Source organism: Ostrinia furnacalis, unplaced genomic scaffold (genome assembly GCF_004193835.3).
Source record: "Ostrinia furnacalis isolate ACB-3 unplaced genomic scaffold, ASM419383v2 OfSCF7615, whole genome shotgun sequence".
Classification (NCBI taxonomy): domain Eukaryota; kingdom Metazoa; phylum Arthropoda; class Insecta; order Lepidoptera; family Crambidae; genus Ostrinia; species Ostrinia furnacalis.
Genome location: NW_021137854.1, coordinates 31,452 through 103,540, shown reverse-complemented (window position 1 = coordinate 103,540; position 72,089 = coordinate 31,452). Strand labels below are relative to the sequence as shown.

The window sequence follows — 72,089 nt, the reverse complement described above, 5'->3', positions numbered from 1 at the left end:
ATACTAACGACCGAAGATCAACCTACGCTTTTCTAAAAATATCTGTATAATGACGTTAAATATAAATGATTAATAAAAGGTCAATTTTTCTAAAGTTTCCCACAGTCAAAACATCATTCATTATACGGTTACTGCTTCAAAAACAAAAATATACAAGAGTTTCCTTCAAGGAGCCATCCGAAACTTCTTTTATCGATTCTCGGTAGCGGATGATACGCCCTCGCGTAGGTAGTAAGTAATGTGACAGTTGAAATGCCTAACCGTATCAATATCAGAAAGGAATACGACTCAGTGCTTCGGAGGGCTCATTCGATTGAGCCATGACACACGTGCCGGGTCAAAGCTCTGATAGCTGGTGTTTGCCCTCAATGATGACAGACACACCTTAAAAAAGCCTACAGACAGTTCTTTTGATCAAACGAGCATATGATCAGTTTATAAAGTCAATTGATACTTTGACGAACTTTTACGTTCATTCAATCAGTATGAGTATATTCGTGTAAAATTGCCCTGAAAAGGGGCAACATACAAACAAGGGATTCTCGACCGTGTGTCAAAGGTTTAAAACATCGATCACCTGTGATAAATTCTGAAATACCGATGTGTGGTCGCGGTGCGCGTTAAAAGATTAGCTGTGGCAGGCATTGTTAGCTCAAACAGATTCAGTGATTGCTATCACACATCGATTGTGTACTCGATCCACGGATGCCGCAGGCCCATCTGCGCCGAGTGACGGCCATCGTGCCGCCATGTAGCGTCATCGCGCACGATTTACACATACGATCGGCGTGACATAGCCAAAAGAGAAAGAACAGGGCTATTTGATCCTTTTTCTCTTGCTGAAGCAGAGCCTGCGAGACTACTTAATACAACGTTGTCTCAGTAATCTATCCATCATTCTCATAAACGAGATGCCACGACAGCGACGGATACACAAAAATAGCTAAATGGCGTGAGCAGTACCGCCGCGGGGACGGTTTTTACAAATAAATGCTGTACCATACAAGATGCTGCAGTTTTCAGCTTAATGAACCGTCATACAAATCACAAAAGATGTAATATTTATCTTAAATAACATGTTGTAATAATATCGACTGATTTATTTGGATTGTGGATTCAGTTTCTCACATTTGAAGCATCACTGTTTTGCCGTCACGTAGGGAATGTATAGAATTCGTTTTCAGTGCTCCGAATATAATACTATGCAAAGGCAAAATAGACGCGTGTTTCCCTTTGTGAGTTTGTAAGCTGTTGAACATGCGCAAAAGAATACTTTGTAGTCATTCATTACTTCGTGGTATGTAGCCAATTTGAAACATTATTAACCACTCAATATTTTCTGGCTATTTAGTCAAGGAAATACTGGATCTGACATCTGCGAGGTCGTCAGTTCCACCCTGAGGTTCCATCCTTCAGAGGTTGTAGACTAAAGATTAAAATTACGGTGAATAACTTAATGAGCTTAAAATAAACCTCTTCATTAGAATTGACAAGCTAGCTTTCATAACATTTCGTGAGTCTTATACTAAATGTCACATAATAAGTCTGAGTGAGTATGAAAGTCAATGAGAACTTTATGTAATAAATTACCCCCACTTGGTTGTTTTTAACCTTCATTTTCATCATTCCCATGTTATGTTATTCTCCGCTTTAGACAATTTATAGTCAAGATATAAAAGTTTATGATATAGTGTCAAAATAGTTCGCACGTTGGTCCAATAAACCCCAGCTCCATTGTATTATGAGGTGGCAGGAAAAGGCACTCCGACGCCAATAACAATCGAAAACCAATAAAAATATTGACAAACACGAAGTTGAAACGTTCACAGGAAAACGCCCGCGTTAAAACGAAGTTCAAGTTATCGATTTAACTGAAAATAGGTAGGTACTCATTTTATAAGTTGTTGCGAGCAATAGCAATGTTAAGGTTGGGATCATAAGTCTAAATTCATAACTTTACTTAACAAATATGTGTTACATTAAGTACTTAATCTTATTTTTAAGGACGCAAATTGTTTATTATTAAGGCTATCCCTCAAAATAATCCAAAAGTCATTCATTGATGATAAAAAAAACTAAGCGATTATAACAGCAAACTTAGTACAACAGCAAACGTAGTTGGAGTTTTTTTAACAGTAGAATGCCATAGAAATGATTTTAAAATAGCAATGAGCAACAAAGTCTTCCCTTTTGATGTTACCTCCATATACGCAAATTGCAGTAAGTGCTCACGTAGGTGCTGCGGGCTCGGCACAATGTATTCCTGTCATTAGAGGATGGCATGCAACTGTGATGTGGCATTTCAAGCATTCAGAATTATTATAACACAGAAGAACAAGAGACAAAGTGTGTGGAAAGCATTATGTACGACAAACAAGTTTCAAAGGAAAGTCAGACTGAAAACGAAAACCTATCAATGTTAAATCAGAAGGTACGTGCCAAAACATTCAACGTATCTTGCATGAAGAAATAAGTAGTCCAAATTCATAACTTTAAAAGAAAACTAAGTGTTTTGGCAAGCGGCACAACCGATAGCCAAGTTTGATAAAAACAAATATTTCACGATAACGAAAAGTGGGATCTGTCCAGAAGTTAAATCATCAAGGTGGGATATTTGCAATTCGCAGATTCTCTTGTTTCAACCGATTACGTACGTAAAATGTGGCTGCAAAATGTATTTCTATAGCGTCCAATGATTTTTATTGAATGAGTTTACTCTTCGTGGAGTTTAATCCCAATGGAGCAGATGTACCGTAATAAGATTACGACTTGCCTAGCAAACAGAGGGTAGGTAATAAAATACTTTAGAAGAAAACCAACAAATCCAGCAACCGCTACATCAATCAGCAAAGTTGCTGTTTGTTATTCTAAACAAAACAAAGTAACCAAAGTTAGCTTCAACGCCGTCCAAATTTTATTAAAACATCAACGTGTGTTTAGCGAGGGTTATTATTTATGCTCCTTATGCGACATTCGATGACGCTCTGTACAACACGTGGGGCTTAATACAAGAAAAAAGATACATGTACTTACCTTAAAATATTAAATACTTGCTTTATAAAGCTGTTTTTACAAAAAATAACTCGTAAAGTATTTCTAACAGGCAAGGACGACAATTTACTACGAAACTGTAGGCACTACTTAAGCTTTCGTCCTACTAATATTATAAATGCGAAAGTTTGGATGTCTGGATGTCAGGATGTCTGGATGTATTTTACATTTTCATGCAAAAACTACTGAACGGATTTTGATGAAACTTTACAGTATTATTGTTTATAACCCAGAATAACATATGGGCTATAATTTATAACGATCTGTGACAAACTAAATTTCACGCGGGTGAAGTCGCGGGAAAAAGCTAGTCTACACTAATATTATAAAGAGGAAAACTTTGTTTGTTTGTTTGGTTGTAATGAATAGGCTCAAAAACTACTGGACCGTTTCTAAAAATTCTTTCACCATTCGAAAGCTACATTATCCACGAGTAACATAGGCTAAATTTTATTTTGGAAAAAATAGGGTTCCTTAAAATATGTAGATAATGTAGTCCACGCGCGCGAAGCCGCGGGCGGAAAGCTAGTATTTTATAAAATTAATCGGCATGTTTAGATTTCCAAAACAAACTATCGCTGTTGGTTGGTTAGTTACTAAATCCTTTGTTACGAGCGTATTTTACGGGCTATGTTTTCATTGTTGCGATTCAATTTATTAAAAATCGGCTATCAACAGCAGCAAATTGTTTAAGTTGTGAAAATGGCCATTGACGTTTAGTTTATTTTATGAAGGTTTTAGAAACTCTGAAAAAATTAATTAATCTTTTTAAATTAAGTAAAGATTGTTAATCAAATACACAATCTTTGTATCTCAATTAAAACACAATACTTATTAACAGGACAAGTGACAATCAGTTAGATGTACGCTCACTAAAATGAAATCTTTGAAATGTCCAGAGTCCTTCTGAAATAAGTCGACATTATGATGCCAGAGCTTGGTAGTCTATTAGAACATGGGTACTTAATGAGTCAACTATATCTATTGTTTCTACTTGGATGAGACTCAAAACCTCCATTAAGTATATTATAATAAAGAAGAGTCATGTAAATGTACCGTATTTTCCATCGTTGTACACTTGTACGTTTGCATTAAAGAGTGTCTAATATAATAAACAAAGTAAGATACAAATTATGCAAATGAAAAATACCTAGAATTTCGAAATTGTTATTACATACTCTAAAGAAATGTTAAATCTAGAGTAGTTCTACATGAGAAATAAATAGATTCTGGGAAATATTTTTCATTTATTCTGCCACATAAGTATCTACTTAGTCTACGCGATAACGAATTCTCAAATACTTTTGTTTAAATATCCGAGACGGCGGTTTTTGCAGCAAAATAAGACTTAAATGACACGTGCATGATTCGCAAATTTGAAACATTAACCATTAAGTTGATAAAAAATGTTCTCGAAAAATGAAGGTTCGATTTTATGAAGCACAAATTCTGCAAAGTAATACTAATGACATACGAGAGACTAAGTTGTAAGCTGTTACTCAGCAAAATTTGATCCCTATAAGTGAGATTATTAAGATTTTTTTGCTAAAAAAGATCTAGGATCGGTCTCTTGGCTAGGAAATATTAGGTACTTATTAATTTAATGGTGCATTTTTAGCATTAAACCGTAATTGGCCGAGACTCTTAAAATATTCTTCTGTCTATACTTTAGGACCTAAAGTACAGACAGAAGAATATTTTTATTACCTAAAGTTTAGGTACTAGCTTTCACCATGAATGACAAAATAAGTAACCGGTAGGTACCTATATCTTTTCGGATAAGCAAGGCTAAAAGACGCAGGACCGGTCGTTGTAGAAATCCTTGGGGGAGACCTTTATCCAGCAGTGGACGTCATTTGGATGAACAGAATGAACGAACAAAGGCTAAAAGAATCTATCACCATCATGGTACCATTTTGAGATATGAAGAGACGACATTAACAGAAGGTTAAATTTCAGTCATGTCTCAAACTAATTCCAGCTACTTTCCAAGATGGCAACTATTTCTCCATTGTAGATACGTCTTTCACAGTACACTGACTAACTTGATAAATGAGTTACATTAAGAATTTAAAGTACTTTACGGCTATAATAAACAGTTCCCTCAAATGCTCGAACATTTATCATTCTTGTATGAAGTAATGATGAAGACTTTTACGAGCTCATTTCAGAGCTACAAAAGTAATATTTTTCTTAGGTACCTAATAAGTAAGTCAGCATATAAATAAGTTGCTTTGTTTTGTAAAGCTTGTTCGAATAATTGTCACAAAATTTATGTTTATACAGAGTTTTAATGCTGTATTCTATTTACACTTGCAACTTAATGACTATTCCACGTTAGACTCAATTTTGTTCTTGTACAAAATGTATTTTTAATAGTGTAAGTTAAACATGAACTGTTGGTACACCAACCTTTCCAAATAAATAAATAAATATAAAAACAACTCACGATAATATGTTCTTTCAACGTATCCAAAACGGGCAAGCAAAATACATATTTTTAAATAAATGCTAGTATAACAGGGCACACAACTGGTTCGCAAAAAATAATTACATCCGCACAATTCCCGCACGCCACCGACATAGTTTCGGCCGGCACTTTAGCACCGCAAAATACAACAAACTTGTTAAAAACCAGGGCACACGAAAACTGTTAATCGTAGAGCTAGTGTATGTTTTTATGTCATCGACGTGACACGTAATCTTTTTTGGGACACAAAAGGAGCAATTCGGTTGTTATTTAAAAGTTAAACATTATCAAATGATACAAACAAATATCATTAGAAATAAACTCCCCAATTACTTCAAGGGGAAAGCACTCCAAAAGCTGACTAAATCTGTTATCAAAGCGCCCTTTTTCCAGAAATAGAAATAGGTAGGTACTTGGTATGTTTTGAAACCGTCTTTGAATTTGCACAGATTATTTTAGATAATAAGATTAAACGCAAACGTAATTATTATGAGAATTTCATATTAATTAACGAACATTATCCGAGAAATGAGCTAATTAATACACAAAAACACTCCACGTTTAAATTGAATAAGTATTTTGTTTTCACGTAAAATAATAAGCAGATTGTAAATAATGTTACCAAGATTAATAAAGTGGTTTTTTGCTTCTTCTCAGTGAATGAAATACGTTACTACACAAAATATTTTATTTATTAATAAGACGCCTATATTTTGAAACAATGTTCAACTATGAATCCACACTGAAGAATAAGATTCAAATCTGTGATTGGTTCAAATATACAAATTAGACTAATTTCAGGCTCAAAAATATGCTTGAGTTTAAACCAAGTTTTGAGCTTTGTTCCCAATAGGTACGAGACGTCTAGTCTCTTAACTCTTTCTTTGCATATTAGTGTTTATCTCCAAAACTTTGTCTAACTTTTCAAGAATATGACATTAAAGTAATTAAGAAGTTACCAAAGCAATATCACTACAAAGGCATCAAATATTTTCAATTACGCGATAAATTCACTCTAACTCCTTTCAGCTCTTTGACTGTATGTTTACACATAAAACAACAAAGACAAACATTTCAGAAAGCATTAAAGTGTCAAATGCAGATCTGCCAGAGACTTCATCGATTTCAAAAACGTGAAAAAGAAATTACTGCAAAATAGATATACCCTTGCAAGGTTATTTATTGTTCGTAAAGGCGCGTTCTAATCGAAAACTCGCTGTTGTTTCAGAGTCGCGGGCCAAATAGTACTTATTTAGTTTATGTATGAGCCTTAATCACGATTCTCACGTAGTTCGCGTTGTGGTACCAATAGGGACATGCATTACAGCTTTGTTTGTTCTAACGCGACTGGGAATACCACGCGTACTAAAAAACCGGGACAGGTTTTGCTTTTAAATCTTTGGTCGATCGAAGTCCGTGCTGATTTACTGACCCGACAAAGGAAAGTTGGTAGAAAATGAAATTTTCACCTTACCGTACAAAATGTCCGTCTACAAGTAGACTTCCGGGCATCGCCGCTGAGCGCGATCGATACAACTACATATTATTGGCGCTCGAACTATCAAACTACGATGTTAAAAAAATCATTTCTTTTTGACACCTTGTACATAAATGATATCGATTTTGAAAGGTGCGACAGACGCACGCGGCTGAAATTGTAGCAGCGTCATACATTTCCATGCTACTGACATCCGACACTTCATCCTTATGTTATTCTGAATGAGAAAGATCCCTAATGAGTAGACAATCTAAATTGTGACGTTCCTTTCTTTCGACTTATTTTTTTTTTTGTTTAACGACTTTTGAAGTCTACCTTCATTTGGCTGGCCAGTCCACTTTCCAATTCTAAGCCCTGGCGACCCTAACCGCGACGCAACATCCACACGCGGTGAGCGGCGGCGGATCGTTTCGTTTAATTCTAACGTTCCGCGTGTAACCTAACGTACAAAGCCGTAACTAGACTGTCTCTGTTCTAGTTTTGGTTTAGTAACGCGTGCTTTGCAACTGGCACATTGTTTCATTACAAATGCATTATACGATATTATTGTTTGATATCGCACGTCGTGCCATCAAAAACACGTCTGCTGAACCTACGAGTAAACCGCAATTTTTTCAGCAATATTATTATGAATTTTGATTATTATCTGTCTTCAATAATTAGAACGTCTAGGATAGATAATACTGTCAAAATTATGATCAAAGAAATATTCTAATTTATTTCTGAAAACATCTAAATCTGTTGATGAGCACCTTCATGCTGTATAACGTAGAGCTGGCTAGCTGGAACCGCTATGATAGAACTGTCATTTATATTCAAATGTGATGTTGTCTTGAGTTGTGTAATGGCTGTGCCGAACTCTCTATTGTAAATATTCTACGTGTGCTTTGATACCAATATATTTATTATGTTACTACCAACCACTGTGTTTATTGCTCTGTAGCGGACTTAATATAATANAGCAACTCTAAATAAATTCTAAAATAATAATCCTTGCTTGCTTATGAACCAAATAGTATGAATTCATGGATAAAATAATTTTTTTTTCCGATGCGCAATCAAATTCACCCGTTGTGTCCTGAAGAAAAAATTTTTTTCACCTACTTTTTGCGAAAAAAGTACCATACAATGTTATATTTTTATAATCCTGATNGACAGACGGACAGACGGACAGACGGACAGACGGACATGACGAAACTATAAGGGTTCCGTTTTTGCCATTTTGGCTACGGAACCCTAAAAATACCGCTCAGTATAAAAAAGCATTTGCCAAATATTGAAAAAAATGCAAGACCTAACGTTGACACTCAATCAAATATTAGGTCGCTCAAATATTATGAAGCTTCTCATTTTGTATTTTAAGGAACTCAATTTTTTTTGTAAGTTGCTATTTTTTTTATTTTTCGTCACTCGCACTCAGTCGCTCACTTAGTAATTCTTTAGCCAACATTAATTATTTTTGACACTTACAACATAAATTTACAGTCACTCGTTTAAATACTACCCTTTATTTATTGATGTTCTGATCTCTACTTACCACGTATAATTTATTAGTTATTAAAATATTGTAAAAACATANTTATGGTATCATTGAGCTGGTCTGATGATAGAGTCATGAGGTGGCCAAAGGAACTCCTAAATAAAACGGCGGCATCGCATCGAATTTGGGTTCGTTGGATTTGTCTTTTCGAGCACTTTAGTCTCCATAGGTTCTCCACTGTCTTCTCCATAGGTTGTCTGGCAGAGATCGCTTCATAGCGATTAGACCGCCTCATTGTACCTTATGTGTTCCTTTTCTTTCTGTTTTTTATCTGGTGTGCAATAATCAGTATTTATTATTATTATTATTTTATGTGATATATTATATCACAGCATTAATGCTGGTAAAAGTTAGACCAGATACGGGCCAAGCCAAGTATCTGATCCATAGATTTATCAAATACTAGCTGACCCGGCGAACTTTGTTCCGCCTTAATGGCAATAAATAAGCAGACCTTTTTTTTATTTCGAACGGGATAAAAAGTATCCTTGTCCTTCTCCTGGCTCTAAACTAGAGATGCCACGAATATTCGGCTACTATTCGGTATTCGGCCTATTCGGCCACTTTGTTTGGTATTCGGTATTCGGCCGAATAGTACCTATTATTCGGCCGAATACCGAATACCAAATCATGGAAAAAAATGACACATCATAATAATCAAGATTTGTCCTTATTATCAAATTACAATACTTTAATAAGTANATTTCACGGTCTGTTGCCAGGTCATATTTTACCTACGAGAGGGGACAGCTGCCTCGACCACGTCATGATAAAACTAGACAGAACCTACAACACAGTCTTTGTCGCTGTCTTAAATACAACAGTGACNATGCCATAGTAAGTTTGGTTTATTACACTATTTTGTAATCAAAAAACAAAGTTTGGTCGATGGCCGCGCGAAAAAAAAAAGACGCCACCTTCCATACAAAATCTGGCATTGCCATTTGAGTGTAAATGAGAAGTACCCTTCTACGTTACCATTCGAGCAAGAAACAACAGTTTTCATCCCAGCCCAACGAGTGTCACTGTAACTACCTACAAAACAACGGCCCATCATGAACTGTCAGGCTTGTAATCAACATATCCAATACCAAAATGAACTTATTACATGTACAACCTGCAAGGAAAAATATCATTATGCATGCCTTAACATGACATCTGCATACTATTTGAATAATAAGTCAGAACTTCTCAAAAGCTGGCGCTGCCAGTCTTGTATAAACATCACCCGCCGAGTAAGAAATGACGATACACCCGTCAGGAGGCAGTTCCAACAACTCCAGCATGACCTAAATAGCACCACTATGTCAATCGATGATAATCCCAACGAAAGTATTACTCACAGTTCAGCAAGTGTATCAAACAACTATGCTCCACAAGATACCCAACCATCAAATATTTCTCTTGAAGACCTAAGTAAACTCCTAGATCAAAAATTCGAAAACAATAATAAATCCATGTTATTGGGATTAAAAAATACAATCCAGAGTGAAATAAATAAAGCCGTATCCAAGCTAAGACAAGAACTGACAAAAAATACAGATACTCTAAAAATAGAACAGGATAGCATTAAGTCAAATATACAGGAAGTAGAACAAAGAATACTGAAATTGGAATCCGAGAATGAAATGTTAAAAAATCAAATACAAGACTTTGAAAAAAATAATTATCTGGAAAAAATAACTTACCAGGACAAAACAATTGTTCTTTATGGCTTAAAGGAATACAACCGTGAAACTGAAAATGACCTACACGACCGGATTATTCATCTCTTTCGGGACATACTAAATGTTGATCTCCTAGGCTACGTAGAGGACCTGAAAAGAATAGGTAAAACCAACCCTCGATACCAGCGACCTATAGTTATTGAGCTCATTAGCAAAAAAATGACAAAGTATCTACTTCAGAATGCTAGACACTTCAGAAACACTGGATTAGCTATATCTGAATATCTAGACGAAAAGGCTCAAAAGTGTAGAAAAAAGCTACGAGATGGTCTAAAATCAGCTCGGCAAAGCGGACACCACGCAGTCATACGAAACAATACTTTAATTGTAAACGGGAAGGCAGTAGTACCAGAAGCCGTATCAAACATGAACGTTACTGCAAATAAATCCACGCAACGGTACTCTGAAAGCGCACTGGACGACACAAATACACTGAGAACACCACCTAACTTTCATAACTTTCGAAAACACTAGCAACACGTTTACAATACTTTTCCAGAATATGCAAAGTTTATCTAATAAGACCACTCTTTTGGAAACACTCATAGAAGAAAGTCCAAATAGATTTCAATCAATCTGCGTGTCCGAAACCTGGCTGTCTAAGGAAAAAAAGTTCAGCAAGTGTATCAAACAACTATGCTCCACAAGATACCCAACCATCAAATATTTCTCTTGAAGACCTAAGTAAACTCCTAGATCAAAAATTCGAAAACAATAATAAATCCATGTTATTGGGATTAAAAAATACAATCCAGAGTGAAATAAATAAAGCCGTATCCAAGCTAAGACAAGAACTGACAAAAAATACAGATACTCTAAAAATAGAACAGGATAGCATTAAGTCAAATATACAGGAAGTAGAACAAAGAATACTGAAATTGGAATCCGAGAATGAAATGTTAAAAAATCAAATACAAGACTTTGAAAAAAATAATTATCTGGAAAAAATAACTTACCAGGACAAAACAATTGTTCTTTATGGCTTAAAGGAATACAACCGTGAAACTGAAAATGACCTACACGACCGGATTATTCATCTCTTTCGGGACATACTAAATGTTGATCTCCTAGGCTACGTAGAGGACCTGAAAAGAATAGGTAAAACCAACCCTCGATACCAGCGACCTATAGTTATTGAGCTCATTAGCAAAAAAATGACAAAGTATCTACTTCAGAATGCTAGACACTTCAGAAACACTGGATTAGCTATATCTGAATATCTAGACGAAAAGGCTCAAAAGTGTAGAAAAAAGCTACGAGATGGTCTAAAATCAGCTCGGCAAAGCGGACACCACGCAGTCATACGAAACAATACTTTAATTGTAAACGGGAAGGCAGTAGTACCAGAAGCCGTATCAAACATGAACGTTACTGCAAATAAATCCACGCAACGGTACTCTGAAAGCGCACTGGACGACACAAATACACTGAGAACACCACCTAACTTTCATAACTTTCGAAAACACTAGCAACACGTTTACAATACTTTTCCAGAATATGCAAAGTTTATCTAATAAGACCACTCTTTTGGAAACACTCATAGAAGAAAGTCCAAATAGATTTCAATCAATCTGCGTGTCCGAAACCTGGCTGTCTAAGGAAAAAAATGATATATTGAACGTTAGTGGATATAACCTAGCCGCCTCATACTGCCGCGTCAACTACGAGGGCGGCGGCGTGTGCATCCTACTGCGCGACGACTTGGAATACACGGAGCGACGCGATATAATGGACATGTCAATTGAATACGTGATAGAAGTTTGTGCCGTAGAAATTATTAACTTGAATATAATATTATTAGTAGTCCTCTTCCCTCTCGGATGCCGACAGTGTCGGACGTGTTTGCACTGTCTCTGTGTCCCAAATTTTGGTACAAATATAAAATAAAATAGTAAGAAGTTCGGAGCGAAGTACTAGGATGTGATAACTGCAAAGCGGTGGAGTGCTGTGTGTGAGTAGGGTTGCCAACTATACTGTTCTGAACAGTATCATGATACTGTTTTTGACTAAATTATACTTTTTACTGTTGAACAAAAATAAAGTATACAAAATACTGTTTGCATTTAGTTAGAACGATATGCATTTTAAACAATAAATAAATTAAATACTGTTCATTTTTATATACTGTCCTGTTTTATATTCTTCATAGACCAGAATAATTATACTTTATTTCTAGTAGAAAAAGTTGGCAACCCTATGTGTGAGTGAGATCTCTGAAGTAAACGACGAAGACAGCTAGCTGCTCCTGCGCCGGGCCCGAAACAATTCGACTGCCTAAGCCCCGCCCACTAATCAATCATAGGCCGTGGCTAAAGGTCAGCCGCACCCACANTATTCAAATGTGATGTTGTCTTGAGTTGTGTAATGGCTGTGTCGAACTCTCTATTGTAAATATTCTACGTGTGCTTTGATACCAATATATTTATTATGTTACTACCAACCACTGTGTTTATTGCTCTGTAGCGGACTTAATATAATATCCCTAACAAAATCTTTCAGCGCTGTTTATTTTAGCTCTGAAATTCGTTTTGTTGCGAGTTAAGGCCATCAAACAGGTTCGGCTTAAGGAAATCACATTGACACAGACACCTCCGAAACGAAATATTCGTTTAGAGGGACTCTTTGTTTGTCCCCTGGCCAGTCCAATCCCCTTATTTTGTAAACTTTTTCTACAAATCTTCTCTTTGAAATGGCGAACGCGAAAAGTGCATTAGATGATTTCCATACCTACTGTCGTCGGTGGCAAAAAGAATTGTCGTGGCCAACCCAGGACTGGTTAAAATAATAATTTGAAAAGATTTTACGAAAAAACTATTTATTGTAAATCATTTAGGTCTAGCCGAAAATCATTTTTGAGGCCAGAATCCTTGACGTCCTTTTATATATTTTCATTTTGCCATGAGAGTAATGGAGGATTTCAATCAATTCTACCTCAGTCAACGATCGCTGCTTCGGTCCACTGACTAACGGAGCTTTCCACGCTAGATTTGCTATTGGCAGTCTTTTCGTAAAAGCTCTTTTACTCCACTGGGAATAGGTTCTATAATAGAATAATCATCAGCTCATTTTTCAAGATTAAGAATTTTACGTGTGCTATAAAAGAAATTCTAATCTCAATATTTTCAATTATTAAAGCTAAGTACTTCCAAATTATTCCTTTCAAGAAACTCACAAACCATTTATTCACTAAGTGGACGGAATGAGATGTTAAAATATTAATCAACATTTTACTTCGATTGCCAATGAATTTAAAGGGTATTTTAATTCGTTAACAGCAAAGACACTTAGCGAGTTTATAGCTCGTTAGGAGGGATGATGAATAATGAAAATTTAAAGGTTCTGTAATTACAGACGTACAATAGTATTCCGGGACGAAACGCCTCATTCCTGCGTTCGGCTGAATGGTGGTAGGCGGAAATGGTCACAGCATCCGGCCACAACAATCGGAGGCCGAATGCGCCCGTTGCGTACTTCACGCATAACACAGCCTTACAACAAACAACATAGAGCTCAAAATGGTACAACATCACGTAGCTTGTCAACTCAAAAAGCTACGCGATTTACCTTTGTGCCGATTCCGATATGAATTGGTTCGGAAAGGGAATCAAAGCAACGATACATTTTGATTGAAGTTGCTCCTGACAGTATTATTGTTGAATAATCAAGGTCAGGAAGACAGAAAAAAAATCATAAAACACAAAAATCATCATGCCAAAAAATAATGAAACCAAAAATGAAAGAATCGACTGAGAATATTACACAACAATTGAAATGGTGTGCTAGGGGTTAAAAATTAGTATGTACGGCGGCAAGTCATAGGCCTGTGTGTTATGTTTTCGAAAGCTGTTTTCACAATTCCGACTAGGTAGTTATCAAAATTTTAGCTTAGCTGAAATATTCATAGCTCGGCCATCATAAGTTTAGTTAGAAGTGGTGTAAGTTGAACGCTTAGGCAAAATACGTGTTTGTTTACGTGACCCACTTTGTAAACAACGGCGACAGGTATCCCCGAGCCAAGATATATGGTTCACGCTCCAATGTATTTTCCTATCGATATGTCATTTGATATTTTTGCAAAAAACACTTGTGATTTCATGAAAAGTGCGGCGAAATTAGGCAGCTGTGAAAAAAGTTTCTATCTTCCGATCAAAACATTTACATGTTGTAAACAGTTTTTACGACTCGTTTCTTAACCCTTAACTTGGTAAAGGTTAAATAGGTAGACCACACGTTAATTTTAAATTTATGCTTGGAAGATACGGTGGAAAACCAATGAAAATATTTTTCTCCAAATACTGGTTAAGGGTTAATAAGACTCTCTCTGCTATCGACATCACGTCCCGTCTTTCTTTGATGCTTCAATGGATTGGCATTTTCAGCGAGATATCAGAATACACAGGATCGATTCTACCATAAGATTCCCGGTAGGTAGCAGGTTGCACTTTATTCCTATAGTACATCTATCACCATAAATACAAGTACAAATACTCAATCCCTATAAATGTTAAGAGCATTACATTTTAAAATAAACCTGTTTCATTAACTTAAGTTTTCAATGTTATTCAGTTGATAATGAACTTCGAAAATACCCGAAAGCGAAAGAGCTTAACAAAATATCGGGACTCGGCAAATAACGGCCCAAGAACAGAAGCGAAACATTCGCAAAATTACCGTACAACAGAGCCATCTACCGACAACGTTGGCACTAGGGATGTTTAATATCAAACAATTCGAAAATCGCCCAAATGAACGAAAGGCGCGCGGCCACTGTGCCACTCCGTTTCGTGTAATGATTTAATCACCTCTTTGATAGAGAATATATTTCATGTACCTACCTGAATAAAATTTTGTTAATTTTGGTGTTTATTTAGTATATTTTTCAGTTTTCACAATCCAGAAAATCGATTCTTCGTTAAATAATGGTAACTTTGCATGTTACATACACTTTATCTAAGCTTTATTTATATTGAAATCGGTATCGGTATTACTTACTACAATAATCGGTATCAGTATCGTATCGGCAGAACGAATCGTTACATCCCTAGTTGGAACTTAACAATTTGTTCCATTAACTTAATCGGGAAATATATCGGGTATTTACTGCAAATTAACCGGCACAAAGGGATTTGCATCACAATAACCACTGGCAGTTCACTGATTGTTGCGTATAATTAACTGCACAAATTAATACGCTTGTTTTTGTCGAGTCGAGATCTCTAGGTGAATGGTGATGCGGAATGCGGGAACCAATGCGGGAATTTTGACTAACCAGATGTTTGAAACTTGAATGGAGTGTAGAAATAAAAATATATCTTGAAACTAATAGGAAAATTAAATGAAGAATTGGGGCGCGTATTTCTTTTGTTTAAACTAGCACTTACTTTCTGATCCAGGCTTAGATTAATAACGCTTTATTTACAAGTATCCATGAATCTGATTTCCTGATTTCCCCTGTGTCGCCCGCGCAGCTTGGCCCGCCCATCACGAGCGCGCAGTTCCCGTCGGCCCGCAAACGATTCATTTAGGCCTACTCGCAACATCGTATCATGTCTTTACAACGAACACCGCCTAAAAACATCCCGTCTGATTCGACTAGTAATCGCCAAACTCTGGAAGGTGATGAAATGGATCTCCAGCACTTGCCAGGAGTAAGTGGTCAACGTGACGACCAACTCACGCCGCCGAATTATGTTTCACTACGCAACAAAAGGCCCAGAGAGACGGAAACATCGCCATCGGAGTTCTCCCGTTTTAAAGAAGAAATGAGGGAGTTAATTACCACACTCATAGGAGCACAAAACAAGGATATTTCGAAAATAACGGATAGCTTAAAAGATATTAAGCAGACCAACTCTAACATCGAAACCTCTATGTCCTTACTGGCCTCTCAGAATGAAGAATTCCGCAAGAAAATCGAGACTTTGGAGCAGCAGACTAAAAAGGATAAGGAATATATTTGCTTATTAGAAAACAAAATAGAAGACCTCCAGAGATACACCCGTAAGTCAAGTATTGAACTAAAAAACGTACCGCGAAACCAAGGCGAAAGTCACAAGGAATTAATAAACATGGTTTCAAACCTGGCTAAGACTGTGAATGTGGACATAAATACAAGGGATATTAAAGACATCTTTAGACTAAAACCAAGGAATCAGTCAGAGAAAAATCCCCCTATTGTTGTGGAACTGTCATCTACATTAATAAAAACAGATTTACTCAAAAAAACCAAGGAATTCAACTACAAAAACAAGAATAAACTGCAGGCTAAACACCTGGGACTCACCAAAAATGAAGACTCACCGGTGTTTATATCAGAAGTATTAACAGCTAAGGGTGCCCGACTACACTTTTTGTCACGAGATCTGGTAAAATCTAATAAGTTTAAATACTGTTGGACATCATTAATTTGGTAAGATCTTCGTGAGAAAGGACGACAACTCCAAAATAATTCACATTCAAAATGAGGCCCAAATTCACGACCTACTTCAAGACCGCTAATTGTAACTTAAGTGAGCCATGGTTCCCTGTATAATTATTACCGACTACTACTACTAACTTCGCTAAAAACTTGTTATTATATTGTTTAATTGTCCTAAATGTGTATTCCTATTAAGTTAACTCAGCTACAAACTGACACAACTTATGTAACAATTCTCACTCTCACACGCACACCACCATATTATTATAATAACTTAAAATAACTACACTTATTTATACACACACACAAGTTCACCACATACACTACACAACCTCAACCATGTTCTTACCTTATCATAAAAAATACTTATACATAAAATACATTCTAATATGCCTACACTTCTTACTCACCTACCAACGTTTAAACCACTTATGTACACCTATGTGTATCATAAAACTTAACCTTATTAAAGCTAACACATATTTACTACGATTTAAAACTGTCTTATCAAATTGCTTAGAAAAGTTTATATTTACCTATAACATAAAACTGCTGTGCTTAAATGTAAAACGCTGGCCTGTAAAACATACAGATCGAAGCCTACAGGGCTTAACATCTTATGTACATGCTTACATTCTCTCATACAATAGTTACACTATACTAGCTAAGTCTTATACCTACAAAATCACGTACCTACATAGTTACCTCCTGTTAACCAATCAATATTATATTACTCAATGATGGATAGCCACAATGTTTTACAAGAATTAGACCAAATACAGGCTGCGAACTCAATCGAATGTAATATAGAATCCCTACCGAACTTTTATAACCACTCTAAAGATAACTTTTTGACGATTATTACCCAAAATCTAAGGAGCATTTACAAAAATTTTGATGACTTGCAAATAACATTATCACAACTGGCCTATGAAGTAGACATTTTGATTCTTACCGAATGTAGGCTGAACTTGATAAAACCTGTCCCATACCTACCGAACTATACTTCATTTCATACGACCAAATTGTTAAACCAGAATGATGGAGTTGTGGTATACATTAAAAATAGCCATCATGCAAAGATAACCGAACTTAACCTCTCCGATGCAACGGGCCTTGAAATGATTGTTTCCAACTATACACTGTTGGGTATTTACCGTTCCCCTTCGCATCTTCATGCGGAGAACTTCATTATCTCTCTTGACGCTCACCTGGATTGCTCTGTAAACCGTAAAAACATTGTGATCTTGGGCGACATAAATATTGATCTGATTCCTACACCGACTGAAAAGGCTCACGAACGTATTAATAGATTGAGTTACCTAAACACGCTTTCNCCCAATAAAAATCTTAGCCTTTAATTTTACTGTTTAGTACCTCAAAAATGAAAAATGAAAACCTCATTTTCGCCATTTTCTCTGCTACCCGGCCTTAACCGTGATAGTCGTATTAATTATGCACGGTTATTGACAAGGGATTATTTGTGTCCATTTTAAAGTGCACGCTGGCAATACAGCCAGTGATATTATGCAGTTTCAGCCAAATGCAATACAATACTTTCTGATTTGTATACCAAAGTGAAACGCTTGCGTGATTTTTTTTACTGACCGTCAAAAATATTACTACTAAATGTCAGTGCCGTAACTATGTATTGAAATTATATAACACCTATTACTTTTAGGGTTTAAGATAATAGGGGTAAACTTTATAAACAAAATAATTGTTAAATGTGTAACTATGCACAAAGTTGCATCTCTCCGCATTTTTTTATTTTCGTTAAATCCCGAAAAATATTTAGTATGTATTGGATAACCACGGAATCTATTAATTTTGTCTTGCTTACGAATTAGGCAAAAAAAGCCGTAGGCTTAAGCTAGAAATACATTATAATGTACTCTCTAATACCCACTAATTCTATATTTGCAGCGAAACAATCCTGCTCATTGATCACCGATCGATAATCTATTGTATCGATACGTTTCCCATCAAAACTGTCGGTTCGAATTAGCTTTCCATTAAGTTTCAATTGTACGGAATATGACCGGGTATTAATATGTCTGCGTTACAGCTCCTGAGCTTGTACTAGTCGAAACCAGATTAATCCGGTCTGCGGTGGCCTTAAGCGGATTTGTATGATCATGTTTGCCGTTTTGGCAAATTAGGCGAAATGTTACAAATGGGCAAATACCAACTAGCTTTTGCACCCAATTTGTCGCAAAAATCTTTTAATTTAAAGCATTGATGTTTTAATGTAATAAAAAAAATAAAGTTTCATCAAAATTCGTTCGGTAGTTCTTAATATCCATCCATTCTTATCAACTTGCACATTATTTTATTAATAAGACAATAAAATATTGAAGCCGTTTATAAAAATTGCTTGCACACAACAATGCAATTTTTTTGCTACAACTAACACTACGTACCTACCTTTAACTGTGTCACTATTGCTAATTTATTTTTAACCGACTTCAAAAAAGGAGGAGGTTATTAGGTACTGTTAAGATTAAAAGATCCTCATAGTTAAACATTGAATATTAACATTGAATAATTTCACGGTCTNTGGCCGAACTCATCCATATTTATTTTTTATCCACAACGAGGAAGCTCTTGGCCTGTATCTCACCTGATGGTAAGTGACGATCAGGTCGAAGGTGGAAGCGAGCTTCACCCGGAATCCTCAACCACGGAGGAACTGGCTATCTTACCTCTAACTGCCGGAACACAATAATGCTGTTAACATTGTTGTTATGGCAACAGACTTAGGTAAGCTGGTGGAAGCTAGCCAGGCGGACTTAGAATAAGCCCTACCACCAACCAAGCCGAACAGAAAAATCTGCCCCCATTGGGAATCGAACCGGGACCTCTGCGTCTGAAGCAGGTGGTCTTACCACTAGACCACAGAGGCGGTTAATGGAATATGTTTGGAAGTAAGTGATGAAAAAACTTTCTTAACAAGTAACATGCCATTTGTAGCTTACTTTAGCTCAACCCACTAGTTGCCTATAAGCTTATACTACAATACTTACCCCGCGTCGTTCTAAAACCTACGGTACCATACTAGGTGTCCTGAAGCCCCGCGGTATCAGTTTGCAGGATTAATTTGCCAGACCCCTCGAAGATTAAGCACAAAAACTTGGGGTTAAGTTACGGCGACGACGGGTTAAGTTGGTTATGCCACAGCCAAAATAGATCGGTCAGTTATTTGGAGAACTTTTTTGGGTGTTTTTGTATTGAGTTAATGTATAGATAGAATATTATTATACTTTATTGTACACCACACAAAACAGATAGAGGTACCTACATAAAAGAAATTAAAAAAATGTACCAAATTGAAACGGCACATGTAACCGCCTCTGTGGTCTAGTGGTAAGACCACCAGGAGGACCACCACTAGGCCTCAGACCTATAGGTCTCGTATTTGATCCAGTGTGATAAGATTTTTCTGTTAGCTTTGGTTGTTGGTAGAGCTTGTACTAAGTCCACCTGGCTAGCTACCACCATGTTAACAGCATTGTGTATTCCGGCAGTCGGAGGTACGATAGCCAGTTCCTCTGCGGTTGAAAATTCTGGGAGAAACTCGCTTCAACCTTCAGCATTTCCAATTCTATCGGGTGAGATGCAGGCCAATAGCTTCCTCGTAGTAGATATAAAAAACTATCAACATCTAGTGGTCAAACTGTTTTTGTCGCTCTACGGTCACGTAGAGAACTCGTTTTAAAGAAACTCGTTATTAAATGTTACGGCTTTCCAGCGGTTCTTTCAGCAATTTTTGAACGGTAAATTTTACATTTTATGTAAGTTTTTAAACTTAAAGTTTTATAATTTCCTTGTAAGTTTGATAACATGCTTAAAATGTAATAATGTTTTTTGAGGGATAAACGCTTTTGTAATGAGAGAAAGATTCTCGAGTTAGAGTTCCCGGGTTTGATTCTTTTGTGATTTCTTTTTTCTTCTTCTCATTCTTCCGTGCTTAGAATCTTCTTTCGATCCTATACTAATAGTACGAGAGGGGATCGTAAGAACCCCTGCGTCATTTTGTAAGATAAGCTCCATGGCACACGTTGAAAGTTGTGCTAAGCTTGGAAGAATTATTAACTATAACTATTAACTAGAACAGATTTTCATGCTACTTTCATCAACAGATAGAAAGATTCCTGAAAAAAGAACTTCATATACTTTCTGTGGCAGACCGATATTTAAGCGGACGAAGCCGCGAGCAAAAACTGGTTGTTTTGAATCATGATTATTTTAATAATCATCCTTCGAACAGAAAAAACAGTCACCAAAAGCTATTATTATAATAATATATATTATTTTTATAATATCTTTGGATAAAAAAATACCTTTGATCATTATGGGTGACTGTTCTTCCCATTTCGTTAATACTAAAAGAAGTACGTAAATAACACTCTAATATCAAAAATACGTATCCATCTTATTTATAAAGTTAATACAACCCCAGTTACATTACCAGCAATCCTTAAACCATTTATTTGCGATCCTTTTGAAGTCAGTAATATTGGCAATGAGGATCAGATCTGAAAACACTGAAAGTACCAATCGGGCGCCATTATAAGCAAATCTGAAAGGACAAATTTGAAATTTAAATGGCGGCTGTAATTCCTGGTACAGATTCGGATATGGCTTCGATCTATTTTGCATAAAATTTTGGTTCATAAGATCAAAGAGTTGTGGAATATTATCGTCTGGAGGCGACAGGGTCGTGTTACCCGTTTGCGTCCATGGGCTAGGTTTGGGTTAAAAAAAGTATTTCCAGGGGTTAGGCTTAGGTTAGAAGTACATGGTTAGAGAAAGTGTTCTGGTCGGTGCATCTACGGATTACTCTTTAATTATTATAACAACGGTAAATATTAATTAACAGACTAAGAAAACCGAATACCTTCTACGAGTGCCTGGATGTAAGTGGTGACACTCCTTATTATCAAATGGTTTAGTGCATAAACAACAAAAAACTCGTAAGTATAAAACAATAATTAATTATGAGAAGGCATATAAAAANTGATCATTGCATGGTTGCCGTAAACGTTGAGCAAGTGCATAAACAACAAAAAACTCGTAAGTATAAAACAATAATTAATTATGAGAAGGCATATAAAAACCTGTTGACTGCGGATGTTTCAATGCTCAACATTTATGGTAGCCCGGATTTATTTGCAGACGCGCTTATTGGTATAATCAGATCGGCCATATCAACAAACTCTAAAACTATACCTACACGAAATAAAACCAGGATCCTGAAACCATGGATTACACATGGGGCTATTCGGTGCATAAAACTAAGAAATAACATGCAGATGAAATTGAAAACAAATCCACACAATGACATATTAAAAATTACCTACAAACGTTTTCGGAATTACTGTAGCAACCTAATTAAAAAACTAAAAAGAGAATATAATAAAAACCAAATTAATATATCAATCAACCATCCTAAAAAACTATGGTCCACTATAAATAATATCACTCAATTTAAACCTCCTAAATCAACAAATATTGAATTACTAGATATAGCTGTATCACCTCAAGTTTCTATTGATAGTGTTAACTTTTTCTTTACCAACATTGGCCAAGAACTAGCGGAAACGATCCTTAAGCGCACTAATCTTATACATAATAATAGCTTCCCTAACTCACAATCCACAATTTCTCACTCCTTTGTACTGTTGGATACTGATATGCATGAAGTCGACCGTATCCTCATGAGCTTGGATCCGAATTCTGCACCTGGTTGGGACGGTATTTCTACGAAGTTCATGAAGCTCTCCAGAGGCTTCCTAGTCCCTCACATCACTACGTTGGCAAACCTTTGCTTCCATACAGGAATATTTCCTGTGGCACTAAAGAGATCTATTGTTACTCCTGTACACAAGGGTGGGGACAGGGCTGAAGTGAACAACTACAGGCCTATATCTGTTCTGACTGCTATGTCCAAAATCATAGAAAAATTGATGAACAACAGATTGGTATGCTATTTAAATAAATTCAAAATTTTATCTGATGCCCAATATGGCTTTAGAGGGGGTATGTCAACTCAAGACGCTGTACTGGACTTAACGTCTGTTATTACTAAGCAAGTAGACAGAGGATTCAAATGCCTAGCAGTGTTCTTGGACCTGAAGAAGGCCTTCGACACAGTGGCTGTGCCCACCCTTGTGAACAGATTAGAAAACATCGGCATTCGAAGTACAGCTCTATCCCTCTTTAGNGATATTGCGAGTAGTTGGATCTTTTGGAAATCTGTAAAATAGCGGGAACTTACTTAACACGTTTATTATGTAAGGGTAAATGTGATAAAATGAAAATTATTAATAATCGCCGGGTATTATGAATAATTACCGACAGTCGAGGTAAAAGTAATAAATGAATTTACATATATCAGTGATTATTAATAATGTATTAATACTAACAAATATCATAAAAGAGAACACCTATTGGCAGTATCAAATTGTTTGAAAGAAAGAAAAAATGTTTATTCAGTATCATCGACAATACACTTGCAATACTTAACATTAATATAATTAGCATATAATTTCGATTATATTGTTATAAGTACACTATCCTTAAAATATTACACAATTAGGAATTTTTGCTTTCCAGTCATTCCAGTGGCAACACTTCTAGAAATTTAGTTTTTTGCAAATTTAGTGTATTAATTAATGTGAAATAAATAAAATAATATTTACCGATGGAATGTAATGTTGTCCTTTTCAAGATTTGATGTTTCAGATCTCTTCTTACAATTAAAAACACTGCAATTCACCATTTTTATCGCAGCACGTTACTCTTCAATAGTGACATTTGGAATATGTCATTGTATGTTATTGGTGGCGCTGCAACTAGTTTTTATAAACTGAGTGAACCACTGGTCTACTTACATTGCTAGAGGGGATTGCCTGTCAGTTCCACTCCTGTTATTTCTGCTCTCTGTAACTGACGTTATTATGCAAAGTCATGGAGGGCCATTCATTAGCCCGATAATATCGCCGTCGTTATCTCAGAGGTACAGTCAGGTGGATGAATGAGTGGTCATTTTTATTTGGGACTTGATAAGAGAAGGTATGTAGAAATGTTTAATGTTGGATAATCCTAATTGGCCTACAAAATCTTTCTAAAAACATTGTTATACAAATTGATATTGTGCTGTGTACTATCCTTAAATAAATAAATAAACAACCAACGAAATAACATATATTATTATGTATTTAAAAATCCACCAACCGTATACCTAATTACAATAATTAAACGAATTTATAAGTTTGAGAATCACTTTCAATGATTTTAATTGTAACAGAATTTACTCGGATCGATCCAAATTCAGCTACATTAATGCTTAAAGGTATGGTATTTTTGTGTGTTGATACTCTTATGATTGTAATGCACAAAAGTTAGATTCGTATAAGATTTGAACTTTTATAAGAAGTTCCTTATAAGCAATTTTAGCAACAGACCAATATGCATAAAGTGTTGTAATAACATTTCACATTTTAAAATGTCCTGAACTTGATATTAATTGTATTTACATCCGGAAATAAAAGTTGAATTTTAGCTTAAATCTCAAACATAACGGTTAATGAATGTACATTTTTATGCGGCCGACTGTACGTATCTGCTTGAAAAATGCGCATCATTACAAACTCAGCAGGAAGATAGGTCCGTAATTTCAGGACGGTGTAGCATGATGGCTCCATCAAAATAACATAAGCCGGTACAGTCGAACCTGTATAATGTACTGTATGGGTTATACGCAGGGTTGTAGCAAAGATTACATTTAACTTTCTTATTTTTAATGGGAATGAACATGAAAAGTTTTGCTAAAAATAAATTTGATTATTTGATTTAAATTCTAAGTTATCCAAATTCATTTTTTTTATTATAATTCATTTAATAACAAAATTAACTATAACTCGGTGGATACTGACGTTTTTGTTTTAATAAACGATGTAAAATGTAAAAAAATATACATTTTCAGAACCTGCCTAATGTTTTTGCTGCACATTCTTGTAGAGTTTCAAGCAACAGTTTATTATTGTAAGTACCTAATTAATTTTCCACATGAAAGTCAAACACTTTGTTTCATTTACCAATTTCAATTTAAGTTTTTTTATTTTAGCATTATTTAAATTACTTTTCTCTTTCCCGTAACCGATCCTCAACGAACATACAATCCCTTTGCAAGTATCTTGAATACTTACTGTCAAAGCAGTTCGTATTCCCCGTAATGGCCCGACATAAGCCTGCCGTTGTCATTGCTTAATGGGATCTCGTAAAGGAGTATTATCGTTTCATTTTTTGCTTCCCCTCACATACAGCACACTTATGCTTTCTAAAACTCACGTACTCACTATTCTAGGCCGTTATTGCTTGAACGTGTCGGGTTTTTCGCATCCATCGTTTGAATTTGATGTCATTAAGGTTGAGTTTTGGAAAGGTTATCTTTTGAAAGAGAAATGGATCACTTTCAGACTTTTTTGGAAAAAATACTTGCCCTAAATAATAAAGTACTTTAATAAAGTTGAAAATTATTTAATATCAAATATAAAAGGATGAAATTCGCTTTTAATAACGCCACATTCCATCAAAGGTCTGAAACTGTACACGTAAAAGGAAAAAAACAGAACGCTGTGAAATTCCCAAGATATTTTAGGTGCCATCGTATCGCGAGGAAAATGTGTAAAAATAAAGGATAAATACCAATGTGATAACACGTACCGAGTTGCGGGCTTGTGTGAATTGCACACACGTTTATTGGAGACGACGTTACTTACATACGTGTCAAGAGAAAATATAGAAAAAAGAACGTTTGCCTTTAGGCAAAGATCAACTAACAAGATGTGATGAGTCGGCGTTATTTGCTTCATATTCTGCCTACGGCTAGACACCGCCAGAAGCAAGGCAATAACTTCTGAACGACAAGTTACAAGCCATAAAATAGGTAATAATTTTATGTATGCCCATTATATAAGCACTAATTATGTATAATTTATTTAAATGGAAACTTGATTGGTGCTAGCAATTTCATGAATGGTTATAGAACTTCCTATGAAGTAGTAAATAAATTGCACGTATGATCCTGAGTTAAAAGACTGGCCGACGGAAACGACTTTCTCTACTACGAGTACAATATTTAATCTTTTAAACCTTTGCATATTATTATTGTGTGACCGACTGAAAGACTACACACAACCTAACCCTACAGTCAGCGTCAAATAGTGATACCCAAAGTGGTCAAAAAGTTGATAACACAACCTTGTTCCAAATGTAACAAAGACGTGTTGCGAACTTATTGGTTACTTTGGATGTCACAAACTATTTGGCGCTGACTGTACGGGTAGATCTAGAAAGTCAGGCTAAATCGATAAACCTAAGTTTATCGCTTATTCTTTTGGATTATAGGTACCTAAGATTTAGTAAGTAAAAGGTACACTATGGCTGAATTGCACTATCTAAATTCAACGGTAACTATGACGATAACCGGTGCTTTTTGTGTGGAGTTTGACAGATTTTTGACGTTTGTCGAAGTTAAAGTAAGATGGTGCAACCCAGCCTAATACTTGAAAGAAACTGAAGCTATTCTTTGTACAAAAGAGTGTCGGGAAACTGACGAAAAGGGCACGCACGAGGCATCAAAGGCAACTCATATTAAATTATCAATTACCATACGGCCCCAGATAATGTTTGTTACACTAGACAAGACGGGAATATATTAAGCAATTACTAGGACATACACGCGATAACTTAGCGAGTTAATGGAAACAAGGGTAATAAACTTTCTGAGGCGGTGATAACTTTGCTGTTAAATCGCTATTTTATAGAGGATATCAAGGATTTTATATGCTCATATTTTCTTCCTTGAAATGACCGAAGAAATGAATGAGAAAACATTTATTTTGTTCAAATGACAAAAGTTCAAGTAACTATCATTAATATTAATTTAAAACAAAGCTTAGATATAGATAACCTTAATGAAATTATAAATAATTTCTAAGACATGAATTATTTATTCATGCAAAAACTTTACAGATGTGACATTATTTTATAGCAAATAAATGATGATTCTGATTCTGATTCTGATTCTGATTCTGAATATTATGAATTAAACATCAGTATTTTAATATATCTTTTCTACTATCTAAATCAGATATTAATAATTTTAAGAAACAGTAATGGTCATAGAGTTGAGTAAAACAAAATGACAGATAGAGCCTGCGGTGTTTCCCACGAGAAGTGAAAATAATAATAATTCAACTTATGGGAAAACGAATACGAGTGTAAGGGTAAGGTACCCATCTATTGGAACTTTAAGCATCACTATCCATTTAAATCGTGAAATCTGTCATAAGATGAAGTGTTAATAGAATAAATATTATATCATGATGACAGAATGACAGGTAAATCACGTGTTTATTACAATCAGCGTCAAAAAGTTTGTGACACCCAAAGTCCCAGAACACACGGTGAAACGCAATTGCAACGAAACTGCAACTTCTGCGACCAGTTTGAAACCGGTTTGAAACTCGTGCGTCGCGTCGCGTCATGTGAGGTCTCTCAACCGAATCTATGGCAGAAACTTAGATGCAACTCAAAAGTAACAAGAAGTTGCATTTTCGTTGCAATTGCGTTTCACTGTGTGTTCTGGGCCTAAGAGACCAAAAAGTTGATAGCACAATCTTATTATATTTGTAACAAAGACGTGTTGCGAACTTTTTGGCTACTCAGGGAGTCACGAACTATTAAAACGTCAAATAAGCGTTACTGTAAATGACTCCATGACACGTCTACTATTTCAGCATCATAATGTCTTTTAAAATGTCATTGCCCCGTCGTGGTCATAAAGAGGAAAAAAAAAATGTCATTGCAATAATCGAATACCATTAACAAATACTTCAATCTAGATCCAGCTCCAGTTGGCGGCGTCCATCGTTTATAATAATAAACGATTCGAGCAGACGGAATTTTCATCACCCCCCGGCTAGACGGCATGCCATTTAATTTAAAAGGTGTCATAGTGCCGACAGTTTTAAGTCTCATAACAAATAGATGGGATTAGGGCGATGACACACAATCTTTTGTGTGAATTGTACGTATCCGACAGTATACATAGTTAGGTCATAACATAAGTCAATGTCCAAAGTTGTAAATGAGAAATAAGCAAATCCTAAAGACCAAAAAAGTAAGTTGAAGGACACGGACCAAATTAATGTAATTAGCGACGAATTTGAATAAGTGATGTCGAATTGCATAACGATATGAATCTTTAATATCCCATTGAATAAAACGACGCGTCTTTTACCTCTACATCATTTGCGAATTCTGCCATAAATGCATGTGGAAATGCACTTCAGACAGTGAGCACTTAATCATAAATGAGAATTTTTATTACTGGTGTTTTAGAGATTGTAAGGAACACGACGATGGCGCATTCCGCTTTAAAACGACTTTTAGTATTTCGTGTTTATTTCTGGTTCGTCAGAGCAAAGGCTTGCAGATGAAAGAACTTTCGTCTCTGAAACGTGAATATTCACAACAGTAGCTATGATAGATGCCCGCGTTGTCTTTGTGTTCCTAGAATAGACGCCGTAGAATTCCGCAGAATCACTTTTTTGGCCAATTCCTTTGAAATTTCATATCCGTTTATTCAAGAAGGGGCGCGGAATTAAGCGCAAAAGGATCCTCGAGTCATTTTGTCCTGTGATCTATTTATTGCTCGATATTTCAATAAAATCTCCTTATAAATTTAGGTATCCCAAATTTCCCTTCGCCCATCTCTTTGATTGGCCATTGTTAGCGTTTGAATGGGAATGTCGATCACTTTCAAGTCGCCAACGGTCCAGAGAACTAAAATAGACAATCCTGAGTCCCAAATCAACCCGTCTGTAACTTAAGTAGAATTTCTGTTGGAACCATTCATCTTATTTGACTTACAGTTGACTTATTTATGTCTCCGATCTAAAATTACATTTTCTGTATTAAGATATTTATTCATAAAGGATTAAGACGATAAAAAGAAAACTTGATACAATTTCTGTCTATGTAAAGATAACATTTTACAGAAAGTAAATATCAAAAGAAAGTTTAAAAATAGGCTCGAATATTCGTAAAATATTTATTTTAGGAATATGATGTCAATGACAGAAGTATTGATGTGACTCACAGATGGCCATTCTATTATCGAAATATTATTATTTTTCGACAGACCATCTTTCTGTGTCACCCGTATCCCGTATTGTGTAACGAAGCTCAAAACACTTTCAATTCAAGCTAACATTCAATTCAAGCCTGTAATTGTTTGAAAAGGTATTCTTAGGAATCTTTCAAATAAAATGTTCTAAACCGGAGTTATTCGTCTGTTTGCACTTTTGCAGGATCGCACACTTATACCAACTGCTTTCTGCGTCAAATAGTTCAAGACACCCAAAGTGGCCAAAAAGTTGACAACACTACCTTATTCCAAGTAAGAAAGACGTGTCGCGAACCCTTTGACTATTTTGGGTGTTCGACTCAAAAGGTTTAATAGAAAAAGCCCTTAGATTCAATTTAAACTTATGATTGGTTACTGCTGGATACTCGCGACACCCCACTCGGGCGATGACGGAACGCCGCGGAGGTTTTAGTGGCTATACCCCGTCCTTTTCAGGGCGCCGGGTGTCCCACACAACACCCTATCCCCCGGCAGTGGTGACGGTGCGCAAAGCATTTCCTCCGCGACAAAAAAAAAAGTGACTGTGAGTTTCTTACCTTATACGCGTCGGGTATGTTGACGGGCTCGCCGCTCTCGGCGACGTAGCCGACGATGCCGCTGCCCCACGGGATCCGGATCTCCTCTAGGTGTTCCATCTGCTCCGGCGTCGACTTCGAGCACACGTCGAACAGCTTTGACACCAGGCATCTGGGGACAATGACAAGAAGCGTTTAAAATTTGGTTGTTAATGATATTTTTGTAATTGTCATAACATTATTATAGTCTGATGTGTTGTCGATTATACCTACATTGATAGAATTAGGACTATTCCCACCTGTCGTTCCCACCGCTGCAACTCCTGTGTAGCCAGGATCTACAGCTTGGCTGCCAGTAAAAACCCAACCAGTAAAGGTCAAGTTTGTCACGTGGGAAAAGTTAAACTTCCCTCCAGACTATCGATAATTCGGCAATAATAAACCTATCACGTCACGCTACTTTATGACGCACAATCGTCACGTTATTTATGACGCACAATCGTCACATTATCAAGCTAGCTGTGAGTCAAGATTTAGGCGCAAAATGTCAAAAGCGCAAAATATTGATTTGCACATGCATTGTGCTTGAAAAAATTACAATAATAAACACATGTAAACATTGCACAGAACCGCATGCTCGTTACGTGTCAATACCATACGTTCCACGTAACACGACCCCAATGAGATCGTGCCCATCTCAGGGAAAAGTAAATTACAATGGCTATCAGTAGCCGGCAAACAGGACAGGCGCGGAACAGGCATAATCGAATTCCGCTGGCCGGCCAGAGAATTTTCCAATCGGCAAGTAGGAAGAATTCGTTTAATAAAACCAGCCACTCGGCGCGTGCGGCCGGCGGGATACGTGACGTTAAGTATCAGGTTTGTAAAAAAAATACAGGTACGTTGTATGCAGATACATTGTGAATTAATTAGTTTAACGCGTTATTGAGGTGGTTATTAGGAGCCAGAGTTGTTTTTCTCTCTAATTTGCAATACCTTTGGACATTTTCGGTGCCATCTTGTTTCAAACTAAGCAAAGCCTGTACCTACTATGCTATGATCCAGCCAGAGCACGAAAATCCTTTTCTAGCCTTTTCAACCTAAACGTTACGTTTATGTTAGACAAAATGTCAAACTTTCAGCCACAGAGCTCATTTCAAGAGGATTTATCTTATATAAAAAACCACCATCCAGACTGTCATACAAACCTAACTCTCGTTCCGTCCAAAAATAGCAACAACGTAAACCTTATTTATTATGTTTCCCCTCAAAACGTCACGCTATTCTTCAAGCTTACGCGATATTATGATGCGGTCCGGCGAAATAGTAAAAACCGGCCAAGTACTAGTCGGACTGGCGCACGAAGGGTTCCTCACGACAATTTTGTTGTTGTATTATCAGCCTAGATATTTATTTTATTTTAAATATTTATTCTTAAAGCTAATATACAACTAAATATTCTGTTGTGTACTTCAAGCGTTTGCTTATTGTCGTTATTAATATCAAGCAAAAAAACGACTAAAAATCACGTCTATTGTGTGGGAGTGGAAGGCTCCCTTAAATATTTACATTATTCTATTTATAGTATTTGTATTTCTGTAGCGGCAACATAAATACATCATCTGTGAACATTTCAATTGTCTAGCTATCACGGTACATGAGATACAGCCTGGTGACAGCTGACAGCGAAGTCTTAGTAATAAGTTCCCGTTTTTACCCTTTGGTTACGGAACCCTAAAAAGGGTCCAGATCACGTTCGCTCCCGGATTTGCCCGCATTCAAATTTCAGGACGACCTGGCCCTTGTAAATAGAAGGACGTGTCACTCTTAGTGAGTTATTCAATGAGACCCTTATATTTGGAGTGAGAAAGGAACTACCTATTTTTAGGCTACAAGGTTGTAAGTGACATTTTGATCACGCTTTTTAAAAAAAATCGATAAATATAACAATTTTATCAAAAACTAGTCTGTCTTGGGAAGTTGGGATCGAATACTTTCTTTTCACATTAAAATTTGTATAAATTTTAAAGAATGCCTTTTAGTCCAATAATTATGAAACGCATGAAATCGTCTCAGATGCATGCATACATTTATCAAAAAGCACATACTACATAGCACACACAGTACACAGCTTTAAATGCACTGAGGATCAGAGTGAAAATAGATATCGCATAATGTATAACTTAGTCCTCGTAGAGATAGGGTTATCATCATAATCCAATAACCTAGATCAAATGCCTAACGTGGTATCCTACTTCGTAGGAAACTACTCAAATACACATCTAAACTAAGATATTATTCGCATCATTTCGGGCAAATCCATATGAGAATAATTAAGATATTTATAATAGGATCGGATATGGAACATACACAACAAACAAATATAACTGCTGTTTAACTTTTTATGCTTAAGTAAAGGGTGTATTATTTTATTGAAATACGATATAGAGTTAATAATCTCAAACAGCCTTCGTAATGATGCTGATCTGAACAATTGACAAGAATCACAAAACCATTTTAGCTCAAAATACCAAAAAGCTCAGTTAGGCATTGTGTGTGACATTCTTTCATCTGGCATGGCACCAAAATGTATTTTGCCTTGGTAACCCTACAAGAGTCTCTGCCTTTAAGAGCTCTCCGAAACTCAATAAAATCCCTCAGGCGAGAGGCTTAAGTGACGACTACACATGTTGTAACATCATTCCGGCGTTTACACGGATAAAAAATAACTGGATGACCTCAAAATCGAGTTACTTATCAGGAAATAGGCCAGGGAAATAAATTATTTACTTCTGGTAATATTTTAATCAAGTATCAAAATTAAGTGTTGTGATTCCTAAGCTCTTAATTTTGAACCTAAACTGTATTGAATTATGAGTAAAATATAAAAATACAGTCAACTATAACTCTTCAAGTAACAAAAAAACGAAACAATAGATTAATTTTATTGCAAACGCGGTCCCAGCGACAGCTTGGGCCGTCTATGAGTTAAATGTATCGCGAAATTCGTGAACGTAAAAAAGTGCTACGATGAATTGATATGGCCGAATGTAGAATGATATTAAATCCTAATATTATAAACGCGAAAGACCTGTTTTGCTGTCTTTTAACTTTGTCATGCTAAGACCTCTGAACTTAATTAGATGAAAATTGGTATATGTAGTACAATCCAGTGAAAAAAATAGGATAGGAAAAAGAGACACACGTGCACTTTCTTTTCTTTCTGTAAAAAAAATGTACGCGGGAAAAGACGCGAGCGCAAGCTAGTTCTGTCATACTTCGCTGTTCTTGCTAAATCATTGTTCGCTCATCTCAAAGAACGCTAATGATTGTCCGTGACGCGAACAGCCATTGTCAATGGGCACTCAAACTCAATCCAAACTTTCCCACCCCGCGGGATCCTTTCATTTTATTATGATTCGCCAGTTTTCCCCTACGGTTCCCCGCTGGCCGTGACCTTAACCGCTACGACTCGCCATAGCGCTACGAGTGCTACAGAGGGTGTGTGGAATTCGTAGCAGTTTGTGTTTTGCTTCATTTATCTCAAAATAACGACTCGCAAAATATTTCCGAGCAGTCAAAATGTTTTTATTTTAATTCCAAAGCGTGACGTCACGTTTCTAGACAATAGAAAAGCCTATTATTCTTAAAAAAATACCCTAAGATGCAATGACCAAAGAAACTGCAAAACAAGAACTTGTATTTTCTATTAAACCACGTGAATATACATGCTTAAAACTACATTTGTTATGACGTCGACTCGACTCGTGACTGTCAGTTATACTAGTGTAGTACTAGGATATATTTTGTGCTATTGTCGAAACAGTTTTTCTTCACGACCGTGACCTTCCCACTATCTTGTAGTATTCACTTTTTGACACTTATTCCGATGCTAATTTTTACACGTTTATAAGGTGTTAATAACAAATAGGTGAACAGATAATAATTGAAAGTAGTTATAAACTGCATGATACTTCCTTTCATTCTGACCTTATAGTACCCGCCAGCCGTGACCCCATCCTGCGTCATTTGCCACAGAGTATGACACTCATTCTAAACTAAAACATGTTCTTTATGTTCATATCCTTTCATTTTCAAAGTCTAAACTAAACATGTTTTAGCGGTAGTAATTCTTTTATTTCGCAAATATTTTCCGTCGGGTTTCCTTTTATCAAAAGATGACGAGTAAACAACATTTAAGACTCTTAAGAAAGACCTATGTTGTACTTGTCAGTGAATATTCACGAGAATCCTAAATCCTTATAAACATTAGTAAATCTTTAAACTGTAGTTTTTTTTTGTTTGTTTTATAAAATTAGCCATAATAGTAAAAAGAAAGTGCCAAAGTTAAGGAAATAGACAGAGGATACCAAAAAAGCCTTTATTAAACCAAAATTGACACTTTTGAACCCACCCAATTTGTGTTTTAACCCAAGTGGTGACTGTTATTATTGTGTTGCTGGCGTTAAAAACTAACATATTTTTTAACAAAATTGACACTTGCCGGTTGTTACTACTAACGCAAGGTTGTTATCCAAGATTATCATTTATTTCTAAGTCGTCACCAACTCAAAGGCTTCCGTGTGGCGTTGCATATTGCATTACCTTGACATTATGCAACATTTGCAACGCTCGCAACGTTGTTTATGTTTACACGTCGCCGAGTGCACGACAATTTCGGGACTTTACACGGATAATAAAGCGAGAACACCTGCGTTTTGCGTAATAAAATAATTGTATCATCATGTACACTTATTTCAAAAGTACCCTAATTCCCTAAGTCTACAATTTTACAAAAATTCCACGTCCGGTGTCTTATGTTTTAAATTAAAAGTATTTTATATTTATAGTACAGTTAGCGTCAAATAGTTCGTGACACTCAAAGTGGCCAAAAAATTGAGAACACAATCTTATTCCAAATAACCAAGACGTGTTGCGAACTTTTTGGCTACTTTGGGTGCCACATACTACACTCAACATCAAATAAACCGCACCTTCCGCGACGCGAACTTTAAAGAGTATCTTCTGACACAATCGTGGTACCCCAACAATATTGGTGTTATTTGATTAAATTTTATCTGATGCCCAATATGGTTTTAGAGGGGGTATGTCAACTCAAGACGCTGTACTGGACTTAACGTCTGTTATTACTAAGCAAGTAGACAGAGGATTCAAATGCCTAGCAGTGTTCTTGGACCTGAAGAAGGCCTTCGACACAGTGGCTGTGCCCACCCTTGTGAACAGATTAGAAAACATCGGCATTCGAAGTACAGCTCTATCCCTCTTTAGTAGCTACCTTCAGGATAGGACCCAACAGGTTAAAATTGATGATGTCAGGAGTAGGGAGGAAAAGGTCACCTTCGGTATACCACAGGGAAGTGTCCTAGGACCAACCCTCTTTCTAATCTTTATCAACGACCTTTGTAACCTCCAAAGTGTCGGTGGCAGTGTCTTCTGTTATGCGGATGACACCGCTATTGTTTTCGCCGGGAAAACTTGGAGTGACGTCCGGGTCTGTGCTGAGAGGGGTTTGGCAAGGGTATCCAGATGGCTAGATGATAACCTTCTAACCCTAAACGTACTAAAAACAAACTACGTGTGTTTCTCTCCATCTAATGTCTCCCAACCTGGTGCTGATTTTTGTATTAGGATCCACAGCTGTCCGAATGATCTGCCAACGTCTTGTAACTGCCCGATCTTGCAAAAGGTATCCAGAACCAAATATCTCGGCATAATTGTAGACCAAAATCTGAGCTGGCAGCCTCATGTAGAAGCCACAATGAACAGAGTCAGGAAGCTGATCTGGATCTTTAAAACTCTAAGACATGTAATGTCGACTAAAGTCATAAACAACATCTACCTTGCCCTGGCTCAATCAGTCATTACTTATTGCATCACGGTTTGGGGTGGCGCAAACAAAACCAACTTTTTGGAGATTGAACGAGCACAGCGGTCACTTATAAAGGTCATGTACTTTAAGCCATATCGATTCTCAACTTTTACTCTTTATAATATCAGCGGCCTCCTATCAGTGAGGAAACTTTATATCCTAAATCTAATCTTAAAACGACAAAAATTACTACCATACGACCACAAATCACAACAAAAGCGCAGAAATGACATTGTTGCCACCTCCACCCCTACACGCACTGCGTTTGCTAGAAGACAATTTGATAGTCAATCAACTTACGTTTACAATAATATTAATCGTATACTCAAAATCTACCCTATGCAACTATTTACATGTAAAAAAACGGTAACTGAGTGGTTAAAAACTTTATCATACGCAGAGACTGAAAGTTTACTAACTAGAATAACCTAACACACACACACACACACACACACACACACACACACACACGCACACTCATACACACACACTTGCATGCATTTACCTATCATAATTACAACACTCACTCTTTTGTACCTCTACAAATTGTATTTTGCATAAAGCTATGTCATTTTGTTTACCGTTTGGAAAGATGCGAGACATTCCCAACACAAGTATCTCCGATTACTTACTGGGAAGCCTCCGCTATTAATATTGTATAAAACTTTTTGTCAATAAAGAATTTTTAATTTTTTAATTTTAATTTTAATTTGAAAGCCCAATAAATATCCTTAAAGAAAAATACATTTCATTTCTAAATAAATGATTAACATATACCATAAATGTGACTTGAAAATAGACCTCACTTTGGGCTCACCTCTGGGATCAATTAGACCAATTTTTATGGTTATAAAACCAAATAAAGATCTCACGTGTCCTCTTTAACAGATGGATAGCGATTAATCCCAACTTAACAATTTTATAGTCATAAAAAATTGCTATAGCGTAACTACCTATTTTTTGAAGAAGTGACTCTGGATCCTTGTAAAGACACATTTTTAGGGTAAAAACCTTTCCTTTAATGAAATGAAGTTTAGAACTAGCCTTTCAAATGGTACCAATGTTGGTGGGAAGTGGGGATGCATACGTTTGATAAGTGCTTGTCGCGAGAGGTGCGATTTATTTGATGCCGAGTGTATATTTAACGCTGACTGTACCGAACCTATAAGTGCAATATTACCTACTATTTTATTTATCTTACTCCATATTGCTTAAACGAAAATCCAGAATTCGAAACTGACTCGTCTGTCTGTATTTATTCTATCTATCTATCTATCTATGTCAGCCTTTGGGTTCGCCTTCGAACATAGGCCTCCTCTTCAACCCTCCACCGTTTTCTGTCCCTGGCCACACGCATCCAGTTCACTCCAGCCTGCTGCCGGATATCATCTGTCCATCGTTTAGGCGGTCTTCCCCTGCCGCGGGTGTTGTTGCGGGGTCTCCACTCCAGGGTCTTTCTGGCCCAGCGATCCTGGTTCATCCGTGCAATGTGTCCTGCCCATCTCCATTTACGGCCCTCTATCTCTTCCACCACGTCGCTGATCCTCGTCTTTTCTCTGATCCACTCGTTCGTACTATATTTATTATCTACGTATATTTACAAGACCTTCTCCGTCAAATCCACAATTACTATAACTACATCGGGGTTGTTTTATTATACTCTGTGAACGCCGTCTCAAAAAAACACACTCTATTCCCATCATGTACATAACTGGCATTACATCTACTATATTGATCCCGAGCATCCTTGGCCTTGGCAGTACAGCTCAAGCTTGTATAGCTCATTGTGTAACATTTCGCAGATTGTATACATTTAACATAGTCAAAGTCAAAGTCAAAATTTCTTTATTTGTTTAGACTAATAAATAGTTCTTACAAATCGTCATTTTGCTCTTAAGGAGCCTCTACATGTCTCATAATCTTTTTACCCTACCAGCGCTTCGAGACCAACATTTGGCAAGTGCTGAGAAGAAGCGCCGCAACAAACTCAGTCACCACTGTCTGCCGGTTAATATAAATAAATAGAAATAGCAGGTACATTCGATTCAGGAGCAGTTCACTGAATTTACCATGCATTCTTGTATAGTGTATCTTATAAGAATGGGTATACAAAATTGCGTGGCATATTAAACAAGGTAGTGACGTGCTAATATCTAGACTTACAGATTACATACCCAAATACTAGTAGAAATGACTCGCATACATAAGTTGGAATAACTTGGATTGACCAGTCCCCGAAAGCAGCGCCTGTTCACAGACATGACGAGTGAACCAGCCATCGCTTCACTCGACCATATTAGAGGGAATGTAACGACCCGCCTCACTACGCCACCACCCCAGAGACATTTTAGTGAGAATGACAATTCCAAGTTATCTCTTTAAAAAAAAACTAATAATAAAGCTAAGTAACAGTCCAGATTGAGAAGCATGACACTATAACATTTGAGAAATTATTATTAGTTTATACATTACTTTTCATTTTAATTCTTTTTAGTGCGAGCATGAGAGGACCATAATCCTACTCCCAGGATGACTTATCATTAAGAAAATCTCGAGTTGTATAATAGGCTTTTTTAAGCATGTGATCTTTAACTATATCTTTAAATTTATTATACGGTAGCTCTTTATATTTATCAGGGACTTTGTTATAAAAATGGATACCTTGTCCCATAAAAGTGGCAAACACTTTATTAAGTCTAAAAGCGGGTATAGCCAATTTATTTTTATTTCTAGTGTTAATTTGGTGAATATCACTTTTCTTTTTGAATTCAGTAATATTTTTTTGAATAAATAGAATACAGTTTAAGATGTATTGTGAAGCGGCCGTGAGAATGCCAATTTCTTTAAACAATTCTCTAAGGGATGCTCTTGCTTTCATTTTATACAAGTATCTTATCGCACGTTTTTGCAAAATAAATATTGTTTCAAAATCTGCAGCTTTGCCCCATAGCATGATTCCATATGACATTAGGCTATGAAAGTAGCTAAAGTAGACTAAGCGAGCTGTTGAAACATCGGTTAATGACCGTATCCTTTTTATTGCAAAAGCCGCTGAGCTGAGCTTTCCCGCCAGAGTTTCTATATGGGGGCCCCACTGGAGTTTTGAATCCAGGGTAATTCCCAGAAATACAGTAGATTCTACCAGATCGATTGCATTATTATTAAGTTCTATTTGGGTACTAACTGTTTTTACGTTAGGCAAAGAGAATTTTATACATTTTGTTTTCTTTGCATTCAGTTGTAGATTATTTGTAGTGAACCAACTTAAAACTCTTGTTAGTGCATTATTTACATCGTCAAAGTTATTTTTACTTCTATCAATATTAAAAATCAAAGATGTGTCATCAGCAAATAACACGATTTCGCAAGAGTCTTTAACAAAATATGGTAGATCATTAATGTATATAAGAAACAAGATGACAACATGGCCCCAAAAGGTTGGAACACCCATAAATAATAGCGAGAATACAGCGAGAGTAAATACACAGCAAACTGCCGGACAAAAGCGTAGATGCAGAAAAGTTTCGTACTACTTTTAGCATGAATTGGTTTCGGAGCTTCGTCAAAATGTGAACAATTAAAGAAAGTAGATTATAATATTCAGACTCGAACGTTTTACTTTTTCATTAACTTTACACATTTGAAAATTAGAATGATGCGACTCTTAACGCTAAAAATTAAATAATTTTACACATCTTAGACACACCACAGACTAACTTATACTTTTTGACGGCCGATAGTTTGGTCGGGCTGTTAAACAGTACAAACATGTATGGAAGTATGCAAATTACACCGATTTGGTAGCGGCCGATTCCTCATAGAGATCAGAAGCCGATCAAACTAGCAGCCGACTAAAAGTAAAAAAACTAAAAGTACCGATTAAGTGTACTGTTCGGTAATAAATCAAATAACGGGTAGACTAGACTTCACACATTTAACTTTAAACGTGTCTTTTGCATTATTTGTCGCCAATAGTGCAGTATGATCAAGATGAACAGAAAGGATGCCCAAATTAGTACTGTACACTTCTACGACTGTTTCTTTCGCTGCAACTAGACCATATAAGAAATATCCGTATTCATGAGCCACTATTAGAAGAGATTTGGAATGCTAGAACGCAATACGAATTCAAATTATGTGGAGATGGTTATGTTAAAAGATCAATGTCAGACTAGTTTTCCATGGGCATACGAAATTAAATGGGAATATACTCGTATACAATAAATTGTTAAACCTTATGTTTACCAACAACACACACTTTTGTTACGTTTACGTCATGATGTGGACATGTATGGACTAAAGATCTGGTGAAGGTCGCGGGAGGTGCCTGGATGCGGGCGGCGCAGGACCGATCTTTGTGTGAAATCTTTGGGGGAGGCCTTTGTCCAGCAGTGGACGCCATTTGGCTGAAACGAATGTTGTTTTTTAATATTTCTTTATAGGTACCTACCCTAAGGTACTTTATGCAAAAAAAATCTGAAGTTGGTGCTTAAGCTTGTTTTTCTAAGATCATGAACAATGAGACAAGAACACAAAAATTTTACGGAAGCACTTAGCATAATACTTGCCAAGAGAAACAAAGGTCAAAGGTCATCCGAGTGGTATAATATTATGAGTAATTCAGAATTTGTAGTCAATGAAAACGCCAAACGACCCTGAAGCGGAGTCTGAGTGGCGAAATACCAGTTCCAATAACGGACTTCCCCGGCCCATTAACTTTTTGTTCCCAGCTGGAGTCCAAAGTAGCATTACGGAAAAGATTTCCAACATTAATAAATTTAATATTTGGTCCAAACGCAGACATTGTGCTTCTCAATTTTATTACTATCGAGAAAGTTCAACGTCTAAAGGTTATGACGCAGTATGGGTGAAGACAGCGTCATTTCAACGATGAAGTACAATTATACCGCTTATCTAATGATGATGACGTTTGGCAAACTTGAAGGTTTGAGGTATTTGGACTAATTTCGTTGCATACAATTTATATGTTTGTGTATTCGCATCAAGAGAAATCGAATCTACAGTTGAAAACATGAGATTCAGACTATACGTAAAATATGTATTTTAGGTGATTTCGCGTCATTTGCGTCATCAAAAATATTGCAACTACCTAAATTGTTTAACAAAAAGAGATATCCGTGATATCATAAATCATAAATTAAAGAGCGCCATCTAACAATCGTAAACATACACGTGCGAGGACCCTATCCGTATCTGCGGTTGGCTTGAACACGCGCCATTTTTCGTCACAGAATCTCCCATCTGATTCGTTCAATCCAGAATGGAATTCCGATGTCGTTTCTCTGAATAATAGCAAACAATAGGATACAGAAATCGGTCGATTTCAAAGGATACGATATAAGAACTTTTATCTTTTGCCTTTGAAAATTTTGCGTCGGTCTCAGCGGTATTCGGCAAAGCACATCTTTTGGAATGCCGTTATTTTTTATGGAAATTTGTTTTCAAGAATGAATCGAAATCATTTCTAGCAGTAGGTAATCATTTGGTTTTGTATAAAAATGAAGATACTTAATAATTTTTTGTTTTCGGAAGTCACTGTGTCTATTAGTAACACCCTACGCCGCAGATTAATTGTTCATAGAGAATAATACGTATGAGGAACAGGAACACATCATTTATCAAGGAATATGCACAATGCACATTTTACACATTAATGCTTTCATTTAAGAAACTGTGTTTTAACCATTGCTGAACCCGTAATAAGATATTTTTGGAACTGGTCGGATTCTACGCGAACGAAGTCACGAATTGAAGTTAGTGAATAAATACTTTGTGTTAAAATGGCAGATCTTATAACTGTTCAAAAAACCGAATCGCTTGCCGAGAAAATGCTCCCCATTTCGCGAGAATGTAAAGCGTACCTAATAATCAGTACACCGAAAAGCGCTTAGCAAAAAGTCAAGCGCTTTTCGCGATAACGTTACAAATAATTTTGTGGCATTTATCGAGTGTAGCCTCGAGACAAATTGAAGAAAGGCATCGTCCGCTAAAAGACGTACGAGTATGTATCGCATTCAGAATATTTTATTGGCTTTGGATTATGGCCAAACTAATAAAATTAAGCCGAATTAGTTGGTATTCGGGAAATCATATAGAACATGTCTCGTGACATTGGTTGGTATTGATACATATTGTACTGAAAATGTAGACACAATAATCAAAGATTGTATGGACTTCTTTAGATAAAATTCTGCAGAAACTCTTCAACTAGCAGTTAACGGTGAGAATGAGATTAAAAATAAGTTTTAGAGAGCTATATTAAAAGTGTTAAACTACTCTCGCAAACACGTCACTTATTTTCCGTACTATAACCTCTACTAATAAGAATCGCAAAATTAAAGGGTAAATTTTATAAATCATAATGCAGTAAAAAATATACAAATATACAGCCATTATATGATTCACCCTTTGCAATATACCCCTGTGTCCTCGGCTTTAGAATATACAGGGTGGAAACGATAAGTGATCTCACTCGATTATTTCTAAACTATACAAGATATCAATAAACTAGTTATTGATCCTGAAAGTGCTTCATGAGCTCTATCAAACGGTATTAATAATAGGTTACAGAATAAACTGGATCTATCCGAAACTTCAATGTTTCCAGCTTCCATACATTTGGTAAAGTCACATTATTTTAAAAACTACATATGATATCGTAAAACTGATTACTGATTCTAAAAGTGCTTCACAAGCTCTATCCAATGGTATCAATAATAGGTTACAGAATAAACTGGATCTAACCAAAAATTCAATGTTTCCTTCTTCCATACATTTAGTACTACCACAGTCATGACACTCATCTCTTGACAATATTATAGCAAGTAAAGCCTAAAACCAATGTTTTTCATTAATAATTTAAAATAAGAATACAATTTACGAGTTTATTTTAAGTATTTATTATTAAATTAAAAAAATTACACTTCTAATATTGTGTGTCTGGCATACATTTAGTATGGAAGCTGGAAACATTGAATTTTCAGATAGATCCAGTTTATTCTGTAACTTATTATTGGTACCGTTTGAAAGAGCTCATTAAGCACTTTCAGGATAAGTAATCAGTTTTTTAATATCTTGTATAGTTAAGAAATAATCGAGTGAGATCACTTAACGTTTCCACCCTGTATACAAAAAGCCATTGAAAATGACCAACCTATGTCATCTTAACAGATCATACAAAGAGTGTTTTTATGATAAAGCACCCGAATTCATAAATTCTGAACGCGCACAATCAGGTTACCAGTTTATTGATATTATAAGTTCTGTAAACGAAAAAATGCGGCCATGGCCAATTTGATTGATGTTGAAGCTTTTAAGACGCACAAATTAGGTCAGAGAAATGTAGAGTATAAGGGTTGACGTCCATTAGACTTGTTTTACACCTATACAACTAATAGTTAAATTCACGCGTACCATAGGTTTTTTGGGGGAGGCCTTTGTCCAGTAGTGGACGTTGTTTGGCTGAAACGAAGGAACATTTTGCCGTCATTATCTTAAGTGACTTATTACATTAAGTGGTTTTAAACACATTTTTATGATTTTCGAGTAATTTTCACTAATCATAAGGCTTTGATTGAATTTTGACTGATCGTTAAAATTTTAAATCAGGCGAAATCGCTTTTAAGTGATTTTGATTGACGCCCTTGGTCAGAACCACTTTTGACTGGGAAAATCAGTCATAAGTGATATTGACAAAGGGCATCAAAAGTGATACTAAGTATTGGGTTTTGACCGATTAAGAGTTTAGAACTTTTGACTGTAACATTTATATTTCGATTGTTTTTCAGTAATGAAAGAGGCAAGACGTTAGTGTATTGATGCAGAGGCGTTAAATAATTCCGTTCCTAGTAGTTCCGAATAAAAAGATGTTATCTCAAGCGTTAAATCAAAGCGATACAAATTGTCTAGTAGGTACATGAAATTATGTATTGTAATATCCATTAATTACACGAAATATTAAATTAAGTAAATATATCTTTCCAAAGGACGCGAAGAAATTTATAGAACGAAAGATTTGTGTATTTAATTAGCAAATATTAAGGCACGTGTCTAATTTTAGGTAATAAAACGACAATAGAAGTGTTTTATGAAGGCACAGAATATGTACCTACTGTCAGTCGGTAACTACTGTAAAAATGTACAAGTTCACTTTTATCACAATGAAAAATAGCTTTTGTAAATTTTTGACACAGCCAAAGTCATCGAGCAATCTCGCTCCATCATACTCTTTGCTTTTTTTAATTGTGGGGATCTTGGACGCAAGCCGGGAATCCCCGGATTTCCTATCGGCCCCATATACCGTGCCTACTTCTCACACCTCCACTGTAATGAAACCTTCCTTCCAGTTTCCTTTGATAATAATTGTGCTCTAAAAATAACATTCCTTAGCTGCGAGCAAAATCCGAGATAATTGAAAATAACACGGGAAAGGTACGTAATTGCTGTGGTTTTTTCATCGGGAGTAAAGCTCGATTCACACATATCAGTGAAGCCACAGTTCCGTCACAGTGCACTGATGCGTCAGTGAAATATTTTGAATATTTTAAAATGTCAGAGAGCTGATTCTATATTCTTGTTCAGAAACTAGGGAGTAAGTTATTTTGTTTTTGATGCCGCGGCGGCGTCCGTGATCCGAAACAAAATATCGTCTTCAACGAATACGTCCGTGATTGCCGGTGTCGACACTGACACTGACAAGTGGGGATGCGTTCAAACTGTATGAAAGAATATTTCGCACTGTGCCGGTACTGAGCCTGAACTGTGACTTCACTGATATGTGTGAGTCGGCCTTTAAGGATGGGTTTACACTGAAACAGAGCGGAGCGGACGGAACGGAGATGAGCTGTGGAGATAAACAATGCGTTTGCATTGACATTGCTAATTTATTGACCGAGGACTATTTTCAACGAAGCAGTACCCGAGATTGATCTGCTCTTAATTCTGGGTATTTTGATTTTCTTCTTTTTTTCGCTATCATTGTTTTTTGGTTTGCCTTTTTTTCCCACTGAAGCGAACCGGGACAGATAATTAGAAAGAAAGAAAGAAAGAAAGTAAGAAAGAAAGAGAAAAGAAAATTATGCAAAAAATAACCAATCACTGCATAAAATACGTCTCGTTTTCGTTTCACTTTAGTGTAAACGCAGCCTTATGTTACACTACTATGTATGCGTGGCAGACTATTCGGTTTTAGTGTTATTATTTCCTTACATATCGGTGGCCTCTCTCTCTAATCCAGAAGCACACAAAGGACTATGAAATGAGTTTATAGTGGTCCCAGTTTGATGCAGTATTTAAGATTCATAACTTCGGTACATATTTGGTAATGACCGCTGTAAATATGAGATTCATGCCCGTTTTCACCATCCATCCCTAATTTTTTAGTGACCCCTATGGTAACACATAACAGGAATTTTGTTTTCAAAGGGGTCGCTTAAAAATTAGGGGTTGATGGTGAAAACGGGCATCAAAGCGGCTTATGAAACCGCACTAAAATAATTTATCACCTATTTCGTATGTCGTTGTGACAAAAGTCACTACTTAGTTAATTTTTTAAATTGTTTTAGTTCAGAAAATAATCAACTCTTCCTGATTACTTTTATTGCCTTCAATATTAGATTAATCTCAACATAATAATGTTGATATTGTAGTAAAACGTTAATGTATATTAGATTCTTTGTCTCAAACCGCTGAGGCAAAAAAATTATGAAAATCAGCTAATTAATTTATCCATAGCTAATAACAAAGGTTCAATTTGCTAAGATTTTAATCCTTCACAAGCAAATACTTTCAAAATTACAAACACGTAGTATTTTAATTAGAAATACCCGGGTCATGTACTTTAATTAAGAATTCTACCAGTAATAAGTTGCTACTAGCCTGACAAAGGAAAGTGAAACAAAGTAAAAATAGGAACAGAAGTTTACAAAAGGTATTTTAGATAGAGTTATGTGTGGTTTAGATGGTCATATTAAAAGTTTTTACTCGTATCCCCAGTTTACGTAGTAGAAAACTATCTAACCCTGTTTTTCAACACTTTTAGGTCAGAGTTTTTAATCTTCAGTCTTTTAACTGAAGAATAAATTTGTCATTTGACATTAATTCCCATACTGAAACTGTCAATGTGTCAACTTATTATTCAGTCAAGTTTCTGACGATTCAAAAATCAGCTCATAAGATATGGTCGGTACTATATTCATATCCTACTAATATCCTACTTCCTACTAATAATATAAATGCGAAAGTTTGGATGTCTGGTTGTCTGGATGTTTGTTACTCTTTCACGCAAAAACTACTGAACGGATTTTGTTGAAACTTTACAGTATTATTGTTTGTAACCCAGATTAACATATAGGCTTTAATTTATGCCGATCTGTGACACTAAATTTTACGCGGGTGAAGCCGCGGGCAAAAGCTAGTAGGTTAATAAAGATTAAGCCACATAATAGGTACGGAGTCAGAAGGTCTGCTTGATTAAAAAGTCTGCAGTTCCAGGGGTATGTTCTGCTGCGTTTACACTGCGCGTTTGACTTGACTCGGCTAATTTCCGCATAGTGTATATCCGCCATTATACCAGTGTCAAATAGATCGTGGCGCCCAAAGGAGCTAAAAGTTGACAACACAACCTTATTCAAATCGTAACAAAGACGCGTTGCGAACTTTTTGTACTGTTACTACTGTACTGTACCACATGATTAATGATAGATCGCCCGGAGTCCTGCCAGCAGGACTTAAGTACTTCCGGTAGGACGCAAAATTAAAAGATCACAGTTTCGTAAGTATACATTGTACAAATTTCAAATTTACACGAAAAAATAGAGTGTTTCTCTCTCTTTCACCCAATAGTGCCCAAGATCGAAAAACGCGACTAACCGTTAGTCGGAGCCCGATGGCGCACGAGTATACACGGGGGCAGCGCGTTCGCGCTCGCGCGACACATTTTGACGCGCCGGGCGTGGAGTCGGCAACATTTTGGCGATAATATTATAATGAATGTGAAGTATTCCAGCCTAATCAAACATTTATAATTTATTTCTTGTTTTTGTTTTTAATTTGTAGTGTATTTGTAAGTGATAGGTGTAATTTCTAATACAAAGTGACGTACCAAAGTAATTAATTTAAAGTTCCTTATTATAGTTCCTATTAGTTAAGTTGAAAGAAGATAAACAAGTTTATAATATATTAAGAAAAGTAAAATACTGGTTAAACAAAATGATTCTACGACATGACTTTTTATTTAATAAACACTTACCAAGTGTTTACTACTTCTGGTGAGGATGAGTTCAAATTTGAAGGTCACCGTACTGCTGGAAGGACCAGCAAGCAAACACGTACAAATTGCGTACTGCGGGCAGGACTTGCGATAATCTTCTGGCAGGACGTTTAGAACAAAAGACCAGTCCTTCCAGAAGAGCTTCCAGCAGGACAAAGCACCGGGCGATCTATCATTAAGGAACTATACAAGGTAAAAGTCGTGGACTTTCTGTGCTTTCTTATTCTATGGTAAAAGTCATCGTGTAGCGAGTGGTTGAGTAATATTCCTTTATACCGAAGCACGAACGTTGTAAAACTAATGAAAACCGCATTGTTTAATTATAACTTGTGTAAAACTTCGCATTGTAAAGTAAGTTTAAAGACAGGCCACTTAAGAGCAAAGCCCATAAAATCAAAATGCTAAATAAGGAGGCTGAGTTATGGAAGAAGTAAACAAGTATTGTAAGTGTAGTCCAGGGAATAAAGTTTCATAAAAATAAAAACTGAATGGATAATCGTAAACTTAGAGCAAAGGAAAATGTAAAATGAAAAAAATGCAACAAGTTAACTAGGTACGGGATAAATATTATCATATTGATATTTAATTATAAAGTATTGTTTAATATTAAACAAAAGGAAATAAATATGAAACTTCATAACATTCATGTCTACAACATATTTTTTTTAATCCCAAGAATACTGAAACTTCAGGGTAATAAACTCGCACTATGAGAAATAGCGAAGGAAGAAATATAAATATTAAATGGCGAGCACTTCTATCGCACTCCACTAAATCCTGTATCGAGAACGCATTAACGTCCAGCGACGGCGATATTTCATACGGCACTGTGCCTTGGGAAAAATGTGTTAAACCACTGCTCTAGTAGATAAGTAGGTATTACTGAAATATTATTCAGTTTATTTTTGCATAGAATACTGCTTACACTGGACCGAAAAGAATAATCTTCGGCCTGATCATCACTTACCATCAGGTGAGATACAGGCCAAGAGCTTCCTCATTGTGGATAAAAAAAATTATACCTGACCTAGCTTTATGAAATTAAGACTAAACTAAATAAAAATGCGTGGTATGTTTTCTTTCATAAGGCTAGATACTTTTGAAGATATGGAAGATATTCTAACCGACCCTTTTTCTTTGCGAACTTATGTATTTGTGGATAACTCCCATAATTTTGGTATTATTAATGTAAAATATCCAACAGAGCAAAACGTTAAAGTATACCTACGAGAACCCACTACTTACTAGACATGTTGTTCGGACTGAAAATTGTTTCATCATGTAAACAAAATGCGCACGTAAATAACGTTTGATCGGTTACTTTACTTCTACGGAAAAAACATTAAGATTATTACAGCTAATGGATTTGATATTTGAAACTTTCGTAATAGCTCTGAAAAAACCGAAACTTTTAAACTCATTTCAAAGAGAAAGTTTGGTATCTAATTGAATTGTGTTGCCAATATCTGTGTAAATTTTCAGCAATTTATCCTACAAAAGCTCGGCAAAAATGTTTCTGAAACTTGAGATAAAAGAGCTATAACAGACCCAAGTAAAAAGGTTGTATCAAAAAATATACTTATAAATGTTCGCCCATTTATTTGGGCAAATCTGTTTATCTGGCTATGTAGGAAACTGGACTTCCGAATGCCGGTTTTCTATGTCACGGTCTAGTAAGACCTTTCGTCTGGCTTTGGTTCTCAATATATGAAGAATCGTTGGGGTCTAATGTAATGACAAATATCTAACTTTTATTTCAAAATAACTTTCAAAAATTCCTAAACTAAAAAAGTGCGGACCTAGTCTGCAGATTGTAGTTCTTAAAAAATAAAAATAAAATGTAATGACAAAAATCCACAAAACATCAACAATGGACAATGGGAAATCGTCCAGCATAATTCATCATTTATGCTCCTTTCCACTGCTGAACTTAAGTAGTTCTTAAAAAATAAAAATAAAATTTAATGACAAAATTCCACAAAACATCAACAATGGACAATGGGAAATCGTCCAGCATAATTCATCATTTATGCTCCTGTCCACTGCTGAAACTTAAGACCTGAAACACTGAACTTTTGTCGAGCCATACGAGCTGTCTATTTTTCCTAGCTTTTGTTGTTAGCCAGTTTTAAAGAACAAGCAATCTTTTTCTCATTCTGTAATAAATAGTAGTTAGCCTCAGAACTCCTACGCGTATAATACAACCGATCTGTCACATTAAATGTCACCACTCTGCACAAAGTTTCTTTAGATATTAGCACCTTCACAGACCATTCTCGATTCGCTCATTTGTTATGCGGGTTCCAAACTTATTTGGGGGTCTAATCGAATTGAACAAGTGGGTTGTTGCCCAAAAGTTTGAGATCCTATAAATAGCGTTCCGCACTCGAGTGCCGAAAGAGGAATTTGTTTTTTCCTTACGGACAGACGGTTCCGTGACGTGCCTCCGTTTCCTGGCACTATTTATTTCCCAATAACCTTGTTATAGTGCGTCGACGTCTGTTCTGAACGTAGGTATCTCTTAAATTGCCATACCTATAAAACTTGTAGTGGATATTTTCAGACATGCGCATAAAATATTTTATATTATCTACATGCCGAATTTACCAAATATGCGTGTTATAGTACATAAAAATAGCTAACCTGGTAAGAGTCCTGTCTGGATCGACTATTCGTTCGTTTTAAATCAGGCACAAAACTCAGTATCTTTCCCGAGAATTTCAACTTTTCTTATATTTAGCATCTCTAAAAATATTAATGTACTACCTACCCCGTAAAGCACTTAGACGCTGCATTATCATACAAAAACAATTAAATAGAGTCTAAAATTAAGACGTTGCGAACACAGCGCAAAAGTTTCTTAAAGTTTTTATGCTACAAAACTGCAGTAACAACATTTTTATGGACACATTCAGATACTGAAAATTATGCTATTCACTCTTAAACGGAGTTACCGTTTGTTACTTTTATTATATGCTTTAATTTTTGAATAAAAAAATAGTGAGAACATCGGTGACCCAAAAAAGAAAAGGTTAAAAAAATAAACACGAACTTCGATATTTTACTTTTATTGTGTGCTTTAATTTTTGAATAAAAAATAACGAGAGCTACGGCCATCAAAAAAATTAAAATTCTTTTTATACCTCAAAGGGTTGTTGCGACGCTTCGGATTTTTTGGAAAGTTTCTACGACGAAATATTCCAACTATTTTCACTGTACGTTTCGCTTTACTGGACCGTTAAGGTTCCGTTTTAATATATTAATGCGTTTCACGTTTAATATATGAGTTCATAGTGACAAATGCGGGTGTAAAGTGGCTTTATAGGATTTGCATGACGGGATTATTAATGATCCTATGATCTCATACAACACCTGCATTGGACAAATTTTAATTCTACACACATGTTTACGTATAATTACAATCAACACGATAGTATTATCGAAAGGAAATATTTTTAAAATGTCCAAAATGGTTTACTTATTTCTTAAAAATGGATTTTAAAAGGTCAGTTGTAATTAAAAATGTGATTTGATTATTGGGAAAACATTGTTTGGACATTGCGCTGGTTGCAGGGCGCTACCAATCGGGCAAGTTATTAGGGGAGGCCTATGTTCAGCAGTGGACGTCCTGTGGCTGAAATGATGATGATGATTGTTTAGAAAGATCATAAAAAGTACCTATGTCTTATTCTACAGTGAGGTCAACATGCCTATTAAAATAGTATTGGTTTAATAACATCATGATGTTATTATTTATATTTGCACCTGTTGACATGTTTTTTGTACTATTTATTTTAAATTATTACTGTAGCGATTCATAAAATCTGTTGGATGTCAACATAAAATGTGCGAAATGAAAACGTTGCGGCTACGATAAGCGGAGGCCATGACTGTAAATATTATAAAAAGGGTGGGAAATACATATTATAATCTGAATAAAGCGATGAAATATGTGCAATATCACGGTAATACTATCATACAGTATTGTAACTTCATATAAACGGACGAAACGCGAGCTTTCCTTCGAAATTCAAATCTCGGTATGCGCTCGACATGCAAAAGCCGGGGGTGTCGCGAATGTGCCACAGTAATAAACGGACGATGTGTTACTTTTTAAACAGTAAGTGTTTTCTTATAAAAAATAATTACAAGTACCTATCTATACAGGGTGTTAGGTAAATGGGTTTATAAGCCGACACTAGCCCATGTTAACATTTATGCATGTAAATGGTATGGTGAAGTCAGTGATATAATATTTTTTTTAATTTTCATACAAAATAAAATTTTTAAAATCAGATTTGTATGAAAATTAAAATTATTAAAATGATGATATCAATTTTCTAACACTCTGTATAATAAACAAGCATTTTTTACGCGTCACTCGAGGCGCATACATTTTACAGTCGCAAATTTATAAGATTTGTTACTAAATCTTAACAAAACAAACTTTTTTAATTAAATCAATTAATAACAAGGCAACATGCATTTTTATCCTATTGCATTCACAAATTGTTTTGTTTGTCAAAATAAAATAAAAAAATTACAATCACAAAATACATTAACAAAACTAGATAGAAATTCTAAGTAGGCAGATGTAATGAAAACAGGGTCTGCAGGTGGGCAGCCCTATCGCATGTTGTCATACGGTGACGTACCGCGCGGCTGTTGACATTTATTTCAAAAATATGGCCGAGTTGGAATACTGTATAGATAGTATTACCGTGGCAATATGTTTTTCTTCTTCCTGATTGCACAAAACGATATTCAGAGTTTTAAATTCTATGTGTGCTAAATACTATTATGTTTTCTAGACAAAATGGCATTCGACAAAGATTTCGATTCGAAAAAGGTAAAGACATAAAGATGCCATCACGAACATGATACAAAAATAATGGAGCATTATGTATAAACGAAGATTCTACAGACTTTTAAAAATATCTAAACTGAAAAAAGAAACATTTCAAAATCAAAAATCTAAATCAAAAAATATTTATTCAGTTTAGACCACAAGTGGCACTTACTTGCTTCTATCTATTATACTTCAAATATACCTAAAGTATAAACACAATAACACATCGTAGTGCAATGTTATCTATCTTATCAGCAAGATAACAGCGAAATCACGCAACATGAGAGTAGGAAAGGGCGTGGTCTTATATTGTTTAATTAAAACCAATGTTAAACACAGAGCTCGTGACCGATTCATTATCTCCACCGTTATCTAGCCAACACGAATGTAGTTTATATTTTGACACATACATTAATTTCTTTGTTTTTGTTTATTACAAATGAAGCAAATAGACAAAAACAAACAAAGTCGGAAACACGAAGATACTCTAGTGCTTGCCTATTTTTGGGGACAATAGTCCAGTCCAACGATGTCGCATCGGACTGCCGATTCGCCTAACACCTAAGGGGCTAAGGGCCCTCGCCCACACGGTGACTTTTTGTAAAGATTTAGTCGCGCTGCTGTAATGCGTTAGTAGCGCGTTGGCATCACTTCTGTAGTGCGTTACAAATGCGACTAACGCGCGTTAGTAGCTACTATGCGCGCCTTTGTGACAAAAAGTCGATGTGGGCGAGGGCCCTAACACAAGCACAAGTATTTTCAGATTTCTAACGCTGGGTTGCACCATCTTACTTTACTTACAAATGTCAAAAATCTGTCTAACTCCATACAAAAAACACCGGTTATCGTTATAGTTACGGTCAAAGTTTGGTGGTGCAACTCAGCCTCACATTTTAAAATGTCTAAGATGAATAAAACACGCACATGATGCTGCAAAGTATAAGTTCTGATCAATCTACATGCTGATTGAGTGACAAAAACAGACCTGTAAACTCCTAGAGTACTTTTACGTTTTGTGAACTAATTCTGCAAATAAAAAGGTATTGTGCCAACTACAATTAACGTTGTGTTAACCGAACTGTAAAAGAAATTAAAACAAACACGCGATCCAAATGATTTATCATGTCAGTTGTCATTATGTAAAACGCGGTTTAACATGTCACGATTGAGCACAAAATATAAATCAAGTTTTTGCGTTTAAATCCCCTTTGACATGCGAAAATTTTAACGAATAATAATTTATATTGAAACACCATACAATATTCATGCGATTTCGAGAGTTTGAGAATACTGTGGTATATCGAGAAGATTTACATTTTGATATTTGCATATAAATGCTCATTTTCTTATGGCTCGTATTCGTAATTACGAATACGAGCCATACCTAATTAGGTAGACGTCTGGTACTAGGGTATTAAACATTACATTAGTGGTAGATCCCACTCGGTGAATTGGAAGGTTAACTTATGTATGCCAAACAAACCATAATGCAAAAACGTTTGTGGAAGCTTTGGTTGTGATAATGACGTCATATCTGGTGTCAAACTTAACTAGCCGCCATGGATAGAACATTAGAATAACAGCATTGTTACGGAGAAATCTACATTTATTTAATGCAGTCAAATAATATTTGGTTACGTTATAAATAATTAATTTCCATCCATCCATCAATAAGAGGAACCGAAGTAATTTAATACGAATTTAATTAACCATTGTTTTGTTTTCCAGCAAATTCATTAATTGTGCTTACTGTTCTGGTTGTTTTCATTACAGGCTTTACGGCGAAATAAGTGTTAATAAATCGAACAATAGTAAAATTAATTTTTAATTAAATGTTCCCAGAATTATTACGTCTATGCGCTAATGGTCAAGAAGGGGCGCATTATTCCTAAGCACTCAAACCAGTGCAGTTGTGTTTTATGGGGGCTTTGATTTACTGAGATTAATGGGAAATGAAGCTGGCACCCGCCATAGCCCGAAGTTGTCAGACAAACAAGTTTACATTTTTATTTTTTATTAATTGAGATTTCAACTGTTCCTTCCTAGTCTTCTAAGACAGAAGACGTCTACTTTTTGAAAATGTCCTTCACTAGGAATTTCCACAGTGACCAGTCCTGCGTTACCCGCATCGGGTCTAAATTCTATACGTAGGTACGAGTAACTTAATCATCCATCATTATCATCATCACCTTCTCAAACTAGTATTGTAGTTCTATGTGCAATCACAGGACATCATTTCAGCCACAGGACTCCATCAGACTCCACTGTGGAATTTTTCAAATCCCCGGTTGGTAGCGGCTTGCGTCCAGTGCCTTTCTGAAACCCTTCCGTGCAATCTTTTTGAATTAAATGTTTGTAATCTACGTAGGAGTAGTGTTTTACTCGAATTGATTGATGTGGCTTTACTGTTTTAACTTCACTAAGTAATGGCTTCATTCCAAGATCTGCAGTCGCAGTTTTATCCGTTTACAGCTGAGCGATTGTTCCTATTGTAAAGTTAAGCAATTAAAAACATGTGTTCGGAATTCTTAGTGAACTCGAGAAACACAAAGATAAAAATTAAATAAGTTCATTGACTTCTGCTATTGAGAGGTCGCGATCTGAACTTCAAACTTTTTTATTACCTAAATGGGCTCGTTTTAGCATCCTAGAATAAAATTGTGAGTGCCAATTTAGGCATAATGTCACTGCCGATCAACTGACGCGCTTTTTATGGCCTGTCAAAACGATTTTCTCCATGGCATAAGTATAGCGGTCATACAACGATTTGACGTCATTCTTTGAAGTCAATTCAAAATCAATAAATGATATCTTAGCCATATTTTTTTTAAAGAAATTTACAAATCTTATTAATATTATTCTGCGGAAGAAGACTTAAGGTCAGGTAGGTTATAACTAAACTCAACATCAAATAAACCGCACCTTCCGCGACACGAACTTTAAAGCTTTTTTTCTGACACAATCATGGTACCCCAACAATATTGGTGTTATTTGAAAGCCCAATAAATATCCTTGAAGAAAAATACATTTCATTTCTAAATAAATGATTAAGGGAGAGTCCGCTAATTTGGACCAGTTTTATTCAATCCCATTGTACACATAGTTTTCTTTTGTTTTTGCTAATGTCCATGGTATATAATAAAAGATACATTATTCAACTTACTATTTCATAAGTATTAATTAACATGATTGTTGTATATTTAGCACAAATCAACAAAGTACGAGTTCAGAGCTTCGGTCCAATTTAGCCAACCGGTTGGATAATTTGTACCACAGGGTTACTAAATTGAATTTCAATAAATTTCAAGCCTATAAAAAAACTATGGCAAAATATTATACGATACATTCTTAACAAATTAGGAAACGAAAAGGAACAGTAGTTAATAACATAGACAATCGATATTGTTTTACACGTCATCACGATTTTGAGTACAAGTTTTGTAATTCCAATTATCGTAACGCACACTTGTACCTAATCTACTTTGCCAGTCTTTTGCTTTCATTTATTGTTAGTCAAACATAACTACGCTATTATAACTTCAAAATATGATTTATTAAAAAAAAATTCAAAATCCTTTGGTAAAGATCCATACAACTTGGTGTGGTACAATTTAGCCGACTAGGTGATAGTGCTTTTAAAAAATCGGTAAAAAATATAGCTTATAAATACCGAAAAATGTTTCAAATAATTGTAATCCACACTAATTTACGCTTCTAAATAATATATTAGAAACACCTTGTGATTAAATTTAACAAAATTACAAACTAAACATGTATTGTCAAAAGTTACTTGAAAACAATGAAAAAATACTTTTCAAAATAAAACACACGTGTTTGTTGTCACGGCAAAAACCACATGGCCGATATTAATTTATTTTAGTTGTGTATCGCTGAGTGTTGCAATTACAGACATTCAATAAATACTTTACGAAATATGAGGGTGGTACAATTTACCCGGCGGTACAATATACCGAACTCTCCCCTAATATTTACCATAAATGTGACTTGAAAATAGACCTCACTTTGGGCTCACCTCTGGGATCAATTAGACCAATTTTTATGGTTATAAAACCAAATAAAGATCTCACGTGTCCTCTTTAACAGATGGATAGCGATTAATCCCAACTTAACAGTTTTATAGTCATAAAAAATGGCTATAGCGTAACTATTTTTTGAAGAAGTGACTCTGGATCCTTGTAAAGACACATTTTTGGGGTAAAAACCTTTCCTTTAATGAAATGAAGTTTAGAACTAGGCTTTCAAATGGTACCAATGTTGGTGGGAAGTGGGGATGCATACGTTTGATAAGTGCTTTTCGCGGGAGGTGCGATTTATTTGATGCCGAGTGTATGTCAATAAAGGAAGTTCCTTCCGCGTTAAGTCCGGTCCAGTGACCGAGACAAGGCACCTAAACTTAATATCACAATGTTTATAATTACATATATTATTAAAGTTGAATTCAGAAGATCAGACGGCATGTCTTTTTTCCCGGAAAATTAACACGACAAAACGAGCTTTTTTTTTCATTTAATTACTTATCTCAATGCTGTGACAGTGTTGGGAAGATTATTAAAAAATGTGGGGGAAAAAATCCACATTCTATCAACCGAACTCAATGTCAAAAACTGTCTCTTACGCGCTGTTCTTCTTTTATGGTAGCAGACTTTATAAGGGAAAATAACACTAATATAAAATAGGTTTAAGTACCTATATCGAGACCTAGATCACGTATGGCACCACACTTAAAACTTTATTGCCCATCAACTACTGACAATTGACCCCATCAAATCCTGCGTATAAAATCGCATTATTCTAGACATGCGTTTCATTTAATCACACCAATCATGAATACCCATGATCGTAATCATCAATGCGTTCGCTGACATCATCCAGATGAAAACACGTGCCGATCCGAGTCGAGATGACCGTAAAAACGAACCAGATCTAGCCGCAATAGATCCTGATTATAGCTAGAGCTGCAATTACGTAGTGATGTGCCACGATGTATCGTTTTCCAGAGACACGTAGGTATATTTTTGTCTTAGACGCTTACTTGATTATTAGGCCTAGAATGCGCGCCGCGATAAGGTTATCGCGCCATTTTTTCGATTGCCGTCTAAAATCATCGATAAAATTTTATTATGGTGCGCATCTTAGCCCGTCTGGATAAGAAAGGTAGAGTACCTACCACTGAGAAATAGATCCAATAGTGTGCCGATTACCTTGAAAATTTACATCATGATAACCAGCACCAGGTAAAAAAAAGTCTATTGCCAGATTTGCCTCAAAACGAAATAAACAAAAAAAAGTAACTCACAAAAATGACACAATTATTGAAATAGGTATACACATCTGATAAACGGAACAGCATTAGCTCATAAAAGTAGATTTGACTAATACCGTGAACTAGTTAAGTATAGATAGTAAATAAACTCACTTTTGAGTCCCACTTTACAATAGTAAATACAAACTTGTAACTCGAGTAAGTACGATGTTACACATCACTACGCCAGACTCTCATTTCAGCGCCTGATCGGTAGGTTTCTCATTTAAATCAGTAAGACAGTGCCCGGGGTCCTTATAAACCTGTTACGTACAAACATTTGTTTCTTTCATCAAGAACAAATTGAAATGTTGATTGAATTAAAAGCATAAAAAAAACTAAACAGACTCAGAAAAAAAACTTCCCTAAAAGTCTTCCTTGTCTAAAGCCAAAGTAGGCACAAATTGACGGAATCCACGATTAAAATTCTGTAACCTTTTTGAATTTGTTTGTATAGCAATTAACGATAGGCTAACTAATTTATGCACGATCATAAAACACGTATTACTTCAGCAGTCCATAATTATGACGAAAATTGAGTAACACAATTTTCGAGAAGTTTCTAACATCGTCAAGTAAACATCATTAAGTGTGTTTGTAATTACTTCGACGTGATCAAGTCGTAAAAGAATCTCGCAAGGCCAATGATACTGTTATATTGAAAAATAATGTAATTATAACGGAAACGATTCCTAGTAGTTTTCTGAACTGAAGTTGAAAAATAAGATGAGACTATGAAGCCTCATTTGTCTAAGAATATAGAACATAGAGCGAAATAAATAGCAAAAAATAATCCACATATTTCATTATATCATAGAGTTTGTATAGTAAATATTTTAATATTTTTTGGCTGAGTGACAATATTGACTGTCTCTTATAATACTTCTAGTCATCATCATTATGTCTAAAAGCTGCTGTAGAAATGGCTGTCAAAAGTAACGGATTTCGGGACAAACAGTCCCGAAAAGGACCTATATGCTAATCGTTAGTTTCAACCAAATGCCACTATTATACAAAGTGCCTTCCTCAAGGATTTGTACAGTGACCGACCCTGCGCTGCCCGCATATGCCTCAAAGGTGCTTCCCGCGACCTTCACCATATCCAAGATTATAAACTTTCGCGTTCCAATTCATTATGCTGAACCACGGTTGCAGCATCATAGCCAAAACGTCAAGCTGTGAGGAGTTCACAAAGCGTAGGCGCACATCAGGCGACAGACGCGGCGACTAGACGCGACAACAGGCTTCTGCTGACAATTTCATATATTTTGTTCAAAGCTTCCCACACTTGGCGTCAGAGTCGCGTAGTCGCGACGACAAGTTAATATATGAAATTGACAAGAATAGGCGTCAAGTCGCCGAGGTGTCGCTGTCGCGTGTCGCCTAGTGTGCGCCTACACTTATGTAACTCTTATAAAAATGTCGCGTTAAGACCAGTGTGTCTTTACTTCACCAGAATACACAGATGCAGTATATGCTAATAATGCTAAAACAGTATTCATATTAAAATTTGTATTCGAACTGACCTGTTTTGTGGTTGCGGAGACGCCGCCCGTTCTCCCTGCACTAGGAATAAGGACCCCCGGTCCGCATCCAGAAGGATTGACACGTTCTGGAGGATCTTGTGGCACAGGACCCTCACTTCCAGCTCGTTGCAAATGTCTTTCACCTACAACAATGAAAAGGGATCTTTAAAACCATGATACAGATATAGAGCAGAATAGTGCAGTCGGATAGTCGATAAGTTTATCGATTTTTGATCAATAATTCAAATAGGATAAAAGCAACTCATAATCAATGTTACTAATCTCTGCAATATAATCGATGTTATAGTATTGATTCAGGTATTGATTGAATCGATTGGATATCTAGATAATTATAATCTATCTATTGCTATAAAACTAATATCGATATTATCCGTAGTCTTATCTAAAATCGATCAATTTAGGGGCAGTAACAACCATCGATTTGCAAGTTTCACCGACACTTAGCAATTACTTAGGCTCTAGGCGTTACCTACATTGACGCCCATATTCACAAACGGTACTTGCTTATGTGAAGCAGCAAATCGAACGCACAGCGTTGAATAGAGCTCTATATTGGTTCGTATATCACCCTGTGCGTTCACGTGCACTGTAAGTAATGTTTGTGAATACGGGCGTTATTGTAAAAAAGATACATAAAAAGTACGCAACGAAATAAGGTGACACACTAACTGTATGATGAGTAATATTCGAAAGTACTCACAAATGTACCAGTTTACATTTACACACATCCGCACTGATAGAGCCCGTATGAAAGTTGTAATTTTGATACAGTTGTGCTTTACAAACGGGGACTCTTTATTGATACACTGTGTACTTACTATCTATAGGATTACAGGAAATTTCTACATGAAATGGTCCTCAAACGCACACGTTTGAGGACCGTCCTTTTACACATAAAAGGACTTATGCCCGTTTTCACCATCAATCCCTATTTTTAAGTGACCCCTATATGGTAACACATAACAAGAATTTTGTTTTCATATGTGTCACTCAGACATGGTTTCAACATACAGACATGGTACTTATTATGTTAGGGTCCTGAAATAAACCTAGTCTTACACTAAGTGACTGGCACTTTCTCGGTAATCTTGCTTCAATAAGTATTAGGTTAGCATTATTTTTGCCCCATTTCAGACACAAAGAGAACAGATGATATTTACAAAGGGACAGCAGAAGCCCTTATAGCTCATCTAATAGATTATTGTAATAATAGGCAGTGCATCACGCTTTCACCAACTAATGAGACCAATTAACTAGATTATACTTATTTCTTACACACGCAAATGGATTATCGTGATTCCCAATTAATCAAATCAAAGCCTTTTAGTCTCGATATAAAGTTTAAAGTCTTATAAAAACTTTTGAATATTCATTCACTCAAAGTTCGATTCATTCTGCATTAGGACCTTACCCACTTCTTACTCATCTAAATGGTTTAAAATTTCTTGACATGACCTGACATGAAATAATAATTACTTAAAATTATTTCGTGTTATTTTTACACGATACTTCCCCTGAAAACTTGTAGCCTGTTTAACAGTAAAATCGTCCTTTGATCTGTTAAGAAATCTAACTTTAATCATGAACGGTGAGATATGTACGAATCCAAGAAGTTTACCTTGACTAGTGACAGTTCTGTCTCTGTTCCTCTCTACATCAATACATATGACCTATCTATACTTGTGTTCGTCTCATGATTCTGTCTAATCAACTATTGTGCCAAACTAGCTGACATACTGAAGGCGTGACTCACTCGGCGCTAGACCGACGTAGGCGCAAGTTCATAACGCGGCCACTCGGTCACGGCACACATGTCACAAAAACTACACTAGAACACACAGTTTACGTTTCATTCACACGAACATCGGTGTCAACCAGTTGTTTGGTAGAAAAAAATCCTTAACAGCGCTTTTGGTTTGAGAAAAGCGTGTTTTATGTGCGCGTTCGCCGGTTTTCGACAAAATGTAGCGTAATCTTGAGAATTGTGTATTCGTAGGCTTCAAAAATTGCCATTCAAGTAAAGTGTAAGTATGTATAAGTATGCTGCAAAAAAGTATGAATGAGTAGCGGAACAATTCATGTAATAAGCAAAATAAGAACAGAAGAAAATGCACCCCGCATTAGTGAAGCGTGGACGGATGTGCATAAAATTCAAATAATTTTCATTCACAATAAACGCGCGGCGCATCCCTAACAACTAAATACGAGATAGAGTATTCAGGTCAGCTGGAAATGCTGGAATTCATACTCCGACAAACATTTTGATGAAGGATTTGTACTGGCTGCACACATTTTACACATAACAATCGATTGATACAATGAAGAATAAACATTCCAATTCCAAAACCAATATTCGTGTACGAGCATTGTTTTCTTATTGAATAATAACGATTTATTCGATTCATTCGATATGTTTTATATTCGATGCGCGCACGGCGTATGAGTATTTAAATTCCCATACAATATTCTCGAAACGATGCAATTACGCATTCAATACTGTCCCCACTTGCAGCATTCGAATGCTTAACTCGGTTACACTAAAGTTGCACATAGTACACCCATTAAATAAGCAAAGGAAAAAGAACTATAGTGCAGGTGAAATGTACTTTAGTCATTTTCAGGTCAGTAAGGCCCAAAACTCAAAAGTAAATAGAAGTTGCAGTTTCGTTGCAGTTGCGTTTCACCGTGTGTTCTGGGCCTTAGTCTTCACTGCAAAGGACGACCTCTCCACTGACCAAGACGGGTTGGTCGCTAGCCTCTTACGACATCCACGGGAAGAGTGGGGGTGGCCCCGTAATATTCAGCCGGGACCATACGTCTATAGAACTAAGTAGTTTATAAAGCAAAATATTCAAACCAAAAAAGGTAAAATGCGCATAAAAATACACACATCATAAGGAATAACTGCAGTGTTAAACAAGTGAGCTCACTGTGCCCGTTTCACTTGCAGCTTAGTCGAGGATTGATATTAATCTCAGTTAATTGACAAAACTTCCGCACTCAGGTAGGTATCGGAAATACCTCCAGAGCTCTCTCGTATTAAATAACTTAGTTTCTAATTGAGTCGTGCCGTTCCATTTGAAGGAATTTAGGAATTCTAATTTCAACATCTGCTAGTACCTACTTGAATGGAATACAACTTACGACTATGTATCTAAATTAGATGAAACTTGATAGGGGTGCAAATAGCAGAAAAATAATGGTCACAGTAAAATGAAGTAGTTTTTTTGAGGAGTATAGAGTATAGAGTATAGAGCTTTCATAATTAAGATCAAAAGAATCACTTTTCATTTTAAACTTTCGCGTTCCATTTCAGCTAAACGTCGCGTTAAGACCCGTGTCTTACTACACTCGACGTCAAATAAATCGCACCTCCCGCGACAAGCATTTTCAAACATATGCATCCCCACTTCCCACCAATATTGGTACCATTTAAAAGCCTAGTTCTAACCTTCATTTCATTAAAGGAAAGGTTTTTACCCCAAAAATGTGTCTTTACAAGGATCCAGAGTCACTTCTTCAAAAAATAGGTAGTTACGCTAAAGCCAACTTTTATGGCTATAAAACTGTTAAGTTGGGTTTAATTGCTATCCATCTGTTAAAGAGGACACGTGAAATCATTATTTGGTTTTATAACCATAAAAATTGGTCTAATTGATCCCATAGGTGGGCCCAAAGTGAGGTATTTTTTCAAGTCACATTTATGGTATATGTTAATCATTTATTAAGAAATTAAATGTGTTTTTCTTTAAGGATATTTATTGGGCTTTCAAATAACACCAATATTGTTGGGGTACCATGATTGTGTCACAAGAAAATCGTTAAAGTTCGCGTCGCGGAAGGTGCGGTTTATTTGATGTTGAGTATATTTTAATCACTTTTCAATTATCAATAAGTGTGCCTGTACCCTGTTGATTAATTTTAGTTCATATTTTTTATTTTGTACAACCTGTACTTGTATCAAATAAATATTGTCGTTCCTTCTTTCTATTGCGTTGTTTGAAAACATTTCTCAGGCAAGATGTCTTTGTGAACGAGAGATTTTCTGGACTAATCATAAGAAAACAAAAGAAAACTCCAAGAGCTAATAAATGGTCAGTTCCCACTGTAATTGTATCAGGGTGGACAAAGAAATGACACAATTAGGAGGCCCGGGGCTTAATTATGAAAATAATTGCGCTCCGCCATTGTTCTAAATCTGTAATTATGTTCTTGCGATTATCTGAAGGAAAATAACACTAACGTATTATGGACGTGTTATTTTTCTTATTAGTTTTCTCTTTGTACGGTTGATTTGGAAAGGGTTATATTTTTTGAGATAAGGAGCTCTTACACACGAGCAGCACATTGACGACAGCAAAAGCGACCGCAGTCGCCGTCACTTGTCGGCAGCTAGCTGTCGACGTGCCCGCAGCAAGCTGTCGATACGTCGACGTGTCGACAGCTTGCTGAGACGCGACCGCGTCGGCGTACGTCTTTGTACAGGAGCCAGTTGAAAATGGATTTCATTGAAGAGACACTGTTGTTGCTTTTACTCCGTCGTCGTTGACTAAAGAGAAAGAACCGGTCATTGTGGGTTTAAGAAATGTTATTGAATAGAGAACGAGACTACACACACCGACGCCCATGCTCTATTTTTTAATGTTTTATTATGGTAGCCTTCTAAATTCGAGTTCCATATTATTTCATTGATTTTAACAGCACTTTTTTTTAGCAATTCCGAATCAATTTGTTCGGAACTCATTAGGTGTGCGTGTAAGCTCCTGGACTACTGACAGTTGACCTTCAAAATGGCGGAGGCGGCTAGCTGTCGCCACCTACCGGCGGCAGCCGCGAACGCGTCGACAGCACGGCGGCGGCATGTCGACAGCTAGCCGTCGCCTTCTGACGTCAACTGCAGTTACATGCGTCGACAGCAAATTTCTGTTCGTGTGTAAGAACCCTAACCAAAAGCTTATTTAGTGATTTTACTTGTAGGAACATTGAGGATATTATTTCCTACTTTCAGTAAGTTTCAGTCGTAACTACTTATTATTTACTTAAAGAAGCACTATAAATATAAAAAGTACAATATCTTTATTTATTTTTAATTTTTCAGGCGACAATAGCCCAATGGATAAGGCACTAAACTGCCTATTTGAGAGATCTTCAAAAGCATCGAGTGCTGGACTATTGTACCTAATGGAGCCACAATGCCTCCTGGCACAAGTAGTATAGCATACTCGATCTTAACAAAAGTAGTTAAAGTATAGTATAATGTAGTATCACCGACCTGAAGGATTCATGGAAATATTAGCATTTTCAATAAGTTTATTCCACTCTCCATTTCGACAAAACTTCGCATCACCAAATTAGGAAAATGACGTTCATGGCAACAAGGTAGTAATGAACGTTTCAAACAACAAAGTTATACCATACATGTGTTAATTGTTACAAATGACATTCGTTCAGATTCGTCTAAAAATAGAGCACGTTTATAGCCTCGCTAAATGAGTGTTTGATTTAAACATTTGTGTATTGGTACAAAATTGCAATACTGTGCTAATAATAGAAAATGGTCCGCCAATTTACTCCATTACTTGTTATTATAGGATACAATTTTATATTTAGGAATATGTAATAAAATGAAAGGTTCTGTTCTATTTTTAGCGCACGTATTTCTAACCAAAATCAAAAAAGTTTAGAAACTTTCCGAACGTTAGAACCAAGCTTCATTCATTCCTCAGTTCACCCATTCGAGTTTTAAAGCAACAAAAGTTACATAACTTCTTATGTGAAAATGGATTATGCGGTTTAGACGTGAAAACGTAACAAAAAGTTATGGAAATGAAAATAAAGCTACACGTAATATTTGATTTTTGATTTGATATTTTGATACAGGAATGGTCTGGAGGATGTTGAGCGACTGATTTGAAGATGGTAGTACTAACTCATGAGCTATGATACTAATCGCACCCCCGCTGTGGATACAATATAGGTAGTAAAAAATAAATTGAATGGATCGTGGGTACACTAACTTTGTCTGCATATCAATCAAATTATATCAACATACATACTATTCCTCGTTCCGTTTATCCGTGCGTACAAAAACTGGATATAAATAAACTCCTTTAAACAATTTGGGACATGACCGACACAAAATCAAATAAACAGCCTTGAACAAGAAAATTAATCAGAACTAAATGAGAGGCTATTAAGTTCACCACTAGCCTATTAACAAGTTGGAACAACTAACGGAACCACGAATGGAAATGAGAACAATACTTTTGTATGAATAGCATTGATTAGAGGGCTTCCCAAACTTTTTCTTACTGCGACGCCCTTGGGAATTTGCTATTTTTATGCGACCCCATGATATTTTAATGAGAAAATAAGAACAAAGCAAAATATAATGAAAATTCAAAGTGATATGATATTTAATACTTATTTTACTTTGTTGATAGGCTACTAAAGAGAAGGATGTATTGGTTTTCTGAGCATAGCTTCTCAAAACCGGGACCAAGTTTGGAAATTGCCACTCTCATCTCTTTCTTTGTTTTTAGTTTAAATCAGGACTTATCCCACCACACTTTCCCACCACTGCATCTCCTTTATAGCCAGGATCTACAGCTTGGCCTCCAAAAAACCAAACCAGTGAAAGTTGAGTAGTCCCAGGGATAGCTAACTGTCTTGGAGCCCGCAACGAATTTAATCAGAAGAATATAGGAGCAGATATAATATCGACTAAAGCGACGCACAGTTTGGGAACCCCTGCTAGATTCTTAAGCGAGGATACAGACCCGATGTTTGCTTAAGGCACCCCTGATTACTGGGGCGTCACGTTCGACCCAAATCGCTGATAATTAATCATTTCGTGTGGGTATCGGACGGGACGTGGATAAATTGCTATGGCAAATTAAATAAATACCCGACATTGATGCCGACCCTGGATTAGGAGCGTTCGAAATTATTTTGAGGACAATACTTTGAACTATATCTCGCGTTTCAATGGCATCATCATTCATGTTGTGGGTCACAAAAGAACCCTTTTGTAATTTTGTTCATCACATCGCGTCTAATGTATTGAGATATTCCTCGAAGCGCACCCATTTTGCGCACCTAAACTATTTCTCGAGGCGCATCTATGTTATGTTGCCCTGGTACTTTTTATTCATCTTATTAGACATAAAGTTCAAAATCTTTATAATAGTAACATAGGTGCGTATTGAGGAATATTTTATGTGCGCTTCAGTAGGTGCGCCTCAAAATAGGTGCGCTTCGAGGAATACCTCAATGTATATTTGATACTCAATAGCCACAATAAATAGTCATTATTGGAACTGGTTTGCCCAATAGGCTAGTTCAAATCTGGTCAAAGAATTTTGTAAACTATCTCCCAAACTTTCCAAGAAACCCAAGTCAAATTAGTCTTAGACCACTAGTTTGACGGCTTCACATGGCCACCATGAAGTTCCCTGACTGTGCTGTCCCCTGAAATTAGTTGGAACTCCAAGTTTAGTGGTCGCAGCACCGAACTTGCGCGTAGGCGGACTTCGAGTCTTCCTTGACAGGGCTGATTTAGTGGCCGCAACTCAACTACGAATTTGAAGGGGCAGTGGTCGGGAGAGGCATAGAGAATAACAATTAAGTGGGAACCCTGAAGTCTGTAATTTAGTCTAGAATGATTAAATGTGGGCAGTGTACAGTCTGCGTCAAATATTTCGTGACACCCAAAATAGCCACAAAGACACTAATTCGCAACACGTCTTTGTCACAATTTGAATAAGGTTGTGTTATCAACTTTTTGGCCACTCTGGGTCACTATTTGACACTGACTTAACGAAAAGCAAGAGAAGCGACCGCCGGGCGTCTGAATTAAAAGGGAACTAAGAGTCCCCCCCCCCCCCTATTTTTGAAGCAATTGAATTTATTTTCGCATACGAATTATCGCTGAAATGAATATTTTTATTTTTAAATATAATGAAGTCGTTTGATCATCATAACAACATTGTTCATGTGCTATATCTATACAAGCACGGAATCAACTAAAGATTCTCATTCAACTGCTTTGAAATATACGAGCATCTAGATAAGGGTCTAATTTGTATCATGCAGCTATAATTCTCTCATACAATGGTGGGAATCAGTCTCGGAGTCTACTTAGTTGTTTATTACCACTTATAAAAGCTTAATTGCTGCTGAAGAATGCTTTAGAATAATTCTGTTGAATGTTTATTTGAATGTTTTGCTTTGTATAAAATGAGGAACATAAACATTATAAATGCGTTATACAAATAAACAGCGAGAATAACTGGGGTTCTGATGATTGGGGCGTAAAAATAAAAATCTGAAGACCGAGGAAAATCTAACTAATTACAAGGTTAAGAGAGCTTGATATTCGAAATAAATATCTTTCCCCTCTATCAATTTCAACAACCTTATTTTCCTATTAGTCCAGTCAATAAAGCATTATAGATGGAAAACTGTAGAACACAATTTCTGACTTCAGGACTTTATTTAGACTAGTTAGGAGGTGAACATAGCAAAAGTCCCCGCCCTTAGCCCTTGAGCCGGCGGGGAGAGGGGGGTTTAAAGGTGCCACTTTTCGGTATTTCGCTTAATCCTCGGAAACTATGCGTCCTAGTGACATGACTACTTTGAACCAAAAAAAGCATATTCAATTTGCTACAGGTGAGATAGACAAGTTTTTCTATAAATTGTATAGTTTTCGCGGCATCTGCTCTAGAAGGTCTGTAATATTGGAAATTTTATTTTTGTCTTACATGTTTCCATCAGGAGAAAATCGACTAAATCAACATTGAGCTAATATTCTAGACATGCGGGAGCATGTTAAGCCTAGTTCCAGGGAGGGGACTGCACCGTGCGTATATTTAGACGAACCAATTGGATCCACTTTTGACTCCTCATCACTCAAAAAGTACTGTGCATTAACACTTCAAATTTGGCTCATGTGTTGAGACTTGCAAGATAAACATCAGCTTCAAATTTCATAAATATACCTCAAACGGTTATTTAGGTATTGACGTTCAAAAATCGACATTTAGGGCACTAAAATCTATCTATCACCTGCGAAATATTAAAATTTACTGATTTTTTACTTGTTCCTTTGTATTCATACAACTACCTATCTGGATACCAAATTTGAACCTTTAAGGTCATCTGGAAGTGGTTAGAATTTGGTCTTATAGGTCAGCCATGTAGATTTTTGGACGTCAATACCTAAAGAACCGTTTGAGGTATGTTTATGAAATTTGAAGCTGATGTTTATCTTGCAAGTCTCAACACATGAGCCAAATTTGAAGTGTTAATGCACAGTACTTTTTGAGTGATGAGGAGTCAAAAGTGGCTCCAATTGGTTCGTCTAAATATACGCACGGTGCAGTCCCCTCCCTGGAACTAGGCTTAACATGCTCCCGCATGTCTAGAATATTAGCTCAATGTTGATTTAGTCGATTTTCTCCTGATGGGAACATGTAAGACAAAAATAAAATTTCCAATATTACAGACCTTCTAGAGCAGATGCCGCGAAAACTATACAAGATATAGAAAAACTTGACTATCTCACCTGTAGCAAATTGAATAAGCTTTTTTTGGTTCATAGTAGTCATGTCACTAGGACGCATAGTTTCCGAGGATTAAGCGAAAAACCGAAAAGTGGTACCTTTAAACCCCCCTCTCCCCGCCGGCTCAAGGGCTAAGGGCGGGGACTTTTGCTATGTTCACCACCTAACTAGGCTAAATAAAGTCCCGAGGTCAGAAATTGTGTTCCACGGATTTCTCTCTACACCGTCGTTAAGGCATTCATTGACTGGACTAACTTTAAAGTGGCAGAAAGTGCTGATGGCTGGATGTATAATTTTCCCATTTAGCTTATCCTGGATTATGTATAAGAAGTTCCTGGCGAGACAAGTCCAGACAATTGATATTCCATGTACTCCTTTTGAAACTTTCAAGTATGCTTAAAAATTCAAAGAGAATTTGCAAGTTTGAACAAATTTCATATTTCGTTAGCTTTATTCAAATTATTATTGCTTTACTTTCCATAGAGAAGTGAGTCTCTTTGTGTTCAGCTTGGGAAAGAGTCTAATAAAGTCTTTATTACATACAAAACATTGTGTATTTTGTTTAAATTAAAAAATCTTTATTTAAATATTATGCAGCTTTGTTAACTATAAATGACAAACATACATAAAATTATTTAATATCTCATGAAGGTACCTAACAGATTTCAAAGTTACAAAGAACTCAGATCATTGTCCCGAATCTAATATCATTAATCTTTTCATTGCGTTTTTGCAGAGGTTTTTGTCAATATGCGACAATGCAAAGTCGATTCGTCACTCCTTTTGCAAGCACCATTAAATTAAAAGTTAATTTAACTCTGAGAAAAACAAAAATGTGAGAAAATCCACATTACTCCAAAATAAACAATGTTCTTCTTTCGGTGATGCATCGACTTAGAGCATATTGACTACGGCTCAATTTCCTAAGAGTCTCTTTTCTAAGCGATATTTGCGTGCATGCGAGTTATCATTTACATTACTATAATCACTGATCACATTTTAAGAGATAAATTAATTGCTCATAAGATAGGTGCATAATCTTTTCTTAAAGGTTTTAAACCTGTTTGTCACCTGTCATCCGCTTTGCAATGGAGGGAAGTCGAACCTTAATTTCGAACTCCTCCAGCCTATGTTCTTTTGATTAATTTCGTTGTGGGCCCAATGACAGTTTATCTTTCCCCCGGGACAAACTTGACCTTCATTGGTTGGGTTTTTATGGCAATTCAAGCTGTAGATCCTGGCTAAACAGGAGTTGCAGTGGTGGGAACCAGTGGTGGAAATATTCCCGTTTAAGAGAAAAAAATAGTCCTTTTAATTATGTGATCCATTCTCGTCACCAACAAGCCAACTGGCCACTCGCACCACTAAATTAGGACGAAGTGGCGATGCCATCTCTGTGGCCAGATCAACTCCTGAGCAAGCGCTCTGAATGGATGTGCTATGAATATGTATTCACGGTCGTGTAGTACTCATGTGGCTAGGGTTGGCAGCAGTCGGAGGCCCAATTGTACTATGCTATTTTGTTTAATACGCGCTGCTGGGAGTAAAATTCCCTGCCAGCCAGTGTTCCCGAGCTCACACAGTTCAAAGGCATTCAAGACTTCGCTCTCTTCTTGCTTAAGAAAGATACCTATAAACTGGTAGATATATCCCATCAAAAACAATACTTGTCAAAAAAACCAAGTCTCGCAACTCAGTTGTTCTACGGTAAAAAGTTGTGAGATCCATGTAATACCAAGTCCAGGCCAGGAAATCTTTAACGTTTTACATAAATTATTGACTTGGCCATCGCACTAAATAATTTAATTTACACGTGTTTTCATGCGATGGCCAAGTCAATATATTTATGTAAAACGTTAAAGATTTCCTGGCCTGGACTTGGTATTACATGGATCTCACAACTTTTTACCGTAGAACAACTGAGTTGCGAGACTTGGTTTTTTTGACAAGTATTGTTTTTGATGGGATCTCATTTCTTTTTGTATTTTGTAGACAGCAGTTATGTATCTAGAAAACTGGACCGAAATTGAAAAATTTTACTCGACTTGGCGGTTGCACTACCGTGCCCCCAAATATTTTAGTTTTTCCTTGATTCATACACCAAACACTACTTATATTCCAAATTTGAAGCTTCTAGGTCTGCTAGAAGTGCCTTAGAATTTTGATGATCGGTGAGTCAGTCAGTGAGTGACAAAATTAAGTAACTTTGACCCGTTATAATTCTTAAACTACTGGTTCAAATTGAATGAAATTTTAAATATACCGTGTCTTTACAATGCCTGCATAGCTAATGAAAATTCAGCCTTCTAGTTTTATCCACAACGAAGTTACAGGCGGTCGAAAATGGCCTGAATTGCTTCGAGAAAAGGATGGTACGGCCGTGCCGCTTTTTTGCTCGACTTGGTGGGGGCACTGCCGTGCCCCCAGATTCCGAAGCTCGATCCATCATAGATCGCATCTGCACCTCCCGGGGGGTGATCAATAGCAAATCCATTGTAGCTACTTTAGAAAAATATTCTTGTACCTATTTAAATCAATGATAAAATAAGATGAGAGGATTTTGATCTAGAGGAAAGGTAGCCCGTCTTCATACGACACAATCCATTTTAAAATTTCATGCTAAAGTAAGCCTATCTTATCGTCATGTATCACTGGGATAAACAACAAATTGAATTAAATCAGACCAATTCTTTGGCTAAACTTGGCAACCCTGCTTAGTTATTTGTTCAGCCGTAGATCTCTGGAAACTGTGGTATTCATTACTCCAATGTTACACTTGCGTCCTAGACAGTGAAATCTATTGCCAACGACGCTCCAGCTTAAATGGCCAATTGAGACGCCACTAATCATGGTAATTAGCTAACATATCAAGGCGTTGTGGTCACGCTATAAACAACTGATAGTGTTGCTGTATATCAATCGCGAGATAGTACCTAATTAATACTAAAATGTCACTTCACTTCGCTGATTTGGATGGAAATTGGAATTCTATTTTTTGCACATTTTTCTTATTATTAAAATAACAAACCAATAAAAATAAAAGCCTTCATTTGGTACATAAATAACTCTTTAAAAAGTCTCTGAAGTCCTACAGAGCATTAAAATCATGACCCTTGACTTTTCAACTCGCATAATATTAAATACTTTTTCATAGCGACTGAAAATTTTCCAGCTCCCAAAAGTTAGATCTGGAAATGTCAACGATGAACGCGAAAGTTCGTCAAACGCACGCGTATTTTCTAACTCTAGTCTAAAGGACACATTCAAGAGATGGGACCATTCGACGGTGGAAACTACGCGTTTTTGCCGCAGACATCCAACGCGAGCTTAGAATGTCCGATATTTTTAAGACGTCTATACATTCACTTGGTATTTGCTATCGTCATTAGCACTCAATATAGAATAAGTACGTACCTAAAAAGAGGTTCTCAACTCGGTAATTTTTGTGGATGTAAAGAAAATTCAGGATTCAACTTTCAGGGTGGACACTCTGTATTAATTCTACTGTTAAAATGCAACAATTTTCACCAAGAGAAGTTTTTTTTGAGAATTTTTGGATAGTTCCTGTAGGAAAGTACCGAATTACATTCAGATAATAATTGATCAATAAAATGATGATGTCGATTGTCCGTAACCTACTCGTATTTACTAATCGATTTACTACGATCATCGCCTGTGATGGAAAGTAACCTAATAAATGTGCAAGCACCAGTACAGCGTGCCACAAAAGGGACATGAATTGGCAGTTCCAAACTGCAAACGTTCGCCGCCGAGTTGTAAACTAAATTCAGATGAAAAATAAACCGACATCACTTCGCGTGTGTACGAAACTTTCATGTGCCACTTCGAAACCCAATTTGAATACCACCTTTTTGGTTCTTTGCAACCGCTAACTAGTTATATTCTATTCAAGATTTTTACATTCGTAAAAACAGGCATATTAAATTGTTTAAAGTTTAAACTAAGAAATAATATTTAATGCATAGTGTATATGCGTCACCGGCTGCGACAGAAATTTGGCATCTAACCATGTTCTAGAATATGAGCTACTTTATATGCCAAGCATATTTCCTTTATGACATTATTTACTAGCTTTATCCAGCGGTATCCCTAGCGTGGTGTTCTTCTAGTCTTTCTAATCAAAATCGAAAAATATACATGTCTTTTTACATAAGTACTGTTTATAAC

The 72,089-nt window shown here is 36.2% G+C and overlaps 1 protein-coding gene across 1 annotated transcript; it reads left to right on the top strand.

Annotated features, from left to right (window-relative positions):
• Nucleotides 1-15,832: 15,832 nt before the first annotated feature.
• LOC114365719 (uncharacterized) lies at nucleotides 15,833-22,973 on the top strand. The gene is made up of 2 exons (XM_028322356.1): nucleotides 15,833-16,286; nucleotides 22,231-22,973. Exons 1-2 carry the CDS (start codon nucleotides 15,833-15,835, stop codon nucleotides 22,971-22,973), a joined length of 1,197 nt encoding a protein of 398 aa, XP_028178157.1.
• Nucleotides 22,974-72,089: the final 49,116 nt, after the last annotated feature.